This window comes from Pinus tabuliformis, chromosome 6, assembly GCF_031772625.1.
Source record: "Pinus tabuliformis cultivar Carrire ecotype Pingquan chromosome 6, CPIR1, whole genome shotgun sequence".
In the NCBI taxonomy this organism is placed as follows: domain Eukaryota; kingdom Viridiplantae; phylum Streptophyta; class Pinopsida; order Pinales; family Pinaceae; genus Pinus; species Pinus tabuliformis.
Window position 1 is genome coordinate 1,794,474,454 of NC_142292.1, and position 72,089 is coordinate 1,794,546,542.

Below are 72,089 nucleotides of genomic sequence, written 5' to 3' on the forward strand. Positions count from 1 at the left end.
CGAAGTGGCATTCCCATCATGGCCACCACACCAGGGATATGGTCCAACGGGTTCACTACATAAACAAACCATGGAACAGGGGGTCTCATTACGAGCCGGCCTGCCCACGTTTCACGCCTCTCTAGTGAATGGCATCATGGTTATCTGGTTACCAAGCCAGCATGATGGCCTGCATTTTGACAAGAATTTCTCTTCAAAAATACACAAAGGACCATAGTTCCAGGGTGAAATAAACAACTCTGCCAAGGTTATGAACACCTGTCGGCAGCAGAGCTCTGTTAATGGTATCGGAGTCGTAATATATACACCAATTTGGATCATATCAAATACTTCTTTCTATCCTCGTAATAATTATATCTTACACTTTGATGGATATGTCGCATGAATATCTATCACCACCAATCATGGCAAAGGTATTGACTATGACTACCTCAGACCTTATATGAGTGCCAGACGTCCTATCCTCCTGTTTTGCATCACATCACGCAGGCTTATGCAAAACTCGATCTACCTTTTGCCTTGATCTCGGTATTTCTTTGTCTAATCTGAAACATGGCAAAACTCTATATGTTGTTCCTTTATGACTTGGTGACGGGACGGTGGCTCCTCCTCCATCTGACGGCTGGGACAACCTATCATATTGCGAGGGGGGAGGTGACCTCATTACTCCGCCGGCCACGTGTTAGCACGTCATTCGGAAATGATATGGTACGAAGGTACGATATGGGTTAACGGCATGACAATGCTATTTTTGCAAAAAGTTGTTATTTACAATCAATTTTCATGCATGCTCTGTGTTTTTTTCTTGCTTCGATTACGTTCTTTGCGACAGGTAATTGCTGTTCCATCTAGGATCCCGAAACAGAACCATGGGAGGCAATGCTATCAGAAGCGAGCCTAGTGAGCTAGTAGTCTCCGAAGCTGCTCGGGAAATCCTAGAAAGGGCGGGGTGGCTAACTTATTTTAGCCGCCTGCATGAATCAAATGAAACTGTGGCCATGGAATTCCTGCAGAATGTGCAAGAAGAACACTCCGTAGTGGGTGGGAAGCAGATAATGGTCACGAAGGAAATAATCGCGGAAGTAACAGGATTACCAGCCTCAGGACCAATATGGATGATAAAGAAAGAGAGGTTGCAAAAGATCATAGAAATTTTCCAAGACGAAGGACAGAATCTAACAGTGAAGGGAAAAGGAGTGCTGCTGGCAATGCTAGGAGAACCCTGGAGCGAATTGACAAAGGTGGTGCAGAGCTACATCACCTGCGAGGGGCGAAAAGATGTGGTAAGACCGCGTCACCTTAAGCTCCTGGCTGTGTTAAAAGGAAAATGTTCTGTGAATCTCCCTGCACTGTTAAATTCATTACTGCATGATGCCTCTCGGAGCCTAAAAAAGGCACACCATGAAGACGCAGTGGTTAGCCACCATGGGTTGATCCGCCTGATAGTGAGCTACAGTCTCACTCAGCAGCAGAGTAGCTGGGGGGAGCTTATTACAACAATTGGAGGGGGAGTGGCATCACCATCCCCAAAGGCTAAGCATCCCGCTAGTACCTCTGAAGCACCCAAGGAGCCAAGAGAATCACCAAAACCCAAGCATCCCTCGGATACACCCGAGCAACCCAAGAAACGCACGGAGTCAGTAAAATGAAAACGTTCCTCTAGAGCATCTGGACATGCAGAAAAACATAAGGAACTGGCCATAGAAGAGCGTGCTGCCTCGAAACGTAGGCATTCCTCTGGCACGCCAGAACAATCTGAAAAACGCAGAAAGGTGGTGGTGGAAGAACAGGTGGCCAGCACACCTGAACAACCCGAGAGGCCTAGGAAGTCAGCTCGGTTGGCAAGAATAAAAGGCAGGCTGGAGAAAATCCAGCTAAGCATTGACCAGCCGATCGAAATAACAGATGAGCCACCAGTGCTAGAACAGGAACCCTTGAGGGAAAATGTGGAACAAATTGAGAATGAAGTAGAAGCCAAGGAAGGAAATGAACATTCTGACTCTGAGGCCGAGGCCGACTATCCGAAGGCAGCCACTGAGTAGCCAATTCAGGAGGAGGAGATGGAACAATTGGGGGACAGCCCTCCACAGGTCTCTGTGGAGGAAAAAGAGCTGGCCACCATCTTGGCCAGCCTGGGAGATTATGCTTCACCTTCCAGTCTAGCAGACCCTCCTGAAGGATCCTCTGGGGAAGAGATGCATGAAGAATTTCATGAAGAAATGGTAGGAGGAGAAAACCTCCCTGTTGTTGACAAAGAAAATGTAAATACCAACCAGGAACAATCCGTTCCCAAGACACCAGAAGAAAACCCACCTGCTGATGAGGTGGAGAATGAAAATGCTTGTCGGGAACAGTTCGTTCCCAGAATGCCATAAGAAACCCTCGATGAAAGAGGAGCAGAACTGAGGGCCACTCATGCGCCCACTGCCAAGGCAAGAGAAATTAAGAAATTGAGAAAGAAACAGCAGAGACTGTTGAATATTATAGCCCAGCTTCGGCAGAAAATTCGAAGTTTGAAAGCCAGTCTGAGAATAAGAAGGACCATAAGGAGAAAAAGAAGGACAAATGCAGCAGGGTCCTGTCAGATGAGAAGGCAAGGGGCTTATAGGCGTCTCGTAGGTCAATACTCCACTGATAGACCTACGACTGTTCCAACCAGCACTGAGGAACAAAATGCCGTTCCATCTGATATGGAACATCAGAATGTCGTTCCTATTGACGCTGAGGAACAAACTGCTGTTCCAAATAGCCCATTGGGACCAACTGCCGTTCCAATCAAAACCGAGCCGCAAGACGACATTCCATTTACAGAGGGGCCATCGTACCCCTTTCTTCATGTTAAGAAAGAAAGGGAAAACAAAGCAGTCCAAACTGAGGCACCACCTTTAGGGATAATTCGGGATACGAATTCCAGGCAGCGAAAGTGAAGGTCCAGGTAAAAATCCCTGCCTCTAAGAAATCATGGAAAAAGGATCCAAAAACCAAGGCCTTGCACCACGAGATGAAGCAAGCCCGACAGGAGGCTGACCAGCTAAGGGAACAAATGATCCCTCGGAAAAAATACGAGGAGTTGCAGCAGGAAGCTGAGCAGTTAAAGGAACAAATGATCCCTCGGGAAAAACATGAAGAACTGCAGCAGCAACTGCGGAACATGAATCAATTAGAGAGTCAGGCCTTTGAAGGATGGCAGAAGGAACAGGAAAAGGTTGCCAAGGTAACACGTCGACTAGATGATGTTATTAAACAATTGGACACTGTATGTTCGTTGTATAATGATGTTTTGACTTGCAGGGCCCCTGCAAAGAATTATGCTTTATTTCTCCTTGAAAGATACTTAAGATTGAAAATAAAAGCTGTCAGGGCAGGTGCCCCTATTCAGATTAATACTGTTAATGATTTTATTGATTGTTGCGAACATTATGGGGTTAAGGTCCAACGGTTACTATGTGAATTATATTTGCACAATATGGTGCTTGAGCAGGAAACTGATTTAAACCCTAGCCCTTTCGTGGGAGATATACAGCTACAAGCCTTTGTTTCATTTGGGGTCAATCAGTTAAAGTGGATCAGGGCTTACAATGCCTTTCAGAGGCAGGAGAACAGCCTAGATCTATGGGTCAGGGCCGAGCCTAGAGACCCAGTTCTCCTATGGCAATCACACAAAAGCCTTATGAGAACCCCAGGCGTCATAGAACTTCTAGGACCCATGCATGAGGATTTGATCCGAAATAGCTTGGAATACTTTCTAGCTATTAAGGATTCTACCCTGGATGCTGCCAAATTCCGCTATTGGATTTCTACCCCAAGCATCCAGCTCAGGGAGCCATTCAAATACGAGAATTTTGAGCTAGCTGCTGAAGGGTTGAGCCTTTATGGCCAGCGCATTCTGCAAGCTGGGCCATCTTGGTTAGGATACCGGTTCCGTAGCCCAATTATTTGGCACCCTGCACCTAGGCACCAGGCCTTGTATAATATGCCTACAGATCAATTGAATCAATTCTTTGATAATCTGGTTGCTCACCATGGTTGCAGACCTCCTCACGAGGTGCCCTCTCCTGCCTATTCTCTTACTGCTCTCCATGTTAATTATAACGTTTTCATGAGGCCATGAAACAGAGTAAGCCGGGGGGTGTGTAGAGCATTGGAAAGGTATGTTTTAACGAATAACTAAGTGGTGTTTCAAGCAATAGTTGTAACCTTTTCTTTGTTATAAAATAAGGAGAATGTAATGAGAATGAGCACGAATGACCCAATCACTAATAGTTATCTTCTCTATGCAGGAAAAGACAAAAGTAGGAAGGCGCGGTGCAAAACGAGAGTTCCATGAGGAGATAACGGCTGTCCCTCTAAAACCAAATAAAATCCAGACCAGGGCGAGTAAATCAAGGCAGATCAATCCGGGACGAGATGAAGGACTGTCAGTTCGGAAGGCTAGGCAGAGAAAAGAGAGGAGTTAACAGTTTAACAGATCCCTCAGGATCTTTGATCCTGAGGGATCGTTACTTTCAATTATTTTGGTGTTTAGTTAACTCCGCCATTACTTGTATAAAAGGGGGCAGCATCGAAGACTTCAGGGACTTTTGATTATCTGGTATCTTTACTTTCTGTTTACAGACTTCACAGTTGGTTAAACTCAGACTATCGAGTCTCTTTGAGACTTAGTTTTGCTGTACTATCATTGATGCGTTAATATAATATATTTGGTGTTACTTTCTCCCTGCATCTGAAGTAAGTTACGGCGGTGTGCCATTGGAAGCTAAGGGCCCGGCTCCAACGGACACTGGCCGATTGTATCATTACAGTTTGGCTTTGTGTGGTTTGTTTATTATTCTTAATAATCTGATATACTTACATGTTGTTCCATACTCGTTCATCAGTAGTTTTCCTTTTGTAAATCTTTGTAACAAGTTTACATCATATTTCCAGAACTGATCACATAACATTGTTCTGAGCTGTTCACTTCTGTTACAGAATTTATAAGTGGAATGTTTTAGCTACATATGGTTGGAGTGACGATCATAAGAAGATGGAATTAACGTTGTGTGTGGACTACTGGTGATCATTTCAGATTATGTGTACATATGATTGACGTTTCCTGTTTATGGTGGTTTGCTGTTCCATTTGATTAAGCTGTCTACTTGTACAAGAGATTGCTCTTTCTTTGTATGTAAGTTGATGCCAAGAATTGAGAGTGTTGAACTCGCGAGATTTAGTTTCTTTACTTCTGTTCCTTTTACTGTTGTTCCATTTCTGAATTGTCGTTCCATTATGCTTTCTTGCTGTTCCTTTTTACTTGCATTCATTGGTTTGGTGTGGGAGGAGGATCAAGGCTGTCGTCAGCAGACGCTATTATGATCCATACTCTAATTCCTTTTCCTTCATCGGTTTCTAGAGGGATGGGTTACTATTTTCGTACCCTTGACTGATAAAGTTGCCGCGTGTGATTTCTTTATGCAAAAGTAATGTAGCCATAGCTTAGCATCCGTTTACTCTTATATTTCTTAGACCTATACTACTAAGCATTACTATGACAAATAGCCTCAAATTGAGATACCCTTTATAATAACAAAACGCTCCCGGATTGACTTGTAATGTGAGATAACTAGAGGTGAAAAAGACCCTTGTTACAGCTCTACAACTTGTACATATTTTATTTTTCACAAAGTTTAGTGTCGATTGGATAGTAATTTTGCAGTTGAAGCCCGAAGAGAAGGCCCTAAGCTTCAAATGTTTCATTGTCATAAATATCAATAAAGTAGAAAAGTAAAAGGGAAAAATTTGCAAAGAAAAATCACAGCAATTCAGAAGGCCATTGATCTACTAGTTCTTGACATTTCACCAGGAAATGCCATCCCCAAATGGAGCCACTGCTATGTTCCTATTCCAATAGAAGTCATAATTTTGGATGGTTGAGGTCAAATCTGTAATATGTACATACCTTTGATTTTTGAAAATGTTTTCCATATTCAAAAAATAAAAAATGTAAAGAGGGTATTTCCTAAAAGAAAAATCAAACGACAAAAAGATTAACAAAGGTAAAAAAAGATGAAAAAATGAACCCTAAGAAAGAAAAAAGACCATGAAAGTGGGCAAGTCAAAATGCCACTACCATTTACTTTGATGTACAATAAGAAGATTGTGTGCAACTTATTACCTTTGCCACAATCCATGGATAGTCAAAATTTTAAAACTTTGCTATTTCATGCTTTCAATTTCATGCTTATAGATAGAGAAATAAAATATGACCAAACAATGTAATCTTAGCAGATAACTAGATAGGTAGAGTTAAAAAAAGGAGCTCAACTATTTAATCTGAGACCTTGGATGTAATAAGGTTAGACTTACATAGATTAATTTTGTAAAAAGAAAAGGAAAGGTTTGATAAGGGTTTGCTAGCTTAAGTGCACCCTAATATAGAGTGGAAAAAGTGTTAGGATGAGTAGATGGGCAAATAGTTGAATGGTTGCAGAATTGTGATGATTGATTAAGAAAGATCATATCATTTACCTTCGTCATCAAATTTCTAAAGTATGGATGATAATTGAGCATTTAGCAAAGTACACAAAGTGAATTGATTAACCTCCCTCATTCATTACATTTTTCACTTAACTAATTCCCAAGTAAAATCTTAAAGTACCTAAAACCTTAAGTTAAAGGGGCTCAGAGCATTTCTCTGACTTCTTGAGGGACCGGACCCTTGGCCGAATAACTTATAGGTCTTAAGTACCAAAATTCCCATCACAAGCTTTAACCCCCTCCATAATTCACTCATTTTCCCTAAAAAACTTTTTTTCCCTAAGGATAAAACCTTAGAAAAGTGAACACCCCCCCCAAGAAAACCCCTTTTCCTAAGAAAACCCACAAAAATACACTTAGCCTAAGTTATAATGTTCTATGTAAAAACAAAAATTACAGAAACACATTATGCTTAGTGCACTTCATTTATTCTGTCCCCATTTCATATTAACTTTTAATTTTATTTATATATTTCCCAAAAATACCCCCTCCCGTATGTATATATTAAGTCCCTTTAATTTTAATTTCTTGTCCCCTATGTTTGAAACATAAACTTTATTAGTAAATAGTTAATGGGTCAATTAAGTCAATCAGCAGCTAATTAATAACCAAAACCCCCTGCCGAATAAAAGAGATTAATTAATCAATCAATGGTTAATTAATAATTTATCCCCACCAATGAAATCACCCTTAATGTTATTAGACCTCCATAATCTTCAATTAATTAATCCCACCACGCTTAAACCTCCACTGGGCCCCTCCATTAAATGTCATACCAATTCCCTGCCCCAATCGCCATACAATTTAGTCCATTTTCATGCAATGGTCGAAAATCATATTTGGCAGCCTCTAAAGGCCAACCTTTACCCAATCGATATGGGTGGTTTCACTATTCACCCTATTGCTACGTGGCACTCGATGAATGGCATCCGGCGGCTGGTGGGCTCCAGTATTGTAGCAATAATGCTACAACTCCTGGGGCTTCCTATCTCTAATTTTATCAACCCAGTAGTTCGTACAAACTTGGAAGCGACGGTGCTGTATGCACAAGTACTAGCTCTTGTCGCAGCTGTCACTTGGTCAGCTGGCACAAGTCCGCTAGGGCTCAAGCCAACTTCTATATGCTCCCAGAAGAAGCTTAATAAATGATGGACGAAGGTTATCTCAAAGGAAATTAATCTATTTTGCAAAAATGAGCTGAAAGCCAACCAAAACATGGAAACCCTAGTAAACCCTAATCTGACTAGTTTACCCTCTATGATGAAATAGTGAGAGTGCAAATGTCTAAAAATGATGCCATTACTTCTAGTGATGAAATGCATGAACTCAAACTACTTCCATTGAAAAGAACATTGTTTTTGTATTTTTTCTTAAGTGGATGGAGTGATTATGATCTTGTTTCTTATTAGGGTTTAGCTGTGCAGAGGTGGTGCGAAGGGAGAGAAAGCTTGGGAAAGGTCAGGAGGACTAGGAGAGGTCCCAGAGGATCCCTAGAATCAGTCCACAGAAGTCTACAACGTTCAGGTGCTCAGCAACTGAGTTTGCAGGCTTCTACAGGATGTCTGCAGGGGATCCTACAGGAAACTCAGGAATTCTACAGGAAGTCTGCCAACTTCTACATGATGTTCTACCGTGGGACTTTTGGGTGATGGTGAAGTGATGGAGTGGTATGGGTGGATAGGTAAGATGGAGATGGAGCTTGTGATGACTCAGGGGTAGATAAATAAGATGGAGAAAGAGTGCACGAAGTTGGTTGGTGGATAGAAGGATGGCAGCAATGAAAGGTCAAGAAAATGGAGCTACGTAGGCAGTGGAAGAGTTGGAAGGTAGACGAGCTGAACAGAGGTCGAGTAGGTGGCTTTAGGTGTGGTTAAGAAGAAGAAGAAGGAAATGGGATGATACTGAGCAGTGTAAATAAAACAAATTGCTTATGTCTTGCACCAAAAACGAGAATCCATTAACCTGTGCTACCTATGCTATTAAACCAATGAACAGCAATGTAAATCGTGAAGAGAAGTCGTGCATGGAGTTGTAATGAAGAAGTATGGCTCAAGATCAGAGTGCATGGATGGTTCTATGACTAAAATGACTGTGTTGCAGCTTGCATAAAAGTAGAAAAATACTGTGTTTTTTGGTGGTTGGTACAGACTGCACCCCAATCTCTAAACAGAGATGGCAGTGAAGGCACTATCAACCTTTTCTTGGAGCTCCAGTGAATTACAATCCTCCTATTCTAATCTAAGCAACTGAAAGTCATTTAACCATAAGCTAATCCTACTCAATCTCATTAAAGAAATCAAATCAGCAGACTGTGTTCTTGAAATGCATGTCAAAACAAAGAGACAAAGTGCTGAAAAGAAAGGCAAATAACACTACAAAGAAGAGGAGGTCTATTGCTCTCAAGTTGGGCCCTAACCTGAGAGCTATAGCTCCCTTAAAAGCTCAGAACTAGTTCCAAATCTGCTTGCCTTTATTCATAATCAAGAGTCTAATGTCATGCCAAAATTGGCTTACAAAAACAAACACCGAGCTGTAGCTCGTGCTGAGAAATTACAATATCAGTTCAAAAGTTCAAAAAGCTCCTATCAAAGGCTATGGCCTTCATATTTATACACAATGAAGATCAAGCTGGCTTCCTCCATTCGTGGAGCTTGGCTGTCCAACTGAAAGTCAAACTGCTGATCCTGTAGAATCTGTTGGTTGCCTTTAAGATCGGTGGGGAGAGCTGTTGGAGCTCGGAGTTAAGGTGAAAATCACGAGGAAGGTCATCAAGACTGTGGACAACCTCCCTATGAACCCGCAATGTCACCTTTGTTGTCTCCTTGTCTCCATTTGCGTGGTCTTTTGCTCTCTTTAGTGCCAAAAACTTGAAATCATCATGTATTAGCCACATAGATATAATGCCTGCCCTTCTTCCTACAAATAACACGAATATACTAAGAAATGAATGCATAAGTGATAAAAGATGAATGGTTGAGCAAGGTAAGTAGGCCAAATGAGCCCAATTTGTTACCAAAAATTGGGGCTCATCATCACCCCCCAGCTAAAATATTTGCTCATCCTTGAGCAACTTTGCTCCAGCTCCTTGTCCTCGGCCGAGAACTAGGGCCCGGCACATGCTCTTCCTTTCCTGTTCTTGGTGGCCCTGCCTCTTCTTCCCCAGGCAGTGACGAGGGTGGTGCTTCTTCCCTCTTTCCTGTTTCCTTGAGCTGGGTTTCGGAAGCCGATTGGCCTATCCTTCGTGTCCAGGAAGTTATTTTTGGGCTTCCCCTCTCGGGGGTGGCCGATGTTTTAGAGGGGGATCTTTCACTGGGTGAAGTAGGGACACCCCCTAAAATAGTTTGGTTGCTGGGTGGAGGCTGCGGCTTGCCTGTTTTTATTCTCTTACTTCTCCTAGCTTCAAAAGGTAGAGGGATCTCCCTCTCTCTCTTCTCCTTTGGCTTTGGAGGTGTACTGAGGGCGGCCAGCGCCGCTGCTGCCTCCTTTTCGAGAATGCCAACCTTCTCTTTCTTGTGTTTTGCTTTCTCAGGGCTCCCTGTAGAGGGCCCCTTCTTTTCTAATTTCGGGCTTCCTGTAGAAGACCCTGCTTTACACACTTTCGGGCCTTCTGTAGAAGACCCTTTCTTTACCAATTTTGGGCTTCCTATAGAAGACCTTGTTTTAGCCAATTTCGGGCTTCCTGTAGAAGCCCCTGTTTTGGTAATTTTCGGGCTTCCTGTAGAAGCCCCTTTTTCAATGATTTTCGGGCTTCCTGTAGAAGACCCTTTTACTGTTTTCGGGCTTCCTGTAGAAGCTTGTTTCTGCTTTCCTGTAGACACAGGTGTCGCCACCTTGGCTTGCTTTGCTGCATGGGTTTTGCATTTTGGTTGGGTTGCGGGTGCTGATGAGGTACTTGGGCTGATGTGGACCACCTCAGCTTTGTCCGTTCTGCTTTGCAACCTCTTTTCTCTTGCTGACAAGATGGGTGTGTCACCTTTTTCTTTGTCATCCTTTTTCTCATGCTTCTTCTTTTGTTCTTTCTTCTGCACTGTGGTCGAGGTCTTCTGGCCTGTTTCCTTCTTTCCCTCGGCCACTGATTCTTTTTCCTCACTATTGGAGGAACCACTTTCTTCAGCTAGCATCCTTATGTCTCCATCTCTTGTCAAATTTCTGAATGATTCCCATGCGAGGGGAACCTTATATGAATGAAGCGCATCCTCCACAAGAAGTTTGATCAACCCATGGTGGGCTACCTGATCTGGTATGCCTTCTTTTAACTTTGTGGCACACTCAATTAGAGACTGTAGCAGGAAATAAGGAATGCTCAGTTTCTCTTCTACAGGAAGATCAATCCGGTGCCTCAATTCAGTGAGTAACCGAAAGTGATACACGTACACGATGCTAAAACGGCCTTCACAAGTTATATACTTCATGATTTGCAGGCTAACTTCATTCCATGGTGGCAGCAAGCTGGTTCTTCGTACCCCATTTTTGTCCTCCGAGAATTCCTCCTCAGGTGGAAAGAATTCTTTCTTGGCCTGCTGGCTCAACTTCCTTTCTTCCTTATCCCATGGCAAACCCATTGGAAGTTCAGTAATTCGACTGGTATATTGCGGGGTGAGCTTGAAGCTTAGGCCCCTGAAGTTCACTGTGGCCAGTGTCTTGGATTTCGGCCTCAGAGCCTGCAAAAATTCTTCTGCCACTTCATCGTCGTAACCCTGCAATTTGTCACAAAAAGATATCCATTGAACCCGTGTGAAGAGCTCCACCACCTCCTGGTTTTCCCTTAACTTGGTTGAATCAGTGGGTTCTCGTCTAATAAACCCACCCGGTATGATAAAACAGTTTCCCCAACCAGAGGTGGTGATTGTGGAAGAAATTTGGTCTACTGAGACAGAGCGTAGAATGTCATGCACATAATCCACAGAACTTATCCCCGAGGAACTTAACACAGTTTAATTACCCTGACATCCTGTAGAATGACAATATAGGTACAGCAGACAACAATTTCACCATTTTTCTATGACCAAACTGTGGACGACAATTCTGCCACCTTTAAAAACCAGTTGCATGAAGAGTTCAAGGTTACCTTTTTAATTTGCCACCTTTTTACGTGAGGCACCCGCCTTCCTATAGAAACTACGTTCCTGTAGAATGACAGCGTTCCTGTAGAAGCAACGCGCGATTTTCAGGAAAGACTGCAGTTGGTCTGCGCCCTGGGTGTGCTTCACAATCGTTCTGATAGCCAAAGGCTCGGCGTATCGAACTGCAGAAAGATCAGGATAGCCACTCGAGTTCAAAACGGTGGTTGATAAATGCATGAGTGCAATATAGCCAATTAGATTTTGAATCGGCGGAATCCGTGGCGCGGGGGTGAGCTGTCCCCGTCAAACTGTTGGGCAACGTCATCCCATCATTCAACTGCGCGTTCACTTGCTGCCGCATCAATTCCCGCAGATCTGCTGCCACCTCTTCTGTTAAACTTGTTTTTTTTCGACGGGATTGCTCTCACGTGCGTGCTGCCCATTCTTTTGTCATGGCCGCCACCCAAACATCCAACTAGACCATTAACTGGCCGACGTGGCCGGCCAAATGGCCATACGGCCGCTCAACCCATTCACCTTTACACTGTGCAATCAATTCAAAGTAAAATCCATGTAATCTGATGGAAGGAAGGGTCGAGACACTTACCTGCGTGGATGCACACGATGTTTCGGGTTTTTTTGGACGCTGATGAGTGGATTTACTTGCTGCTTGTGAACTTACATAGGCCCGGAGGTCCATGTTTACAAGCTGCCGACGATGGATTGGATGCTTTGGTTGCATGCGCCCGCGTTTCATTGCATATGGCTGGCGCTGTGAATGGTATCCACTCTAGTGGGCTTAACTGTTACAGGACTCCCGCGGGATGTCTTGTAACAGTTCTTCCTCCTTGGGTGCATGCTGCACGACGAAGGATCTGGCCTCACGATCACGCTCCCGGAGCTTCTGGATGACTGGGATGAATATGGTGTGAGATCTCCAGTGTTTTTTCATTTAAAATTTGCTTTTTCTTGAGAACTCATCGATCTGCTTTGCTGGTGCAGGTAACTTTGTTGCATGTCGACAAGGATGGTGGAACAAGATAACAACAATGTGCAAGGGTGACAACAGTGGCTTGCATGCGTCCAAACCGATCCTTAGCCGTTAGATCTTCTCATAACATGGATTCTGGACCGTCCTGGGCTTCTACAGGAAGTTTCCTGTAGAAATACAGAGCTTCCTGTAGAAAGGTTGCGTTTCCTGTAGAGAGTCTGCACCTTCCTGTAGAAAGTCTGCATCTTCCTGTAGAAAATCTGCGTCTTCCTGTAGAAAATCTGCGTCTTCCTGTAGAAGATCTCAAGCTGTAATAAAATTGCACATACCTTGGAGAAAATGAGTATTCTTGGAGGAGGTGCTGGTGAGGTCTCCTGACAGCATGATAAGGATCCTGAGCTCTGAGTTGAGAGGCTTCCTCTCCTCCATAGAACACCTGCATGCAATTTTACATAATGAATCTGCTGACCTTGTTTTTTTCTTTTTTTTTTTTGTTTTTTCTCTTTTTTCTCTCTTTTTTTTTGAAAGATAACAGGGGTGCCTCATTTAGGTTTTCACCCCTGGCATCTGCCTTAAGCGCCTCAAAGAGGTTTTCACTCAAGGATCTTTTTCCAATCTCTTTTTTTTTTTTTTTGAAAGACAATAGGGGCGCCTCAATGAGGTTTTCACCCCTACCACCTACCTTGGGCGCCTCAGAAAGGTTTTCACCCAAGGATCTTTATTATTTCTTTATTTTTTTATTTTTAGATTCTTTAGGGTATGCTCAAAGCAGAGGCAGAACCCTTCTCTATGACCACCACTGCCTTCTCCATAGTTTTGATGAACTCTTGTCTTGAGAGAGGCTTCCTGTAGATATTCAATCGATGCCCATTGACAAGCATGGGGATGGCTTCCTCATCAATGGTTCGAATAAGAACAGATCCATTGTCATGACATTTTTCCACTAAATATGGCCCTAGCCATCTGGTTCTCAACTTCCCCTTGAAATCTTTGTATCTGGAGTCATACAACGAAGCCCAATCTCCCGGCTAAAATTGCTTGCCATGGAGATGTTGGTCATGCCACACCTTTCTCTGAAGTTGAACCACTTCTGAGTGAAGGAGGGCCTGCATTCGGTGCTCATCCAGTCCATTCAGCTGCAATAACCTTTCTTGTTGTGCATGGCTGAGATCTAGGTCTAGCTGAGATGCCATCCTCAACGTGTTGTATTCAAATTCTATGGACAACAAAGCTTTCTTCCCATAGACCAGCTCATAAGGTGTGAAGCCGGTGGTGGTCTTCCAAGTGGTGTTGTAAGCCCATGTGGTGTTGATTGATGATTTATTCATTTGTGTGGTCAATGTACATCTGATCCTATATTGTTTATTATAATAGATCTATGTTTTTGGATAGTGTTATGCTACTTTGACTCTACAGGTACTCTTTGAAGCTGGGTAGACAAGGAAGCAAGTGGCAAAGACCTACCAGAAGAGAGAGGAATCGAGCAAGGAACCAAGCGCAAGACAGAGGTTGGTCTCCTTATTCTTCTCTTATCTATTTCTCATAAAGGAAAACGAAAGTAGTTTTTAGTGTGTTTGTTTCTAAGGTAGCTACCAGCCTTAGTGGGACTAGCAGCTCTGTATAGACACTAGTTTTACCGATAACAAAATGGTGACTCCGCTGGGGAACGAGTAGATTGTTTGTTCATATACATCTGTTTACTTTATAAACTTACAGATGGAGCCTGAAGTCAAGCCAGCTAGCCTTCGAACTACATTTTCTATGCAAGTGCAAAGTAGATCAACGCTGCTTTAGTTTATCTTCGGGTTTTGTTTATGAATTAAACGATTGATTTACAAGCTCTCTAATTGCCCTCGTGGTGGCTCTAGTAACCTCCTTAGATCTACCCTTGTGATTGATTTACTGATTACCACTTGCTCGGTCTAAATCCCTCAACTGAACTGCAAACTGTGACCCGGAACCCAATCAAAGTCTCGTCCCTGGTCCAGCGCACTGTCTGTTCTGTGAACTTCAAATGCATCGCACTTCTCGAGTGTAGTAGGTGTGTTGCATTTTAGTTTCACTGTGTTACAGGTGCGCTGATCAGACAAGGCTTTGTTCCTAAATTTTGGTTTCTGTGTTCACTCTTTTCAGCTCTATTCATGAGTTTTGCTGGCTGTAGTGAGTACACCTTTGTTTGAAACCCCCTTCCTTGCTGTTATTCTGCCTCCATTGTGCAAAGAATTGTAAATGTTTTTATTTATTTTTGAGTCATTTTCAGTTCTCCTTTACAAAGAAGTAGCGTAATTGTATTGTCGTTTCTTGATTTGGAAGTGTCGCAAGTGTCATTTTCAGTCATAGAAGAGAATTTGATTGTTCTTGATAGTCGATTACACTATTACTCTTATATTTGATTTGAGCTAGTAGTTTTTCAAGTGTCAAAAGTAAGTTTTCTATTCCAAATAACAAAGTGTCGTCATTATCCTCCTTTTTCTTTGAAAAGAAACTTGTTAGTAGTTGTCGCTTTGGAAAATAATTCAGATTTGCGCTTAGCTTTCTTTTTATCATTCACACATTAAGAAGGCTGAAAACAAATACATGCATGTGCATTTGCATTTAGACTGTTTGTTGGCTTGATTTGAAAGAATGTCATCTCTCTTTCCTTAGTAGCTAGGATTTTCATTGCAAAAAGAAGATTAAATGACTGTTTATTATCTTAGATTGCATTTGAGGAATTGTACATCTACATCACGGGGTGAACCTAAAAGGAAACTTTCTTAAGCAAGATCAACCATAAAATAAATTTAATGAATCTAAAAACGCTTTGGAACCTAACGCACAACATCTAGAAGTCTAGGCTAGAGACGTATTCCGGCGTCGTAAAGCCTGGTAACTGTTGTTTTCACTGTTGGTTGGGTGATTCCTCCACTTTGAGATGATAAGTGCCAATACGGACTTGTGCTCCCATGTAGTGTCGAGTATATTTTGGGAGACCACAATAGGCTTTATCCTTTATCCATAGGAAGTCGTGTCTGCCGCCCTATCGATCGCACTGCACTGAACACAACATTCAGGAAGATTGACTGCTGTACCGTAAAAAGTATTCTGCAGTTTTGCGACTGGTTTGGTAATCCCTCTGTCTAGATTTCCAGAGCAGTCCCTTTCATTCTTTTTTAGACTCCTTAATGGAAAAGGTCTATCTGAGCACTTGTCACTTCAAGCTCATTAAAAATTGAAGGCGACTAGAGTCATCTTTTGTTTTTTCTCGACTCTTAAAAATTGAAAAAACAAGTTGTGTCAAAGCGTCTAAAATTTATTTTAAATGGAATAATCACCACCTTTCCTATGTTGATATTAAGTTGAGAAAAATGGAGTCTGTTAGTGTCAGTCTTCCCAGCCTTCCTCCAGTGATCAAATATGCTCTTACAAAGTGGTCTCAGAGTTTCCAAGTCAAATTTTGTCATTTCAAAGAGTTTTCAAGCAAAATTTGGTCACTAGGCATTAGGTCTAGGGTTTGCCTTAACTCCTTCTAAAGTTGTCAAAATGTTGGTCCATGTCACCATTTAGCTGAGTCTATCATCATTCATAGGGTTTTCATTGTCATGCCAGTGTCTAATGAGTCATTTTACATCTTGTTCATGCTTCAATTGTGCTTTGGCAAGGTCATTTCCCTCTCCTAGGGTTTTGAAAGCCAATTTCTCTTGGATAGTCAAATCACCGGCAAAACTTGTTTCCTGATGTTCATACACCTTCCCCTATCCTTAAATTACCTTATCAAGCACTTCCCATCCCTTAGATCCGCCAAATTCCTCATTTTTGCACAAACCCTAGTTTCTAGCTACAACCTGGAAATTTTCTAGGTTGGGCCTGTGTGTTTCCCTTTTGGACCCCTTCCCTTCACTCAATCTATGAGATTCCACTTTCCCCTACTTCCTAACATCCCTCCCTCCACCCCAAAATTTCCCTAAGAATTTAGAAGCCCCCTATCCCCTTCATTTCGCTCCATTTCGACAAAATTCCTTGTTTCACACATCGGGACAAGTCGCACTCAAATGATGTTCCAGAGCAATAAAAGATGAATTTTGGAAACCTGAGAGAGGTTTTTGTCCACAACATGCCAAAGAAGAAAAACCTCCTTCACTTTTTTCACAGGTGTCATGGTTTTAGAGAAATGTCAAAATTACAATCGCTGGATCCAAGGCGGTTGGCCAAGGCACAAAAAAGGAAAAAGAAGACCAATCCACTCTGTATCTTGGCTGAGGCTTCACTCAAATATCATGGCACTCAATAGCCTAGCCACAACTCAAATCCCAAAAAAAATTGAGAATTTTGGGTAATTTTGGCAATTTTTGGAAATTTACAGGTTTTGGCTCCTCAACGGGTCTCACCCCCGGTGAGACCCTTTGTCATGGCAGCTCCTTTTTGCAAAAACTCAGAATTTCTAGATTTTTCATGCAAAATTACATATGCCCATTAATGGACTTGAGTTTTTATGGGGTTTTGGACCTCCAGAAGGTCAAAATACATGCAAAATTTGACTTTCTGCCCCTTTTTTGAGTTGCAGAAAGCAGTCTTGGGAGAATTGCGTTTTGACTAGGCAAATGACCTCCAAATTCAAACTTTCTAGTTGGGTTGGAAGGAAGACTCACATACCTTTCCAACGAGCTATCCTGCACCCAATTCTGACACCTGCAAGTGCCTCAAACAGAGCTCCCAATGTGCGCGACCTGTTGAGAAGATGTGCGCGACCCGTTGAGCAGACTTTGCCAGATTTCACTGTACAGCTCGGAAAAGCACAATTTGACTTGGTTTGACTTTTTGGGGTTGAAGATGATTATCTTTGATGTAATTTTGGTAACTCTAAGACACTTTTACTCTTGTTTAACACTTCTAGAAGATTCATTCATGTCAAGGGTAAATATTTAATGAATGGATTGGTTTCCTAGCTTATAGAGGCAAGTTGTTTTGACTGCCTAGATTTTAGTGCTCAGTTTAGAATTAGTTGAAACAGCTCCTAGAAGGATGAGCTCGACCCCTAGAGGCAAGGGAAGAGGTTGGATTTCCTATATTATGTATTTTCTTAATCATTTTCAGAGGTTGGAAGGTTGGACTCTTGAGGGAGAAGCTATCATTGTATTATCACTTGTATCTCTGCAATTTTTGGCTAAGGAAGACCAGGGTTTTGCAGTCATCTTTGGGATTCTTGTGGACTCATGTGTTGATGGTGTGTTTCTTCATGTTATTGTAAGCTTTGTTATGTGATTCATTTCCTTTCTATACTGCTGCATATTAAACAAATGAAGTGATAAAGTCAGAATTCATGCTTGCCATGCTCTACTTTTAAATTTGTTTAATTTCTATGTTTTCTACTGTCTAAAGAGAATTCAAATTCATTGTTTGCTCTCTTTAGCCTTCTTATCTTTCTTCTTAATCATCCACTTCAGCTAAAGACATCAATACAGGTTCCTACCTTGCCCCAAAGACCCCCCTGCAGAAACTGTGTCCAATCCCCGCACCCTAAATTGCAGCTCCTCAAATTGCCACCAAAAACCCCAAAAACCCCCAAATCAACCTTTATAATCAGTTTACTAGCCTAATATCAGTGTTACCTTGTTGGTCAACTCATTCTATTGAAAATTTACTGAGATTGACCGGAGAGAGCCTTCTCCCGCCCCGTAGGGCTAGCTACGAGGCTGAATGGTTTGATGTAGCTTTGAGGTTTGCCTTTTCAGCCTGAGGTGAAATTTCAAGTGCTAACATACTGGAGACCATACTGGGGACAACAAATTAATCGTTTTCTCATTGATGTGTTATTTCATAAGTCTTAGACGGAGCCTGAAGTTACGCCAGGTAGCCTTCGAAAACGCTCTTGTTTTACATCAGCGTTAGTAGATAAACGCTGCTTCAGTCAATCTCCGTGAGCTTGTGAACGTAGCGCTTCATTGACACTTTACCCCAGTACATGTATCAAGTTCAGATCTGATTTTTGATGGTGAACAACGATCAGACATTGACAAGGCTGAAATCATTCACTGGCGACTCCTTCACTGAAAACATCAGAGATCAATGCTTCATGGTGACTTCACTATAGGAAGATCAGTGGCTTTGAGATTTTCAAGATGGATCAGATTGCAAGAAGATATGCTCCCTTGAGCCGCGATCACATCCCTGGTTTTCCAAATAAGATTCCCAAGGTAGATTGGTCAAGGAATCTGCCTACATTTAATGATGATGGTAAGAAGGATGCTGCTTTACATCTAGTTAGATTTCATATGCATATTCGCAAATTGAAGGTGGAATTTCCTGAAGATTGTTTGATGAAGATATTCTTGGCCACTCTAGAAGGTGCAGACCAATCATGGTATGAAAGTTTGCCACCTACTTGTATTTACTGTTTAAAGGATTTTCATGCTATGTTCATTGAAAGATATCTAGCATCTTATCCATCATTAAATTTGGTTCAAGACTGTTGCCAGCATGCTTATGGTTTTATTGAAAGCCTTGAAAAATATTATGAAGATGATAATTTTATGGATGTTGAGATCATGGAGGCTTTGTATGAGAATCCATTTCAGTAGCACACAGAAATCTTAGAGGATATTTGTCAAGATCAGCAGGTTGAAGATGGTCATATGGCTGTAATTGATGAAAGAGAAGAGCTTGTTTCAGATCTGCCCACAGAAGAAGACCAGATTGTAGATTGTGATAATGCTCATTCAGCTACTTCAGAACTAAATTCAGATCATAGTGACCAAGCATACCTTGTGCTGAAGCCCATCAAAAAGAGCTCTACTGTTGAGATCATAGACAGAGTTTTGGATTCAGATGTTCATGAACAGCAAGGTGAGATCTTTGTGCAAGTAAGTGATGAATCTCCTTTCAATAACTCAGTAATAAATGATAGTTTGAGTGCTCTATCATATGAAGATAATCACTGTTTGAACAAAAGAAAACAAAAGGCATTGTCTCCTTTGTCTGAAGAGGAGATAGATCAACTTTTGAAAGGTCTTGTTACAGCCCAAGCTACAACAGATTTGCAATGCACACATAGTCAGGAAAGTGTTGGGAAAACTTCTTCCTCTGTTGCAAAAGATGATTGTCTTGTAGATCAGCAAACAGACAATGTTTTCCTTCACAAAGATGATAATCCGGTTGTCATATTATTTGAAGATGACCTACCATATTGTCAAACTACCGAAGATCATAGCATACAGGATTACCTTTCAGATTCTTCATATGTTTCATGTGCTGAAATGCTTTTTCAAGAGGAGATCTGCTCATCTACTTGTTCAGAATTTTTTGAAGCCCATGAACATACTTTTACTGAAGCACATGATGAAGGCATATTAGAATTTGTAACAAAGGACACCTTGATCTTTCAGCACGAGGTGGCAATGGCAAAACTTCATGTTTTTCAAGATCCAATGGCAGCCCTGTTGCAGTCAACAGTGATAGTGTTTATTGCAGTATTCAGTGATGAAGGAGAAAATGGTCAACTATGTTTTTGGATGCCCAGTGATAGGTTTGTATTGTTGACCAGAAGATCTAATCAGGAGAATCAATCAAGAAGGCATCTGCTTGATTGGTTGCATTGGCATTTTGATATAGTTTGATGTATATAGTCTTGTAAGAAACACCGATGGTTGTCATCATGATTTCACATCTTGATGGACTGTTGCCCTTCTCTTGTTTTAGTTAAGTCAGTCATGAGTCATTTGTGTTTGGTCTATTGAGTGAGTTTTTTAAAGTTATTTCAGTTTGCCATCAAGTCGGTTTGAGTCAAGCTTCAGTTAAGTTTCAGTCAGTTTTCAGTCAAGTTTTCATTCAATAAATGTGTCAAAGTTTTGTGTCAAAGGTGTAAATAATGACTCCATCGCCCAATGGTTGCAAGCACTGGTCTGCTCTCCCAGATGTCTAAGGTTCTTGGCACCTCCAAGGAGCTACCATCCCCATTGGAGCTAATGTTAGTGTCAGTCTTCCCAGCCTTCCTCCAGTGATCAAATATACTCTTACAAAGTGGTCTCAGAGTTTTCAAGTCAAATTTTGTCATTTCAAAGAGTTTTCAAGCAAAATTTGGTCACTAGGCATTAGGTCTAGGGTTTGCCTTAACTCCTTCTAAAGTTGTCAAAATGTTGGTCCATGTCACCATTCAGCTGAGTCTATCATCATTCATAGGGTTTTCATTGTCATGTCAGTGTCTAATGAGTCATTTTACATCTTGTTCATGCTTCAATTGTGCCTTGGCAAGGTCATTTCCCTCTCCTAGGGTTTTGAAAGCCAATTTCTCTTGGATGGTCAAATCACCGACAAAACTTGTTTCTTGATGTTCATACACCTTCCCCTATCCTTAAAGTACCTTATCAAACACTTCCCATCCCTTAGATCCGCCAAATTCCTCATTTTTGCACAAACCCTAGTTTCTAGCTACAACCTGGCAATTTTCTAGGTTGGGCCTGTGTTTTGCCCTTTTGGACCCCTTCCCTTCACTCAATCTCTAAGATTCCACTTTCCCCTAATTCCTAACATCCCTCCCTACTCCCCAAAATTTCCCCAAGAATTTAGAAGCCCCCTATCCCCTTCATTTCGCTCCATTTCGACAAAATTCCTTGTTTCACACATCGGGACAAGTCGCACTCAAATGATGTTCCAAAGCAATAAAAGATGAATTTTGGAAAACTGAGAGAGGTTTTTGTCCAAAACATGCCAAAGAAGAAAAACCTCCTTCACGTTTTTTACAGGTTTCATGGTTTTAGAGAAATGTCAAAATTACAATCGCCGGATCCAAGGCGGTTGGCCAAGGCACAAAAAAGGAAAAAGAAGACCAATCCACTCCGTATCTTGGCTGAGGCTTCACTCAAAGATCATGGCACCCAATATCCTAGCCACAGCTTAAATCCCAAAAAAAATTGAGAATTTTGGGTAATTTTGGCAATTTTTGGAAATTTACAGGTTTTGGCTCCTCAACGGGTCTCACCCCCGGTGAGACCCTTTGTCATGGCAGCTCCTTTTTGTAAAAACTCAGCATTTCTAGTTTTTTCATGCAAAATTACATATGCCCATGGATGGACTTGAGTTTTTATGGGGTTTTGGGCCTCCAGAAGGTCAAAATACATGCAAAATTTGACTTTCTGCCCCTTTTTTGAGTTGCATAAAGCAGTCTTGGGAGAATTGAGTTTTGACTAGGCAAATGACCTCCAACTTCAAAACTTCTAGTTGGGTTGGAAATTAGACTCGCAGAAATTTCCAACGAGCTATCCTTCACCCAATTCTGACACCTGCAAGTGCCTCAAACAGAGCTCCCAATGTGCGCGACCTGTTGAGAAGATGTGCGCGACCCGTTGAGCAGACTTTGCCAGATTTCACTGTACAGCTCGGAAAAGCACAGTTTGACTTGGTTTGACTTTTTGGGGTTGAAGATGATTATCTTTGATGTAATTTTGGTAACTCTAAGACACTTTTACTCTTGTTTAACACTTCTAGAAGATTCATTCATGTCAAGGGTAAATATTTAATGAATGGATTGGTTTCCTAGCTTATAGAGGCAAGTTGTTTTGACTGCCTAGATTTTAGTGCTCAGTTTAGAATTAGTTGAAACAGCTCCTAGAAGGATGAGCTCGACCCCTAGAGGCAAGGGAAGAGGTTGGATTGCCTATATTATGTATTTTCTTAATCATTTTCAGAGGTTGGAAGGTTGGACTCTTGAGGGAGAAGCTATCATTGTATTATCACTTGTATCTCTGCAATTTTTGGCTAAGGAAGACCAGGGTTTTGCAGTCATCTTTGGGATTCTTGTGGACTCATGTGTTGATGGTGTGTTTCTTCATGTTATTGTAAGCTTTGTTATGTGATTCATTTCCTTTCTATACTGCTGCATATTAAACAAATGAAGTGATAAAGTCAGAATTCATGCTTGCCATGCTCTACTTTTAAATTTGTTTAATTTCTATGTTTTCTACTGTCTAAAGAGAATTCAAATTCATTTTCTGCTCTCTTTAGCCTTCTTATCTTTCTTCTTAATCATCCACTTCAGCTAAAGACATCAATACAGGTTCCTACCTTGCCCCAAAGACCCCCCTGCAGAAACTGTGTCCAATCCCCGCACCCTAAATTGCAGCTCCTCAAATTGCCACCAAAAACCCCAAAAACCCCCAAATCAACCTTTATAATCAGTTTACTAGCCTAATATCAGTGTTACCTTGTTGGTCAACTCATTCTATTGAAAATCTACCGAGATTGACCGGAGAGAGCCTTCTCCCGCCCCGTAGGGCTAGCTACGAGGCTGAATGGTTTGATGTAGCTTTGAGGTTTGCCTTTTCAGCCTGAGGTGAAATTTCAAGTGCTAACAGAGTCCACCAACCAAGGAGTTCCCCTTGGAGGAAATCCTTGTCCCTTCTCCTCTTGGGGAGATGTTGGTGCACCCCATATGGCCACATTGTCTCTTCCAGGATTGACAATCGGCATGCCCGTATGGCTCTTCTCAACTTCCGTTGTTCAGAACACCGTGATTCTTGAACAATCAAGTTAGCAACTAAATGATATTAGAGTTATCCCCCAACCGTCTACTTCGTCCAATTCTTCCTCTCCTCCTCCCTCTTCGCTTGATGAAGCTGGTAAAGCCCAAAATCAAGTAACTGAGAAGAAGAAGGAGAAGAAGAAGAAAGAGAAGAAGAAGAAGGAGCCAAAGGAAAAAAGGGGCAACCAAGCATCATCTAGTGAAAATCCACACACTGCACCGACTAGGCCTAAATTGCCATGTGTCATTTGCAAAGGAGACCACTATCATCGAGATTGTCCTTGCATCCCTCGGATCTTAAGGCACTGGTCTCCTCGTTTACACAATCCGGTGTCATCAACCTCTGACGATCATGTTGACCATACACTGTCAACTATTGAAAGTGAAGCCCCTGGACAAAAAGGAAAATATAAATTTCCTTGTAAATTGTGTGAAGGCAATCACACCGTCCACGATTGTCCCTTCTTAGACGAAGCTAAAAGAGTTTTGGACAATCGTCTGGTTTCACCATTACGGCTTCCTCCTGGATACAAGAAACTCTTGCCGAGTCCGTCACTAGTTGAAAATTCGGCTGACATGCCTTTGTGGTCGGTCGAAGCATCTATCATTGAAGATAAACAATCTAAATCCATACCAGATGAAAGTCAGAAGGTCAAGACGACAGTTGACCCGATCTTGCCTTCAGAAGGTCCATCTTCAGATGATACAGTCACTGAAGAGAACAAGAATGACATCGTTCAAATTCTCTTCGTAAGAACAGACTCCGATGAACATGAGGGCAGTCTACCCGTTCCTTTACTGTAGGAAGGAAGTTCGTCAAGTTGTACCCGGCCGTCTATTCGGTCCCACCTCCAAGCAACCTAGTTGTTTCCTTTGACTGGAATCTACTAGGTAGACCCCGTTTACCGGCTTGTGTACTGTTCCGAATCATTGCTCAAATATATAGAATGGTCATGGCTGGTACCATCATAGATGAAGGAGCTTCTGTGAGTATCCTTTCCTCAACTGCTTGGAAAGCGCTTGGTTCGCCATCGCTTTTGCCTAAGATGATAAATCTAACTGGCATTGACAAAGGAACCAGTCGACCATTAGGGATCCTTCCCGATGTGCCGATAACATTGAGAAGGAAAACCGTTCACATGAACATAATGGTAGTCCAAGGACCCCTGGGTTATAATCTACTCCTTGGACGAGACTATATTTATTGCATGGGAGCCATTGTCTCCTCACTCTCTAGAGTAATGTGTTTTCCGCATGAAGGAAGAGTGGTCAAGCTCGTAGACCAACTTTCATTTCCCAGTTCACACATAGCAAATAGTCATATACCAACCCTGATGGTCTTTTCACGCAAGAAATGTCCCATCAATCCCCAGTCCATCCTCCTGATGAGCGCGAGTGATTCGGAGGATATGACAGAAACCAAGGGGGCATGCACCCTGGCCTGTTTCGACAGGAAAACCTTGGGTATAGGGTAGGTTTCAACGGAGAGTATATGACTGGCCTGACACGCTCGTCCATTTTGGAAAATGGGATTAGACCAGAGTAAGATACCTCTGTTAAGGTAGGCCTTTCCTGATAAAACAAATGTTTTGTCTCCAAATTGAGGGGTAACCTGAAAAGGTAGGCCTTTCCCGATAAAGCAAATGTTTTGTCTGCAAATTGAGGGGTAACCTGGAAACTCTACTTCGCTATAGCTGGGGGCATGCAAACCTTTTGGCATGCAAGCGAAGAGCGACCATTTATTTTTTAAATTTATAGGTCCTCTAACCCTTTAAACTCAAAGGATTGGTCGTTTCCTAACTTGCATAAAGAAAGGATGCAGGGCAAAGCTTTGAAATAATGCCATTTTTATATATGAGACATCCTTATTATGCGACTGGATTAATCGAGCAGTTTTAACATGGAATTCAAGCTCATTAAAAAATAAACATAAGCAATGAGCAATTGTTCCCACCAGCGTTTAAGCTCATTAAAAAATGAACCAATTTCTGGTAAATAACCATCGTGAATGTATTAAATCAGCCTTTGAAGCCTTGGTCGTGTTCTCATCATCACCTCCACTCTATATTGGCCGATCATTCACCTCCACTTGATTGTTTACCCCTTTTGAGGAACAGTTGCGGAGAGTGATCTTGTTAGCCATCCTTGTGACACTGCCATGATTGGAAAATTCCAAACCTTACCTAGAATCAGCTGCTACCCGAAACTATCACTTGTTCCTCAAAAAACGAGTCTCCTTTAAGCTCTTTTCAACTAACTCGTAAGATATGAAAAGATTGCTGAGCCATTGGCCTCTCCAGCTCATTAAAGTGACCGGAAGTGCTATCCCTCCTTTAGATTTTAATCTTTTTTTGGACCTGAGGGATTATTACACAAAAATATCAAGCGCTTGTTTTGTTCGGCTTGTTAAAATTACCGAAAATTCATCCCTTTTTTATTATTTTATACTTTTTCAGACTTAAAGGATTAGATGACGAAAAATGATTTTTGGAGTTTCCTTTACATCCCTTTTCAGACTCTCTAAAATTGAAAAGGACCGAGTTATCTTTGTCGTTAAACTCGTTAAAGCCTAATAGTGACAAACTTGTCCATAACAAACAAGAACGAGTTTCACTATCGCTAGGCTCGTTAAAACATAGCGATGGGTTTGCCCGAAGGGAAATTATAGAACAAGCATATGTTATCCTCCTTAAGCTTGACAAAAATAAAGAGGTACTGGTCAGCAATGACTGGGGAAAAATTGGGAAGAAAACTTGAAGAAACTTTGTTGGTAGCAAGTCGCTCTTGAACATGACACTGTTACTCTGCATCCGAGTCGGGTTGGGTTGTTCTATTCATTGACTGTCTCATGTGCTACGCCTTCCCACTCCCAAAGAAGGAAGTAAGTAGAACTACGCCTTCCCACTTCAAGAAGGGGAGGGGACCATGGTTCCATCACACCATCCACATTTGGGGTTAATGCTACCAATCCATCATGTCAGTGTCACCGATACGTTCAAGAGAAGTCGCTCAGAGAATTCACCTGTGTCTCACCCACTATAATACATTTTCGCTCCATTCTTTCATGACCGCCACCCTGAACCGTATATCACCAGATCGTTTTCACCTCCATTAAAATCATTTGCTCTGTTCCATGTCATTAATGTGGGATTCACTAAGGCCCTCCTATGACAGATCACTTCTTGTCGACATCAGCTCATTATCCAAGAAGTCGATCTAGGAACAACCCTTTCAGTACTTTGAAGCTTGCATGCCTCAATGGAAAGTTTCTCACTTCCGGCGAGAGGTTTACATCAATGGCCTTCGACCGAAAGATTTTGCATTGTGTTCAATTCCAAGTCCCTTATTTACACCATGTGAATTGTACTGTAGTACCTTGAGGGTCATTATCATTATCGGTGATTCCTCTCGCGCCTGTTAATAGCTTACATCATTGGCTGGTAATCAGGCGATGTCTTTCCATGTTCAACTCCAGAACATCTCTCACATGGATCGACTTGTACTTTGAGTGAAGATCGAACGAGATTGAAGACCCTCGATCTAGTTTCATCCATCCGGGCTGCGATATATATTCAGGAAAATAAAGACATCAAATGTACATCATTGCTACAAAGATAATCATCCAATCTAAGGGTTGATGGCTCTACCAGAATCATCATTCTACACTCAGATGATTGTCTCTCCTATGTACATGAAAATGAGTTTATAAAGCTGAGCATGGGAATTCCCGCCTTAGCTAGATCATGAAAATAATATGAAGATAATGTATTGTATTGTATCTTATTGCAAGTCGCCTTCCAGCTCGAAAAAACTTTGGATCCTCATGATAAAGCATTTCACCCGACATCAAAAGATTAATGACCTCATGCTTTAGGGGGCAACTATTATAGACATTTTTGGGTACTACAACCCCAAGCATAAATGTCCATAAACCAAGGGCTCCTAAGTCCCTAAAAGTGTTGTTCCAACCTCTAAAAGAACAAGGTCAACTGATTACAGCATCTCCCAGAAGTTCTCCATGAAAAACTACATAGAACTGGTCAAAACTGGACCATTTTACCTGCTCCATAGGAAAATTGCATTGCATCCCACCTGAATACACACAGTAGGTGCGATTCATGTCAAAAAACCCTTCTATGGGGTGCGATGGGTGAGAGTGGACAAATGGAAGGGTCAATCCGCAAGGTGGAGGAGCATGGAATCTTCCAGAAACCTCTCCTGTGACACTTGCCTCTCTGAATTCGACCAGGGATGAGTAAGAGATCATCAATCTCCAAGTGGAATCAAGAACTATCAGAGAGAAGACACTAATCAAATCTCAAAAGCTGACTCACCTCCCTTGCAGACATCTATATATGGATCCCTCATCCTAGAGATCTAGAGGCTGGAATTTTGTATCTTGTAAGGAAGTGGTATTGGTTTCTTGGTGCAATATCATAGTGTTGGGTGATCTAAGCTTTTCATGATGTGAAGAAGGGCTTTCTTGCTGAGAGGATGATGCTGGGTCAAAACAATTGGTTGTAATCCTCTTTGCTCTTTCTTGATTATCAATAAAGCTATTCAAGTTCTCCTCCACATTCTCGTATGATTGATGATTTATGCATTTGTGTGGTCAATGTACATATGATCCTATATTTTTTATGATAATAGATCTATGTTCTTGGATAGTGTTATGCTACTTTGACTCTACAGGTACTCTTTGAAGCTGGGTAGGCAAGGAAGCAAGTGGCAACGACCTACCAGAAGAGAGAGGAATCGAGCAAGGAACCAAGTGCAAGACAGAGGTTGGTCTCCTTATTCTTCTCTTATCTATTTCTCATAAAGGAAAACAAAAGTAGTTTTTAGTGTGTTTGTTTCTAAGGTAGCTACCAGCCTTAGTGGGACTACCAGCTCTATATAGACACTAGTTTTCCCGATAACACCTAGTCAAAGAGCAGTGATGATTCCTAACCAGTCTGTATTATTTACCATCATTGTTGAGTCCATAAATGAAATGCCGCAGTTACGAGCAAGCCAAAACCTAACCCTTCTTTCTGTTGGAGATTTTCTTAACAAATTCCCCACACTCACCTCCATCAAACATGCTCAATTATTCCAAACCTTCATTAGGGAAGAGAAATACATTTCTCTTCTCTTACCTATTTCTCATAAAGGAAAACGAAAGTAGTTTTTAGTGTGTTTGTTTCTAAGGTAGCTACCAGCCTTAGTGGGACTAGCAGCTCTATATAGACACTAGTTTTCCAGATATCACCTAGTCAAAGAGCAGTGATGATTCCTAACCAGTTTGTATTATTTACCATCATTGTTGAGTCCATAAATGAAATGCTGCAGTTACGAGCAAGATAAAACCTATCCCCTCTTTCTGTTGGAGATTTGCTTAACAGATTCCCCACACTCACCTCCATCAAACATGCTCAATCATTCCAAACCTTCATTAGGGAAGAGAAATACATTCCAAAGGATCCTCCACCATACATGTCTACCATATTCTTTAATCTTGGCAAAGACATCATCGAAATGATATCCAGTGTGTTAGGCTAGACTACAGGTGAATTTGTTGATGAAATTACTATAGCCTTTATGTCCATTTACACTTCTCAAAAATCCCCATCCATCATGTTTGACTATGCTAAGTTCATTACAGATAAGATGCATGATCAAGTCATGAGGATGGACAATGAAAGAGCGTTCAAATATTTATCAGTTTTATATCATCTTTTCTTATATTATCAAGCTGATAATTTCCCAATAACACTCCAAAAGCTTGATACTAGAGGCAACCCTAGATCAGTGGTCTTTCGGACATCATTAATCCACCTGTATGACTCTTCATATTCTTATACTGATTTCATAGATCTCTTTCTACACCCAGTGGAAACTATGTTATTAGGGAGTCCTCCCCCTAGAATTAGTGCAGATATCAGGAGGGTCCTATAGTTCTCCAAACAATATAGAGTGGGAGATTGGTACTTATACCAAAACCACACTACAATCAGAATATATGGATGTGAGTTTGCTACCTACAAATTGCCAAAATACCTCCCCATGAGATTGTTTTCTCTGGAGTACTATTGGCAAATGATTAATTCATATGAGGTGCATTTTGTGACGGCATAGAAGAAACCTCAACTTAGGATAAAAGATCAACTTGGCCCCTTCTTATGTAATAGTAGGGAAGTAGGAAAGGAAGCAGAAGAAATCCTCCAAAGGCTGAAACTGAACAAAGTTTTATCTAGAGATATGATTCTTTAGAGTTGGTTTTCAATAGGAGACAAAAGAACAAATTATCTCCTTATATCCACCATAGAATTCCTGAAATTGAACAATATGAAAATCAACTAGAATGGGTGGAAAGCACTTTGGTAGACCGAGATAGCATAGAAGTGGTTTTCAATAATGTATTTATTGATTTAGAAAGAAGACTTGATGAACATTCATTTGTACAGGTGCCAGGAGAATATCAATCTCAAAGGCAATCACAAGAACACAGTGGGCAAACAACAGAAGAAAGACCAAAATAGCAAGAGGAATCAGAGTAGCCAGAGATATGAGAATAACTTGCTCAGCCAAAACATATCAGAGTAATCTACCTATTCTATAGACTCCTCTAAATGAGGAGAAGAATCATAAGAGAGATAGAGAGGAGGCCACTCCTTCTAGCAGACCTATTGCTCAGAATTTTGTCAAGAGGCAAAGGTTGAATCCATTTTTAGAACAAGAGTTTGTTGAAGAAACAGCTGGAACCGCAGGTATAGAAAGAGTAGAAAGCAGGTAGACCACTCCCTCTAGAGGTACATAGGAAACTTCCCTTTCATAGGCTCAAATTCTAGAGAGACAATAGAGCGTGGAAGTATCCTCATTCAGATCTCCAACTAGCCAGATCCAAGATATTAGAGAGAAATACAAAGAAATAAAGGCCATGAATGAAAGATTGAAGGCCCAAAGCTATGCACATTACCTAAAAATGGCTCCTACTAGTCAGACAAGGCTAATGCCAACCTTTAATGTGAAAGAGGGTAAAATGCAGATGGCTTTCATGAAGCCAACCACACAACAGGCTAGGTCAATTGCAGATTACTTGAAAACAAAATTTTAATTATTGGCACGGGATATCCATCCTATTGAACAAATAGAATTACACAAGAAGACTGGGGAAATGGCCTACTCCTCCTCAACCGTCAAGGCAATTGTAGCTCACCAACTCCAAAATTTGCTGAATAATATATCAACACAATTCCAATTAGAGAAGGCCAATTCACAGGCCAAATATACCAGAATAAATTCCTTAGAGGACTTAGTCATAGAACTGGGGCATGATCCCAAGGATGTGAAATATGCAGAAAAGCTTATTAAAAAGAAAAATGATGATATATCTACACTAAAAAAGTAGCTCAAAATTCCTCCTCTTCATCATCCTTAGACAACTAAAGTATTAGAAACTCAGAAGGAGGAAGGGCTTATGGACTTGGTCCTTAAGTTGAATGAACAACTAAAAAAAATAGAAAAAGAGTTAGATAACATGATATAATCTAGACAGAGTGAGTTGGCCACCACTCCTCAGACTGTAATTCCTACAGTCTATATAGCAATACCCTCCACATTGGCTACATCATTAGCACCAATGGTTCCACCAGCTATGGCTATGCCAGTCACACATGCAGTCACAGGTGCATCAAAAAGTGCAGGGACATCCACAGAAAAGGCAACTGAATTGGTAAAAGCCATGGAAAAAATTTGCATCCAAGCTACTGAGCTTAAGAAGCTTAAAGAAAAAGTGTCAAGTTTTGGAGACTGATTGCAAACTTGCACAGATATAACAGAAGGAAGAAGTTGAGAAGAATCAAAGAATGGGAGAAAGAATAAAGGTCCTTGAAAAGAACTTGACATTGCAATAGCCACTTGGAGACATGAAGGAAATTCTTTGGGCCAACATCATTGATTCTATCAATGATGTTTAGCCATCTATTCAAGTAATTTTTGAAGAAATTGAACTGGTAAAAGTGGATATAGAAGCAATTCACAAGACAATGGAAGAATTGGGAGATAAACCTGAAGAGGCCAGCGAATTGATGCCATTTTTGAAAAACAGAAATAGGTATCAACTAGATCAACTAGGCATTGATGATAGAACAAGAAACATTATAAAAATCAAGAAGATTCTCACCAAAAGGAATCTTATGCTCAACCTGGAGAAAAGATGCCAAAGAATCTAAGATGACATTAACAGATTTATGACAAAGTATGGTATTTTAAGGGAAAAAGGATTGCCCGGTCCTATGGTAATCCATGACAAGCTGATGATTCAGGAGGATTACATTGAAAGACTAAAAACGTTTGCCAGCAACCAAGCTAGTACTTCAGGGGTAAAAGGTTTGCCCACTCGAAAGGTATTATATGATAGTCTGGAAAATATATTTTTCATAGAGCATGAGGTAAAGCATTTGTTTGTCAAGAGGCCAATTTTTTCCGAGTATACTGAAGCTGACGAGATATATAGAAATATGATAAGGATGAAATTACCTGATAGTGAATGGTGGATGAAACTAATAGATTTACTATAAATTTACTACAGTAAATCTATATGCCATGTAAAATAGGTAAAATAGAGTCAAAGTGTAGTAGGTAACGAGTATCAATAGGTAGAAGACTTAAAGTGATTCTAGCACATAAGTATCAAGTAACTGAAAGATCCAAATCTGAATTAAACAATGTAAACTTTGAAACGGGAACTATAAACTCAAAACGGGAACTCTGGCCCAAAAACCTCAAAAAAACCACAAAAACAGTGCTCAAAACGAAAAGTGTGTATACTGGAACGATGTTTTTTTTTTTTAGGTGTCAATTTTGCGACTGTTTTAAAAATGGCAGTGACTACGAAATTTTCTACAAAATTTTCCTGCAAAATATAGCTTCAGAACGAAAGTGTTGATACTGGAATAATGCTTTTTTTTTTAGGGTCAATTTTCATACTTTTTAAAAAATGCTAATAAAACCAATTTTTTATGTCTCAAACAAAGTTAAATTTTAAGGAAAAAACACATTAATGTTTCTGGTAGAATATCATTTTTCTTTCCTACGTATAAATTTAACATGTTTTCAACCACAACATGCTAAATACAAAAGAAATTGAAAATTTTTCAACTATAAAACTAAAAAAACATGACATTATGAACAAATTATATCACTGAATGAATTCAAAAGTCTTTATTTGTATACTGAATAAAACAGACATTATATCTCTAATATGATATTGCATTGTAGATATTTAAACAATAAAATCTATCATACTTAAGACATAATCCAACAACATAAAAATGCTTCATAACTTCTCATTTAACAAAATATGGAAAACATTAATTTTATTTGAAGATATGATGCATACATCAGTTATATAAACTATCTTAAACAATTATTCAAAATCCCTCATATTTTCTTGCACACCATCAGAATTCACATCTTCAAATGAGTGACTGGATGCTGACGAAGATGTTCCATATTCTTCTCTTTCATCAACTAGTGCCCCATCTGAGTTCACATGCATGCCCAACATTCCAGGTTTCAAAAGTCTTCTAAATCTACGACTGGTTTCAGCAAACTCCCATGTCAACACTATTCCTTCTGGTAACAATGTTTTTAGAATCTCTGTCATCTTGAAGCGAAGAGTTCCTCTCTACTTCCATGGTGGATTTTTGCAAACAATACTAATTTTTTTTATATATTTTTTCTCTACACACTAACCATAACATAACCATACTTATTTGAATGAAAAAGGGACCAAGTAAATTGATTGTTATCCCCCACTCTACGTATTTAGTGGTTTAAAATTTAAAATTGTTCTTTAACTTGTTTGTCTTTTCATTATTTTCAAAAAAAATTCCACGTGGTGCATCAACTCGCAGTGATCATTGATGCTTTTACGAGCCACACTATGTACAATGGGTTAATATATAGAGCATATTGTTGGTTTAGTATGCTTGTTAGTATACTTAGAAAGAAAGGACATACCATTTATGGTGATTTGGTACATCTTAACTCGCTATTGAGTTAAAATTTCCTGCAATTGTCGGTCCTTGACACTTGGCCATGAAGCCTTTTGCTCTTCATTACCACATTATCTAAACTAACACCTATTGATTGAGGGGTTGACATTGTAATTGTCACTTCCCTTTGAGGGTTGGAAGCACCTAATAGGGCTGACCATTAGCCACCTCTATTAAGATAAGGAACACCTTTACAAGACTTAGTCTAGTTAGATATTGGAAGGTGATCTTTGTTTGAAGTGCTAACATGTCCTTAACCTTCAAGTTTGGTCCACTTAGATGCATTATTGATCTTAGTCTCTAATGGATGCTTGCTTTCACTTGAGTTCATGTTGTTTTTGTCAAGAAGCCCATGACAGCTCAGCCCTTGCCCACTCCATAGGTATCCAAACCTTTTAGAGAAGTATGTGGCCTTAATGGTTGCAACATTGAGAGACTAGAGCCTCCTAATATGAAGAGCAGATGTTACATGTTCTAAAGTACCTTTAGGACCCAGGTCATTGGTCAATTCTGACTTAGCTTTGAGGATTATTCATGATGACACCAATGGATCCAGTGTTCCTCTAGGTTGGCCTTGACACAATTTGATTTGCAGGAGTGGCTCAGATCCCAAATGAGGATGGTCTCCTGTTGAGAGACTAGGGAGGGCTTGTTGCACCTGAGGAAGCACCCATCGTACAACCACCATACTATATTAAAGCATAACTTAATTCTATTTATGACTTGACTTCATTTATTACACGAGTTAATTTAAGTCACTTACCTCCATAAAAAAAAACTTACACTAAAGTGGTAAATTACTAAATTCTAAGACCATTATAATATAATAACTTCAACATCCCTTGCCCAAAAGGTAGTCCACAGTTTCAAATTGTCAATTTGATGCCTTTTTCCAAACAAGGAAACATGTTTCTGGTATCTACATTTTCTTGGCCATTGTATTACATATTTTATACTTCTATGATGCTGGAAACACATCTCTTCAATTATTTCAGTGATATTTTCAGCTTGGGCCGCTACTATTTTAGTCTTCTAGTTTTAGTGACAAGCTTTCTAAAGGGTAGTGCATGTTTTCGACCAAACCAAAATCCATTATTCTTCATTATACTCTATGAAGTATCTTGTGTGTATGCTAACAATTTTGTAAAACTGTTTTGATCTTGGTTGTAATGTGAAATTTTTGTTTTTATGTGATAGGGCATAATCACTTCTATTAGTAACTTGGTGTTTTTAAGATAAGTTTTCTCTCCTTGTTTTAGTAAATACCTAATAGGGATTTCCCTCTCTCTTTTGCAATTCTTATCACTTCATCATTATTTATCAAAGCTTCATTGGAGAGCCCTTCATACTAGGATAGCAAGGAGTGCTTCATTTATACCTTGATTGTCAAGCATTTGCCACCTATCATGAGGTGAGATGTTGTATCACAGTGAATGGTTTCTGACATACTGACTTGAATTAACCGCGATGACAGTCCACTTCACCCCTCAAATTCTGCATCACATCCCATTTATTCTTGTTCCCTCCTGCTGCCACCAGCACTCGAGTATTCTTGAATTCTTCAACCTTTAATAGTGTTAGGCCTTTGTTTAGAAAGATTTTTCTCAAGAGGGAGATGAACATCCACTTGGCCTTTGAGGTTTCAAGGCTGTCTTGACTCTTGACTCTCTTGTAAACGAAAGCAAATAATCGGAGTGGAGTTAGAGGTGACCTAGGCACTGTCTAAATAGGTATCTCTCACTTACAGCCTACCATGAATAAAATTGTGGCCGGCCTGCAAGAGGTCAGCAGATCCAGGAAGTCCATGAACCTGAAGATTGAGCTCTTTAGCCTGCCTAGCCTAGTCTGTAGTGTCACCTCAACTTGCCAGATCAACAAGGAGGCAACCTTCTTCCCCTTGATCATTTTCTCCCAGGATTTATGTTCATCAATCTGATTTTGGGAGGATTGCTTCTGGGTGCGTGTTTCATTCTTGAAAGTCATGTGTTGAGTAAGTATGTCAGCATGTTTGTTTCTCAATTCCAAAATTTCATTCTGCAATGACTGAATTATTTTAACTGGAGATGCAGGGGAATTCAAGTACCGATAATAGATGTCTGTTTTTATGCTTTTTTATCTTGGCTTTTGTCTAGAAAATTATTTTCTATGTTTTTTCCTGGTTTGAAGATGGGTGTTTGCTGACATGATTTTGCATAAGTTCATTTGATGGGTACATATATCTGATTCAGAAGCCAGATAACATATCTAGTTGTTCTTTGTCTACTGAATAGAGTGGAAATGAAGAGGATGAGGACTGTGAACCAGACTATACTCCAGCAGGTCGAGCACTGAAAAATAAATTGTAAGTCTTTAACATTTCTAGTTAGCTATTTTGTTAAGTTCTCTGCATGTTTACTGCTAGAAGTAGCACATTCTTATGTGACTTCTAGTACTTGAGATTAATACTATTTCCATTGAATCTGACCCTCGTTTCCTATGAGCATTAACAGAGCAAGACTTCGAGCTCGACAGAAAGAACGTATTGCCCAGAGACAGGAGTCCGGAGGTTTTTTTTGGGATGGGTTTGGTTTCAGGTCAGCATCAGGTTCTGGGTTAACTGGTCCACATGCTGAAGCTGAAAATAAACATGGAGGAACTAAAGTCCTGTCAACAGCTTTGACACCAGAGGGTATTGAAGAGAAAACATCTGGGTCATTGGTAGAGAATAATTCACAGAGTGCTGAATTATATTCTAGTCATCCATCTAAACACCCCAGTATTGTAGATCTTATGGCAATAAAAGATGGGGATTCAAAGGTTAAAGAGGAAGGTATATCTAAACAAGAAACTACAAGTTTCCGTCCTCAAATGGAGCATAGCAATAGAACCTCGTCTGCTTTTCAAAGTCCAAATAGCATATTTCCTAACAACAGACTAGAAAATAGTAATCCACTGTGGCCATTGCCCAATGGGAAACCATTTGTCTATGACAAGGTCCCCTCATATTCTTATAATTCAGTAGAGGCAATCAACACTTCACAGGCAGGTATGAGCTGGAAACATTTTCTGGAAACAGTTCCAGAAAACTTGCGAAACTATAACTTATCATCAATGTCACACTGCAAGCAAGCTTCACATGAAGAGGTTGGCTCAAGAGGTAAAGGGCCAAAAGTTTCTGAATCACAAACAAAGAATACACAAGCTACAGTCCAATTCCCAGAGATTTCACTGAGTCCCTTTTCATCAGGCATGGAGGGAGATGGGGGGAAATTCTGTTCGGAAGCCATTTGGTGATAAATCCTCTGCAGCACAAAGAAAATTGCCGGAGCGTCGATTCCCGGAATCGACGCTCCGCCCCTCGGGCGGGGCGGGGCGGCCCGGGGGTGGCGCCCGCCCCGCCCGAGGGGCGGAGCGTCGATTCCGGGAATCGACGCTCCGGCAATTTTCTTTGTGCTGCAGAGGATTTATCACCAAATGGCTTCCGAACAGTATTGGATATTGACTCTGTTGACACATTTATCGATTTCTATTTCTCTGAATACTTTTCTATTTCTATTTATCGATTTCTTGACATGCATTTAAAGAAATTCTAGTTTGAACATCTATAATCCGGCTATATCACCATAGCCGATGAGTGGAATGATCTGCATTTGCTGCATCCGCGCCTGGTCTAAGGTTCGACTACCATTGTTGTTTGATGGCATTGAGTTCCATTCGGTCGTCTAAAGTATATTTATATTTTGACATCTTTTTCTGATACAAACAACAAGTAGTCTCTCTAATCTTAACATGTAGTCTTTTTATCATTTCTCTAGATATGTAACAACAACGAAATACTTGTTCATACTTCGTCTCTGCGTATTTTTAGCTAAATGTAACCAGCATCTGTGGCATGAGGTAAGTTTGGCTGCGGGATTCTCTGAGGTTTCCAAATAGGAATCGCCTTCTCCGTGAAGTGGACAGGATTGGTACGGCCCACCGTGGCCATCGCCTTTCTCCTTTGGCACCTCGGCTTTAAATCTCAGGCACGTATCCAGTGCTGTAGCCTTTTAATCTGTATTCTTCATTTTCTTCCATTTAGAATTTCATAGAAATTTGAATGATAAATTTACATATTAAAGAAATTGCTCTGAATGCCTTTCTTGTGCATTTATCTATTTATTGACTTATTTATTGACTTGCATTATAAAGAAATGGCTCTGAATACTTTTCTATGTGCATTTATGAATTTCTTGACTTTAATTATGGCAAGGTGTGTACTCATGGTTTTGTATTATAAATGTAATTTAATTTTTTTACGGTTTTAATTAGGATATTAATAAAGTATAATAAAAATAAGTGATGATAGATGCTATATTTTAATTGAGTGGATTATTTTTAATTGGTTATATTTCTCTTTAATTTTCATAACTTAATGTTTTGACCAAGAACCCTTTTTGGCGTGAAAAGCTTACGAGTTGGGGTTTATATCTCTCACCAAATACATTTTAGAAATGTTTGTCTTTCTTCTTAATGAGTCTTTGACTGCTCACACTTACATTACTAGAACATGCTCTTTTGAGGTTACCTGTGGAGATTTAATTGTGTAGTATATTCCTTTTATGGTTTTCTATACAAATTGTCGATTGTACAAGTGCTTTATAAATCATATCTGGGTACATTGTGTGGAGAACTATGGTATCCCCAGGCAACTAGATGCAAAAAAAATTAATTATGTTTTTCTAGGGATAGTAAAAGGTTACCTATTATGTTATGCATGTTGCTTGTACATCTTCTTTGGTGGTTGTTCATTTTTCATTAGAAAAATAAAGAAAAACCCTTATGTTCTCACATCTAAATTTTGTTTCACCATTTTGGGTATTAAACACCTTGGAAGGAAACACATGTGAATGATAAATCCTATAATAGTATGCTTGACATATATTACTAATATTACTAATTTTAAATTAGTTTTTCTTTCAATTTTTCTTAGCTCTCATGTATTACTTTCTTCGACTCTAATATTTTTCTCATTACATTATATTAGTTACAGTTGATACTTTTCAAAAATAGCTTGAAAGCCTTCATTCAACATATTATGTTTATGTGTGTTAGATAGAAATATCTAGAACAATAAATTCACTTAGTATTAAAAACAATCTGCACATTCATTTACACATTTTTTTATGTTTTCAAGAGTACTTATATGTGTGTGTGTGTATGTGTGTTTAGTCTGTGGATAATGCAGGCTTAACCTAGGGCTTGCAACAATCTTCAAGCCTATTAAATAGCGTTTATGATTGTTCCCCTTTGGTTCAATGACTTATAGTTTGTTTATTAACCTCGATAACTAATCTAACCCAAAGAAATATTACATTCCTCTTTTGATTTTATAATTTTCAAATTACAAAACATTAATACATTGGAATAACCACAAGCATAAAAAATAAAGACAAAAATCAAAAAACAAAAATACATGTTTAACATTCATTCGCTTATATGAATAAATGACTTGGCCTACCGCAAAACCACAGTGAATAGAAAGATGCTCTACCCAACCAATGGGAACTGGTACTTGTACTGGAACTCCCCCTGAGCAAATTTTCTTTTTGTTTTGCTAAACTAAGAGTTGTAACTTCTATTTCATTAAATCGGAAAGAAAAATACATAAAATACAACAGTCCCCAAGGAACTTTGGGCTAAAGAAATATCAAACTGCTTAAAGCCATAGACCCACAAACAGAACAACAAAACCCTCGAAAAACAAACATAAGTCAACACCGTTCGATCACCCCTCAAAGATCTGACGGATGAGGCTCATATCGGGGTGAGAACCTGCAACCATGTTAAAATTAGAATCAAACCCAATGAGGAAATACAGACCATTCTAAAAGGATTTTGGGTCTGAACGGGGGGATAACCCTCGAGCATGTAGTCCACCCGAAATCCACCGATTCCCACCATGAAGCACAACAAACTCAAAGGATAACACTCACCTTGACCTACATACATATTCTTAATCGTCGAATCTCCTCGCTAGATCTAACGGCAGAGGAAGACATCGCTTGACCTACATACATATCCTTAATCGTCGAATCTCCTCGCTAGATCTAACGGCAATTGAGAAAGATCCATTACAATGCAATTTCATTCAGCAAAGAATTAATGCTCTTCAATTTCTTCGAGATGCAATGCAAGAAATTGGGTTGAAGAAAGGGGACTTTAGTGAATCACGTGTGGAAAAAAAGGCAAAGGAACCCCAACCACCATTACATGGAATGTTTGGAAAGACATATATTGGGAGATTTGCAGACATCAAAGACCCATTAGAAGAGGAAAATGAGAAAAATGAAACAGAAAATATTGTGGAAGAGGACAATGATGAAACTCTAGAGGAAGAAGAATTTGGATTACGTGACATTGTTGATTAAATTTAAGTTATGCTTGTAAATCAAGCTTTGCAATGTTTTGACTTTGACATTTTATGAGAAGAATAAACACTCAATTAGGGTTGTTATATGTTCAATATTGGTAATATGTGATTTCTGCATTGATTTTTAAGTTAATCATTATTTTTTGAAAAAAAAAGTAGTTATTATTATCTTTTTGACATGTAATTCATAAAAAAAACTTTTATTTGACCATTTTTAGTTAATATTTTTGTATAAAAATTGTGATTTTGACATGTTAATTCTAGCAAAAAATTATCAAAACGTTTAGTTTTTTTGTTATATTTACGTTAAAAATGGTTATTTTTTATGTCCATTGTTAAAAAATGTTGTTTTTTAGAAACAATTATTTCATGTGGATTGAAAAATTAATTAAGGATGTCTAAACATGTAGATTATCTAAAATTCAAACTATCGACTTTCTAATTTAAAAACGCAAAAAAATAAAAACCCCACTAAAAAAAAAAAAAATTAAGATAGAGAACAAGAAAATATGAATACAATGACGACTTCAAAAACTATCAAATTTAGAAAATAATTTTTTACATTTCACACACTAGAAAATTTAAAGTCAAAAAATAGGTCTTTTAAAAAAAGGGTGTGATGCAGAATACTCACTTTTTAAAATCAGGATGAAAATCACTACCATTCACTACCATTCTAAAACTTAATGCACATGAAAAAAATTAAAGTTCCAAAAACCATGTTCTAGGAAAAACATGTGTATTCTGCGTCACCACTTTTGAAAATCGGGTCATTTTTTTGCCACCTCTACAAAACGGGTAACAATATCAGTTCCCGTTTCAAAGTTTACATTGTTATTACAATAGCCAACACAGTCACAATAAAAGGGACAACAAGAAAACAGTTCTCCATCTGTCTCTATCTTCATCCTTGAAGATATTTGCGGTCTCCTAGAATAATTCTCATATTGTTAAGATATATTTTCTAACAATTTTTGTATAAATACTTCACAAATTGAAGTAATTGGAGTGGATTAAAATACATTTATATAGACATTTTATATTGAGCTAAGGAGCTATTGTGTTCAAGACTAGACTGGTTTTGCTGGATCATGAAATAAAGCTAAGGACATTTCATTGGATTCTTGTGCACAGTTGGAACCAAATATGTATTATCTATTCATGTTTAAATATTGTTTTCTTGACATGTTATAAATATTCACATGTGTCTCTTACGAAATCTGAAAAGTAAACAAGGAATGATATCTCAGAATTAGCTTAAATTCTCTCTTTTTTAGCTGTTTACTTTGTATACGTTTTGTGCTAAACTATCTTGGTCTGGGAAGTCTTAATTGCTCCCTTACTTCCGTAGCTTCCCCCCCCGCCCCAAATTTGTCCATAGTAAAAGATTCTTAGCTGCCCTTTGCTACTGATCATCCTTCTTTTCTTCATCTTAATCCGGGTTAAGGATTCTTCATTGCCATTTGCCCTGGTTAGGACTACATTATCCATTTGAACCTACAAATTTTTTTTCGTGTGCTAGCCTACTCTGTGAAGTCTTAGTTTAGTGATTAATCTGATCTAGTTAAGCCACTATTTGATTGACACCATGGCCCAATGGCCTGAATACTTGTTCTACCCATCTGATTTCTTAATTCCACCACCCAATAAAACCAAAGCATCATGAGCACTAATAACTAGCCTAAAATCCTACTCAAAACAAAGTTAAACTATAAAGAGAGAGCTCTCTTTGGACTTAGGTTGGCTAGAACCTAAGTCTAAAAGATTAGGTTTGTTGTTACCTCAGACTATTCCTTCTTTGATAACTTCAAGGGAAGACATCTGAGTGATAACACCACAAAACTATGGAACAAAGGACAAACCCAAGGCGGGATGGCCCAGGACAACCCACCAAGGCCACAAGAAAAGGACAACAATACAAAGCTGATGAAGGACACGAGAAAGTGGTGTCAGTACCATAAGAGCTCCACCCACAACACAATTCAGTTGCAGGATAAGTAGTTAATGGTGGTTGAGTTGAAGGCTTCAGAATCAGATGCATGTTCTAACTTTGAGTTAGAACGTGACAAAGGGAATGAAAAAGGGAAGTATATTATTGATGTGGAGCTGGAAGTCATTGTCACCACCAAAAAGATCCATAAGGAGGAACTAGAAGATCAAGAGGAGGAGGAGCATCTCTTCCACCCCAAAATGTGGGTAAACAGTTCCCCGCTACATTTCATTGTTGAAAGTGGGAGACAAAAGAACCTCATTGTAGTAGAGGTCATGAAGTGGTTGGGATTGTTATTACTCTAGGAAGCTCTCCTAGGTTGTAGCTCAGAGATGCCTCGTAACATACAATCTTCAATATTGTTGTTATAGGCATATTTGGGCACTGCAACCCCAATCACATATGTCCATAAAACCAAGGGCTTCTAAGTCCCTAAAAGTGTTGTTTTATACCCTAAAGGAGCAAGGTCAGCTGATTACATCATCTCCCAGAAGTTCTCCATGAAAAACTACACAAAACGGGTCAAAATTGGACCATACAGACTGTTCAGTGCTAAGGGTGCTATGCATCTCACATGCCACATGCAAAACGTGCGATGCATACTGAAAATCCCTTCTGTAGTGTGCGATGAGCGAGAGCAGACAAATGGTAGAGGCAGTTTGCTAGGTGGAAACTCAGAGAATCTTCTAGAAACTGCTCATTTGACACTTGCCTCTCTGAATTCACCTAGGGATGAGTAAGAGATCATGAAATCTCCAAGTGGAACCAAGAACTATTAGAGATATGACACTAATCAAAATCCCAGAAGCTAACTCACCCACCTACAAGCATCTATATATGGATCCCTCAGCCTAGTGATCCAGAGGATGGAATTTTGTATTTTGTAAGGAAGTGTTGTTGGTTTCTCTGTGCAACATTATATTGTTGGGTGATCTAAGCTTTTCATGAGGTGAAGAGGGCTTTCATGCTAGGAGGATGGCACTGGCTCAGACCAATGGGTTGTAATCCTCTTTTCTACTACTTCTATCAATAAAGATATTTGATTTTTCCTCCATATTCTTGTATATCTCTAAATCTTGTACTGAAAAGGACTTGACATTGCAACAACCACTTGGAGACATGATGGAAATTATTTGGGCTAACATCATTGATTCTATCGATGATGTTTAACCATCTATTCAAGTAATTTTTGAACAAACTGAACTGGTAAAAGTGCCTACAGAAGAAATTCACAAGACAATGGAAGAATTGGGAGATAATCCTGAAGAGGCCAGCCAATTGATAACATTTTTGAACAGCAGAAACAGATATCAGCTGGATGAACTGGGCATTGAAGATAGAATAGGGACCATTATAGAAATCCAAAAGATTCTCACCAAAAGGAATCTTATGCTCAACTTGGAAAAAAGATGCCAAAGCATCCAAGATGACATTCACAGATTTATGACAAAGTATGGTATTTTAAGGGAAAAAGGACTCCCCAGTCCTATGATAATCCATGACAAGATAATGGCTTAGGAGGTTTACATTGAAATACTAAACAAGTTGGCCAGCAGCCAGGCTAGTATGTCAGGGGTAAAAGCTCTGCCCGCTGGAAAGGTATTATATGATGGTTTGGAAAATCTATTTTTCATAGAGCATGAGGTAAAGCACTTGTTCGTCAACAGGCCAAGTTTTTCCAAGTATACTGAAGCTAACGAGATATATAGAAAGATGATAAGGATGAAATTACTAGATAGTGAATAATGGATGAAAGTAACAGATTTACTATAAAGTTACTGCAGTAAATATATATGCCAGGTAAAACAGGTAAAACAGAGTCAAAGTGTAGTAGGTAAAGAGTATCAGTAGGTAGAAGATATAAAGTGATTCCACCACATAAGTATCAATCAACTGAAAGAGCCAAATCTGAATTACAATAGCTAGCAGAGTCACAACAAAAGGGACAACAAGAAAATAGTTCTCCATTAGTCTCTATCTTCATGCTTGAAAATATTTTCAGTTTCCTAGAATAATTCTCATAGTGTTAAGAGATATTTTGTAACAATTTTTGTATAAATAATTCACAAATTAAAGTAATTAGGGTGAATTAAAATACATTTCTGTAGACATTTTATATTGAGCTAAGGAGCTATTGTATTCAAGACTGGACTGGTTTTGTTGGATCATGAAATAAAGCTAAGGACATTTCACTGGATTCTTGTGCACAATTGGAACCAAATAATTATTATATCTTCATGTTTAAATATTGTTTTCTTGTCATGTTATAAATATTCATACGTGTCTCTTATGAAATCTGAAAAGTAAACAAGGATAGATATCTCAGAATTAGCTTAAATTCTCTATGTTTGAATTGTTTATTTTCTATACATTTTCTGCTAAACTATCTTGGTCTAGGAATTCTTAATTGCTCCATTCCTTCCGTAGTTCCCCCCCCCCCCCCCCCACCCCCCCTTAGTCCATAGTAAAGGATTCTTAGTTGCCCTTTTTTTTCTGGAAAAATTGGTGTCACTATTTGATCTGCTAGTCCCACTAAGACGAGTAGCTATCTGAGAAACAAACAATTCAAAGAAACTTGTGTTTTCCTTTATGGATGACAGATAAGAGAGAAGCAGAGAGCACCAACCTTAGTCTTTCACTTGGCTCCTTGCTTGTTTCCTCTCTCCTTTTATAGAGCTTCGCCACTCCTTTCTCACTTGTCCCACTTTGGAGAACACTAGTAGAGGCAAAGTAGCAAAATACCATCAAAGTATAGAGATATATAATGCCATAAACAATGTAGAATCATATGTACATTAACCATACAATCGCATTCACAAATACAAGATTTACAAGTACACAAGTATATGGAGGAAAACTAAAATAACTTTATTGATAGTAGAAGTAAAAGACAGGATTACAACCCAACTATCTGATCCAACATCATCCTCCCAGCATGAAAGCCCTCTTCACCTCATGAAAAGCAAGATCACCCAACAACACTTCCTTACAAATTACAAAATTCCAGCCTCTAGATCTCTAGGATGAGGGATCCATTTATAGATATTCGCAGAGGGGTGAGTCAGCTTCTATGTTTATGAATAGTGTCATTTCACTGATAGTTCTTGGTCCCACTTGGAGATTTCATGATCTCTTACTCATCCTTGGGTGAATTCAGAGAGGCAAGTGTCATATGAGTAGTTTCTAGAAGATTATCTTAGTTTCCACCTAGAAAACTGCCTCTGCCATTTGTCTTTGCTCACACATCGCACCCTACAGAATGGCTTTTCAGTATGCATCACACCCCTTGAGTTTAACAGGTGAGATGCATCGCACCCTCAGCATGGAGCAGTCTCTATGGTCCAGTTTTGACCAGTTCTGAGTAGTTTCTTTAGGGAGAACATTTGGGAAATGATGTAATCAGTTGACCTTGATCCTTTAGGGTTTGAAACAACACTTTTAGGGGTTTGAGAGCTCTTGGTTTATCGACATATGTGATTGGGGTTGCAGTGCCCAAATATATCTATAATAGTTGCCCCCTAAAGCATGAGGTTGTAAATCTTCTGATGTCAGGTGAAATGCTTTATCAGGAGGATCAGAGGCTTTTTGAAATGGAAGGTGACCCGTATAAAATACAATAAAATACATTATATTCATATTATTTTCATGATCTAGCTGAGGTGGGCATTCCTATGCGCAGCTTTATAAATTCATTTTCATGTACATAGGATAGATAATCGTATGTGTGGCAGACTGATGATTCTGGTAGAACCATCATCCCTTAGCTTGGATGATCATCTGTGTAGCTATGGAGTACATTTGATGTCTTTATTTTCTTGAATATATCACAGCCCGGATGGACGAAACTAGATTTGTGGTCTTAACTCATTCAATATTCGCCAAATGTACAAGTCGATCCATGTGATAAGATGTCCTAAAGTCGAACATGGAAAGACATCGCCTGATTACTAGCCAATGATGTAAGCTGTTAACAGGCACGAGAGGAATCACTGATAATGATGATGACCCTCAAGGTACTATAGTAAAATTGACGTGGTGTAAATATAGGACTTGACGTCTAACACCAAGAAAAATCTTTCGGTGGAAGGTCATTGATGTAAACCTGTCGCCGGAAGTGAGAAACTTGCCATTGAGGCATGCAAGCTTCAAAGTACTAAAAGGGTTGTTCCTAAGTCAACTTCTTGGATAATGAGCTAATGTCGACAAGAAGTGACCCATCATAGCAGGGCCTTAATGAATCCCACATCTATGACACGAAATGAAGCAAATGATCTTCTAGAGGTAAGAATGATCTAATGATACAAGGTTCAGGGTGGTGGTCAAGAAAAATGGAGCGCGAAGGTATTGTAGTTGACGAGGTGTTAGCCGGGTTGGTGAATTCTCTGAGTGACTTCTCTTGAACATATCAGTGAAACTATGATGGATCAGTAACATTAACACCATGGATTGTACAGAGGACCAAGGGTGATAGTGAATGGAATAACCCAACCGACTGAATTATGGTGATGGAGTTAAAGTGTCATGCTCAAGAGTGACCTGCTACAAATGAAGTTCTTCAAGTTTTCTTCCCTTTTTCCCCGGTCATTGCTGACTAGTACTATTTATTTTTGTCAAGCCTAAGGAGGATATCATATGCTTGTTCTATAATTTTCCCTGTGGGCAAACCTGTCACTCTATTTTAGCGAGTCTAGCGATAGTGAAACTTGCTCTTGTCCAAATAGACAAGCTTGTCGCTATTGTTTTAATGAGTTTAATGAAAAAGACAACTCAGTCCTTTTCATATTTAGAGAGTTTGAAAAGAGATTGAAAGGAAACTCCAGTAGTCCTTTTTCATGGCATAATCCCTTTAGTCCGAAAAAGTATAAAATAATATGAAACGGGTGACTTTTCGATAGTTTTAGCGAGCCGAACAAGACAAGTGCTTGATATTTTTTTGTAATGATCCCTCAGGTACAAAAATATTAAAATATAGAGGAGGAATGGTGCTTCCCTTTACTTTAACAATCTGGAAAGGCTAGTGGCTCGACAATCTTTTCATATTTTACGGCTCTAAAAAGAGCTTAAAAGAGACTTGTTTTTTAGGAACAAGTGATGTATCCAGGTAGCAACTGGTTCCAGGTAAATTTGGAACTTCTCAAACATAGCTGTGTAATGAGGGTGGCTAATAGAATCACTCATCACAACTATTCCTCAAAAGGGTAAACAATCAAGTGGAGGCATATGATCGACTAAAAGAGTGGAGGTGACGGTAAGAACACGAAAAAGGCTCAAAAAGGCTGATAGTAATGCAATCACAGAGATTATTTACCAAGGGTGGATTCATTTTTTAATGAGCTTGAATCTTTAGAAACTATGCTTAGTGGCAAGTTTATTTTTTAATGAGCTTCAACCCTACAGTAACATTGCTCGTTGCTAGGTTTATTTTTTAATGAGCTTGAACTTTGTAGAAACATTGCTCGTTTCTAGGTTAATTTTTTAACGAGCTTGAACTTTGAGGAAATATTGCTCATCTTCGGTTTCATCTTTACAAAAGCTTAAAACGTAAAACTATGCTTGTTATAAGTTTGCATGCCCCCAACATAATGACACAAATTGAGGTGCATGCCCCCCAAGCTTCATTGCATTCAATGTGGTGGTTGGAATGAAGGTTTACCTTCGACATATTTGAAAGACTCGACTTGATTTTATGAGATCATAATCAAAGACTCTATTTGGAAAAGGAGTTGTTTCATTTTTTAATGAGGTTGAAACAGTAAAAGAACTATCCTCGTAACCCTTGTTTCATTTTGTAACGAGGTCGACACAAGTTAAGAACTGTCCTTGGTGACCCATAGTATCAAAATGGTTAGAGTTCTTCTTAATATTTGATGATGTAGAAGATTTCCGCTATGGCCACTTTCGCCAGATTACCTGGAGGCGGGAGGGCAAAAGTACCCATTAAGGCAGGGTCTTTTAGGAGGCCTACTCTTACATTTTGAAGCAATTGAGAGCTTCCATGGATCATTGGAATGCTTCTTGTAACTTGTGAACTGTTAGGGAGAAACGTTAGTTGGTCAACTATTGTAATTATGCCTTGGAAGGGAAATGCAATCTTTCTAAAGTATGTTGACACAAGAGCATCCATAGCATAAATCCAGGGCCTTCCGAGTAGGAGATTGTAATCGAGGTTTCCATCGATAACTTCGACTTCAATTTCTATTGTTTTTCCCTCCAGTTTGACTTCCAAGTTACTTAATATTCCACATAGCTTGTATGTTCTTCCATCAAATGCTTTTAGTGTCATTAATGATCGTGCAAAGGATGGTGAGCCTAAAGTTTTCGAGTATCTCATTGACATTATATAGGTAGATGCGTCCTCGTCAATTATCGTTCGATGAACAGTTTTGTTGAGGGCTTTTACCTATATAAGGAAAGTCAGTTGGGCTGGTAACTGAGGTTCATATCCTTTGTGATTAAAGGCCATAAGATTGGAATCCGTTAGGTCAATCCTGCGTATTGCTGATAATAAAGCTTACTTTTGGGAGGGGAAATTCTGCAGTACTTCAAGTGTCGACATAGTGGATGGTGATTGGGCCAGGTCCTCTACTATATTATAATTTTGTGCTACTCGAACACAGGGATTAAATGTCGATTTATGTACTACTCCCTTTGGCAGATTTATCGTTAGTTCAGGAATAATGGGTGGCACAACTTTTGATGAAATCGTTGTCGAACTACTAGGTTGATCAACAACCTTGTTGTTGTTCGACATCTATGGATTCTCGTAATCTTTGTTCCTCGTCGATATCAAAGCATCACTTTGCTGCTTCGACACAGATAAAATAAGAACTTGGAATGGGGAAGCATTATCGATAGCAACCAGATTGGTTTCTAGGTTTGGAAAAGGATTAGTCAACACTGCTGAGGTGCTCGAAGATTTTAAAAATTTCCTGACCTTAGCTCGATGTGGAAATTTTTTTGTATAATGGTCCTCATTGCATATGAAGCATGGTTTACATGGTTTCTTTCACCCAGTACGGCTTTCAGAAGATTTTTTAGGAGATGAATCTTCCTGTTTCTTCTTCTTCTTTTCCCTTTTCTTCTTGCCCCCTAGTTTCTTTGGTTCTTTGCCTTTGTCAGATGACATGGAATTAACCTCCAAGGTAGCAAGTTTGTCAGTTTCCTTTTGCTGGAAATTGCAAGGGATTTACCAGTTTGAGCCTTTGCAGTTTGCGTACGTGAGGTGCCAATCACACCATCGTCGCCATGAGAGTCCCTGTTTGATATAGGAGGGGGAGGAATGGAAAATTATGGTCTAGGACAGTCAGGAGTTTTGTCACAGAGCGTGCCAGACTATGTATAAATCAAGTCTAGATATCGTGCATGAGCATTAACTTGCTCTTCAGTGACAACTCCCCCTTTCACCACATCTTCTGTAATAGAAGGTAATAATGACTTAATAAACCAATCAGCTAGGAGCTGATTAGGAACATAGGTCTTTACCATTCGACGACGATGTCGCCACTCATGAATATGATCAGATATGTGAGCGGTGGTTGTCTGCTTGAAATTGGTGAGGAGTTCTGTTCCTGTTTCATACCTTATGGGTATTTGAAAGTGGGTCAAAAAGGTAGTGGCAAGGGCGCTAAAGTTATCAAATGATGCTCTAGGTAATTTGATGTACCATTTCACTGCTGGACTGGTTAATGTTTGTTGGAAAAGGCAAAGCCTAATCGAATCATCATTGAGGGTGTTGGATGAACACCACAAATGAAAGGTCATTACATGATTCAATGATCTTCAACCAGATTTCAAATGAATTTAGGAATATCTGATGGAATTTTGTGAGGAATCACCGGCCACCAAAGCGTATAGGCAATTGGATCACTGGTTAACCAGTTCAAATTTGGTAATTCCAGAGTTGCTACGAAGGGCAACTATGGATTTAGGTTTGGCGAAGCGTACCCAAGATAAGATGGGATCACCTGAGCAGTGGGTCTCTGCATACCAGCATAATGTATCTGATGTTGATAAATTTGATAAGGTTGATCGACATAACCAGTATGGAACGGTTGTTGATAACCATTTTGACAATATGGTTGTCCATTACCTAAAGCACCTTGTTGCTTAGGACCTCGGTAAACTTGCTAGAATTGGGGTTGTTGATATTGTACCAACCATGGTTGTTGAACCATTTGTTGTTGCCCAATACTAGATGATTGACCAATATGCGGAGTCATAACAACTGTTTGAGCCGTAGTCATTCTATTTAAGGAAGCACTAATCTGAGATTGTGGCAGAGCCGTAGAGACCAGACGCTGTTGTGCTGCAACCTGACTAATTTGAGGTTGACATACAATAGGTTGTGCTTGTACTTGCGACACAGTCATAATAGCAGGTGTAGTGGTAATATTCGACACAAGTAGGGTTGGTTGCATTGAATATACAACCCTTGGTTGTTGAGGTAGTACTGGTATCCAACCACTGGATGTAATTCTAGTTTGACCCAAATTTTGTAGTCAGATCTCATATGATTGTTCTCGAGGAGGCAACAATGAAAAAGCATACTGCCCTCGGTATGGTGGCAATCCAATGCTCAAAGGATAGATGGGTCTTTGAAGACTAGGCTACCCAAATTGAAACTGGTATGCAAGATCAATTTGCTGAGCTTCAACATAAGAAATACTAGATAGGGTCCTAGAAGAACTAATGGGAACATACCATGTTGTCAAAACAGTCCCTGGGTGTACCCCATCTAGTGATTGATAACCAGTTGGGATGGATGGTATACAGGCAAACATCATAGGAGTGGTAGCAGGAGGTTCTACTGTAGTTGTATTGGATGAAACAGTCCTAGAGGTTGACGGTTGTTCAGACATATTCAGTCTATCCAAAATATTTCCTAGTGATTCGACAGGAACTTGTGATGAGGGATGATTGAAAGCACTAACTTCAGGAATAGAAGGGTATAATTGGATCCCAACTCCAAAATGCAATGGAGTACTGGATGGAAGATCCTCTACAACTTCTTCTATAGTAATCAGTCCTAGTGGAAGAGGTAGACTGTCAGGTCCGTAAAATATTTCTGGGGCCGAAGAAGGTATAGTCTCTGCAACGATAGATACTGGAGGGGTGACACCTTCTGAATTCTAGGACTCAACCCCAAAATGTTCAGGTGAGTGAACTTCAGTTTCTGGGCCAGCTCTGGATGGAGCTGTTTTAGGTATTGAGGCATCTACCGTTACACTAGGATCAGTTCTAATGTCCTCTTGTAACCGTGGAACTTCTTCTGTAAAGGCAGATTTACCGGAAATAATTGGAGTAACTGGAGTCTCTGTTGATGTTGAAAAACAAGTTTCAAATAAACCAGGATATTTTGACCTAGTTAAACGAGACCATTTTTCCTGGAATAGTTTCACTTCTGGAGTCAAATATGGTTGACTCGTTAGCCTCCGTGAACGACGGGGTTTTGATTTTCTTCCACGATTGCGGATTACTTGATCAACTCAAAATTAAAAGGGGAAAATGTTATTCCCAATTAAATGAATTTTATGATGCTTTGACACAACTTTCTTTTTCAATTTTTAAGAGTCCAGAAAAAGCTAAAGGTGACTCTAGTCACCTTTGATTTTTAATGAGCCTGAAGTGACAATTGCTCACATGGAAACGAAAGTGACTACTCTGGAAATCTAGATAGAGGGATTACCAAACTAATCGCAAAATTGCAATATACACCTCGGTGGTAAATTAAAGAGAAATTACCAAGGACTTTACGTATGGAAGTCAATCTTCCTGAATGTTGTGTTCAGTGCATTGCGATTTGATAGGGCAGTAGACACGACTTCCTAAGGATAAAGGATATCAGTCTATTGTGGTCTCCCAATATATACTCGATGGTACAGGGAGAATAAGTCCGTACTGGCACTTGTCATATCAAAGAGGAGGAATCACCCAACCTCCAATGAAAACGATAGTTACCAGGCTTTATGACGCCGGAATACGTCTCTAGTCTAGACTTCTAGATGTTGTGCATTAGGTTCCAAAGCGTTTTTATGTTCATTGAGGTTTATTTTATAGTTGATCTTTCTTAAGAAGTTTTCCTTTCAAGGTTCACTGCATGATGTAGATGTAAAATTCCTAAATATGCAATCTAAAATGATAAACAATCGTTTGTTTTCTTTTAACAATGAAAATCCTAGCTACTAAGGAAAGAAGAGTACAATTCTTTCAACAGAGAGCAAAGAGCACACAATGCACTTTCCTAAATCAATTTCCGCATGTAGTCTAGATGCAAATGCACATGCATGCATTTTTTTTCCGCTTCCTTAATGTGTGAATACCAAAAAGGAAACTAAGTACAGATCTAAACTACTTTTCTCCAAAGCGACACTTTAGTGATTTCTTTTCAAAAAACGAAAGGAAGACTAAGACGACACTTTCAATTTCGAATGGAAAACTGCTTTCAACACTTCAAATACTAAAAATTCAAATCAAATACAATGGCAAAATTACAATCAACTATCTAGAAGAGGAAGACTTTATGACACTCTTCTTTTCGACTCACAATGACAGTTGCAACACTTTTGAATCAAAAGATGACAGTTTGATTGAGCTACTATTTGCAAACGATGACTATAAATGATGAAAAATAAATAAAAAAACATTCACAATTCCTTATAAATGGAGGGTGAATAATGTAAAGGAAGAAGGTCTCAACAATGATATACTGATCGTAGGCTTCAAAACTACTGAATAAAGCTTAAAACAATGAAGAAAAAACCAAAATCTAGAGAGAGAAACAGTCTCATTCAATCATCGCCCCTGTTCTTATGGGAAACAGGGATTCATCTCACCTACAGCACATGGGAGGTGAAATGCATCCACACTGCCAATGAGAGATAGTGCGATGGTCCAGAGAATGAAACTAAGCTTGGTTTTTGCTCAAAATTTGCAACTAAGTTCAGCTATTTCAGTCAAGCTATGATAGACAGTAAACAAAAAGTATATGGGTATGATCTTAAGAGTTTATTGTGCTACCACCAAGGAACTTACGATGTTTGCAAGTAAGATGTTCAATTCATAAACCAACCCAGAGATGGATTGAAGCAGTGTTGATCTACTTTGCACTTGCATAGCAAGTGCAATTCGAAGGCTAGCTAGCTTAACTTGAGGCTCCGTCTGTAGTTTACAAAGAAAACAACAGTAACCAACAAACAAACTATTCGCTCCCCAACATAGTCACCATTTTGTTTCCAGGAAAACTAGTGTCGCTATTTGATATGCTAGTCCCACTAAGACAGGTAGCTATCTTAGAAGCAAACAATTCAAAGCAACTTGTGTTTTCCTTTATGGATGATAGATAAGAGAGAAGCAAAGAGCACCAACCTCAGTCTTTCGCTTCGCTCCTTGCTTGTTTCCTCTCTCCTTTGATAGATCTTCGCCACTCCTTTCTCACCTATCCCGCTTAGAAGAACACCTATAGAGGCAAAGCAGCAAAATAACATCAAAGCATATAGATCTATAATGCCATAAACAATGTAGAATCATATGTACATTAACCATAAAATCGCATTCACAAATACAAGATTTACAAGTACATAAGTATATGGAGGAAAACTCAAATAGCTTTATTGGTAGTAGAAGTAGAAGAGAGGATTACAACCCAGCTGTCTGATCCAGCATCATTCTCCTAGCATGAAATCCATATTCACCTCATGAAAAGAAAGATCACCGAAAAATAAAATGTCTCAAAGAGAAGCCAACAAAACTTCCTTACAAATTACAAAATTCAAACCTCTGGATCTCTGGGATGAGGGATCCATTTATAGATATTTGCAAAGGGGTGAGTCAGCTTCTGGGTTTTTGATTAGTGTCATTTCACTGATAGTTCTTGGTTCCACTTGGAGATTTCATGATCTCTTACTCATCCCTGGGTGAATTTAGAGAGGAAAGTGTCATATGAGCAATGTCTAGAAGATTCTCTAAGTTTCCAGCTAGCAAACGACCTCTGCCATTTGTCTGCTCTCACTCATCGCACACTACAGAAGGGATTTTTAGTATGCATCGCACCCCTTGTGTGTAATAGGTGAGATGCATCACACCCTCAACGTGGAGCAGTCTATATGGTCAAGTTTTGACCATTTCTGAGTAGTCTTTCAGGGAGAACTTTTGGGAAATGATGTAATCAGTTGACCTTGATCCTTGAGGTTTTGAAACAACACTTTTAGGGGGTTTGAGAGCCCTTGGTTTATCGACATATGTGATTGGGGTTGCAGTGCCGAAATATGTCTATAACACCTTTGCTACTGATCATACTTCTTTTCTTCGTCTTAATCCTGGTTAAGGATTCTTCAGTGCCCTTTGACCTAGTTAGGACTACCTCATCCATTTAAACCTACATATTTTCTTTTTGTTGTGCTAGCCTGCCTTATGAATCCTTACTTTAGTGATTGATCTGATCCAGTTAAGCCACTCACTGATTGACTCCATAGCCTAAGGGCATAAATACTTGTTCCGCCTATTTGTTTTCTTAATTCCACCACCCAATCAAAACCAAAACATCTTGAGAAATAATAACTAGCCTGAAATCCTACTCAAAACAAAGTTAAATTATAAAGAGAGAGTCCTCTCTGGACTTAGGTTGGCTAGAACCTGAGTCTAAAAGATTACGTTTGTGGTTACCTTAGACTATTCCTTCTTTGATAACTTCTAGGGAATACATCTAAGTGATAACATAGTGGTGATGATAATGGGGACTCAAACCCCTAGTCTTAATAAACCTTTGAGAAATTCAAATTTTTATTTTCAAGCCTCTTAAAGGATTTATTAGAAGTTATTTCAAAAATTCATAAAAATAAAATAATTAGAAAAAGCTTGAAATATGACTTCAGGGAGAACTCACTATACTAGGGCCAACCGTAATCCAAATCCTCTGCCTATATTTGACACTCCCAACCTTATTCTAAGAATAATCAGAAGGAAAGAAAGTTCAGTAAGCCCAAGACCTTTATTTAGATCCAATTCCTGCACTAGTTAGTGGTTATTCATAGAATACCTCCCTTTTGATGAGTACTTTGATCATTCCTTATTTAGAACCAAGTCTGAGAGTGGACTTGAGGACACAATTCTAGATCCAAAATTTACAACAGAACCTGAAGTCTCAAGGGAAAACTTGTCAATTGATTAGTACCTTTTGAATTCCCCTTAGTCATCCCTTACTACTGATAGAATCCTTAAACTTTCTAAAACAACTTCAACTTCTTTTAGCTCACCATCATTTCCCCACACTTTTGAAGTTCATTCCTCACCTCTGTTCATACCTTTTCTTACCATTCAGCCTATCGCTACCTATCAAATACCCATTACCCCTGTTACCCCAACTCCCCCTGTTATCCCAAATCCCCTTGTTACCCCAACTCCCATTCTCAACCTTGTCCAACTTACAGCTATGGCACTCAGATATGCCCCTCTTGTGATGCCTACTCCTCAAGGTGCCTTACTAGCAGATTATTAGAGTAAATTTGTCTTATTCGATGGAACTGGATCTTACACAGCATAGCAACACACAAAGAAAATGACAGATTATTTTGAACTGCACGAAATTGACCTAGGAGATGTCCAAATGAGAATTTTTGCCCAAACTCGAACTGGAGATTTGAGAACATGGTTTAGATCTTTGCCTCCTAATAGTATAGATAATTAAAAGTTTTTTATTAACAATTTTTACATAGGTTGGAGAAGAAAAAGAACCCTCTTCAAATTCTTTCTGAATATGAAAACCTCAAGAGGGGAGCAAATGAAACCATTCATGACTACTGTACTAGGATTAACAATGTATATAATGCAGTACCACTTGACCTTAGACCTCCACTTGGCTTATCCTTGATTAAGTTTCCAAATGGATTTGACACAGATATGGCTTTTCAACTTAGAGAAAGGAATCCCCTACACTAGAAGATATGCAAAGTGTAGCATTTAGTATAGAAGCTAATCTACTATCCAAAAGAGCCAGGGTTAGAAATGAAAGAAGAACAGCCTTGAAAGATGAAACCTCACCCTTTCATCAAAATATGGATGCTTTAGATAAAAGAATGGAAATATTGATGGATAGGATAGAAGTCATTGAAAGGAAACCTCACTCGGATAACCAACAGGCACCTCCAGTAAGGAATCTGAACTTTAGGAAAAACTAGAACCAGAATATTGGTAAAAATGGGCCTGATTAGAACATTAGACCTCCTTTCCAAGAAAATTATGCTGAAACTTCCCATCAAGAAGACCTTGAGCTAGACACTCAAATTAACTTAATCGGGTTAGATGAAGAGGAAACAATTTTTTTGACTCAAGATGACCAAGAATTATACATGCTTCAACAATTATAGACTCAAACTGGAGAATCTTTCGACTACAAGCAAGGGTATGACTCTGCTATTTTCGAAGTGCATAAATAGTACAATTTGAGGAGCAAAAAGAACATTGATGTTGCAGACCAAAACAAGAAAGAAGTACCTAGTCAGCCAAAGAAAGTGAAAGCTGCTCCAATTACAAAAACTCTACAAATCCTTTATAGATCAAATCAGAACCCTCCCAGTCCCACCATTGAAGATTTAATTGATGACCAACCTTCTAATGAGCAACCATCCACTTTTGTTCCCCTCAAGGAAAAAATGGAACAGTCTCCAGAAATTATATTAGAAAATCAAATTAAAAAGTCTCCAAACACTGAAAAAGAAGAACAAACTACTCCAAACCCTGTTGTTAAGATTTCAAATGTTTAAACAGAGAAATCCCCGTTGCCTTTCAATTTTGGAGCAGAGGTGGAAAAACTTAAAATCTTAGTTCCTTTAACATAACTTGTTAAACATTAAACTTAAAAATCTAAAATAAGTAAATCTTTAAACTTTGTTGAAAATGAAGACTTTGTTAACTTATTTGATGATCAACCTGAGTTAATTTTTGGTCCTGATGTTAATGGAAAACCAGTGGAAAGAGGGATACCATCCTTCTACATTAGCCTTAACATCCATGATAAAATACTACATAATGCCATGCTAGACTCTAGGGCTCCACAAAATATTATGCCTAAATCCGTTATGGAGAAGCTAAACTTGGATATTACTATACCTTATAAGGGCATGTTTTCATTTTATTCAAGCCAAGTTAAGTGCCTAGGACTTATAAAACTCATGTGTGTTTCCCTAATGTAATACCCAACTAAGACCATGCTTATGGACATATTTGTTGTTGATATACCACCTAAATATGATAGGTTGTTGTCTAGATCTTGGGGTGCTAAACTCCAGGGATCTCTACAACTTGACATATTGTATGCTACCATATAAGTCTTTGGACATCCTAAGAACTTGTATAGAGAGACTCTGATGAAGTATGTAACAGATACCCAGGAGAGGCCTCAAAAATTTCTTATATATTCAATGCATTATGATATTGATTCTTTTATTCTTTATAATGGTGAATCTAACCAAGAAAATACTTGAGGAAAAATCATGGCAGAAGCAAAAGAAATTATAGTAACAGAAGAAAATCAAAGTGCCCAAATTCATGAGATTTTAGATAATAAAGATGACCTAGATACTTTATTCAGAGAATATTTTATTTCCCCACACAGTAAGAATTATGAACATGAAATTCTATGGCATCTTGAATTCAATGGGTTAGTCAACAAACTAGGTGTAGGAGTAGGGTTATGGATCTATATCTTAGAAAATTATCATTCAGAGGGTCATGCCAATAGATTGAACTTTAAATGTACAAACAGGAGCCATAAGAGCCATAAGAGTTTCTATTTTGGGAGATTTAGAGTTGGTAATAAAACAAATTAATGATGTTTATATGACTAGGGATCCTAGGTTAGGATTTTATAGAGGAACAGTTGTAGAAATAAAAAATACTTTTCTAGAAACCAAGCTTTCTATTATTCCAAGAAAACACATTATGCAACCTCATAGTTTAGCGATGTTTGCTAGCACTTGCAAGTTGCCATTTTAGCCCAACCATCAGTACACTACTGAGGTTAGGAAGAGACTTGCTATTCTTGACAACTTAAAGAACTGGCAAGTGTTCGATAATGATGAAGAAATTAACAGTTTTCTAACTTTAGATGATGAATTTGTAAATAGCAACATAGACATAGACATAACATTATATTTTGATTACACTGATAAAGTAGAAATTAATGAAGTAGAAGATGAAAAGATAGATAATTTCCATTGTACAAAGTTTACAAAATCAGATATTCGAAACCTAAAACAAATGGAAATTAATGAAGCAACCGATGAAGAATATGAACTCATCAATCTTAAAGACAATTTCTTGCCCAAAGGATTAACTCCTTTGGAGGACTTATTTGATTCAAACGATGTCCTTAAAAAGCCGAAAATGGAACCTTTAAAATCAGACATTATCGAATGTAACATAGGCTATGAGGAAGATCCAAAAATGATAAAACTTTCAAAGTCTTTAACTCCCAATGAAAAAGTGAAATACATAGAACTGCTAAAGGAATTCCATGACTTTTTTTCTTGGAATTATGATGACCTTAAGTCCTATGATACCAGCATAACACAACACACCATTCCCTTAAAAGAAAACCAGAATCCTTTTAGACAAAAGCTTAGAAGGATTAACCCCATTCTACTGCCTTCTATTGAAAAAGAGATCAAAAGAATGTATGAAGCTAAGATTATTGCACCAATTAGATTCTCAGATTGGGTCTCTAATTTAGTACCTACAAGAAAAAAACTGGTGAAATTAAACTGTGTGTTTACCTTAGGAATTTAAATAAATTTCACTCGAGGATAACTACCCTCTTCGTAAAATGGACCACATATTGCAGAGGGTAATAGATTCAACCATAATCTCATTGCTAGATGGGTTTTTTTGGTTATAACGAGATCCTAGTCCACCCAGATGATCAGGTAAAACTACATTCACTACTCCATGCGACACTTTCATGTATGTGAAAATGCCTATTGGGTTAAAAAATATTGGAGCCGCCTTTCAAAGAGAAATGGACATAAACTTTGCTAATTAAATCCATGACTTCCTGGTAATATACCTAGATGATATCACAATATTCTCTAAATTAGATCAACAACACCTGGATCATCTCAGGCAGGTCTTCACCAAGTGTACGAAGTATGGAATTTCTCTGAATCCTAAAAAATCTTTATTTGGGTTGAAAGAGGGAAAGTTACTAGGCCACAATATCTCCAAATATGGTATATGGGTCGACCCAATGAGAATTGAAGACATTTTGCGGGTACCACATCCTAGGAACATCAAATAATTACAAGCATTTTTAGGTAAAATAAACTTTTTGAGAAGATTTATCTCTAACTTAGTTGAACTAGTTAGATTACTAAACAACATGTTAAAGAAAGATTTTACTATTAAATGGACTCTAGAGGCTAAAAGGTCTTTTGAAGATATAAACCTAGCCTTAACACAAACACCAGTTCTCATCAGTCCAATGTTTGATCGGGATTTCATCATTTTTTTATTTCACCTCAAAACATATGATTGTTGCAATTCTACCGCAAAAAAATGATCAGGGTTTTGAACAACCAATGGCCTTCTTTAGTAAAGCCCTGAGAGATGCACATTTCAAGTATAATATAATGGAAAAGTAATATTTTTCTCTAGTCAAAGCTATTAAAGATTTAAGAGTTCATATCTTGTATTCTCATATAGATGCTTATGTTCTCAATGTTGTAGTCAAAGACATCCTAACATAAGATGGACCAGATGGAAAGAGAGGGAAGTGGATAGCTACCATATTAGAATGTTACTTAGAAATTAAATCTACAAAATTGATCAAAGGCAAAGATTTAGCCAAGCTCATGGCTAAATCGAACTGTCAGGCCCTAGACATAAATTTCATTGCAGAACTGGATAATGAAGAGGAGATGGCAACTCCATAGATCAACCAAGCCTTTACAGATTTACCATGATATGTTGACATTATATACATTCTACAAAATCTTCAAGCTCCTCCAAAGTTATCCATGACTAGAAGTAGGTTCTTAAAAATTAAATTCTTTGAAGTTTTGCATAATTGGAAATGCTTTATTTTGGAAAAATGATGAAGGCATCCTTCTTAATTGTTTGTTATAGGTATAATATGAAAAAATATTAGAGGAGTTTCATGCAGGTGACTATGGGGGAAATCTTTACTGGAAAACCACAACTGATAAGATCTTAAGAGCTGGTGTTTACTAGCCCACTCTATTTTCTGATGTAAAGAAATTTGTAACCTCATGTCACAAATGTCAAGTTTTTGAAGGGAAAAGAAAACTATTACCATTACCTTTGAAAACAATATCTACTGAAGCACCATTTCAACAATGGGTTATTGACTTCATTAGTGAAATTCAAGCCCCTTCCTCTGCCCAACATAGATTGATATTGACTACCACGGATTATTTTACAAAATGGATAGAAGCCATACCCTCAAGACAAGCTACTAATTTTGTCATAATAGGTTTCCTTGAGGCTAGCATTCTATCCAGATTTGGTTGCCCCACCAAAACCATCAAGACAAAGTGACAGCTTTTAAATCAAAGAGGATGATTGATTTCTACAGCAAATATCAAATAACCTTGGGTCACTCCACAACCTACTATCCCCAAGGAAATGGACTGGCAGAGTCTTTCAACAAAAGTTTAGTGAATATCATCAAAAAATTGTTGGAAGAAAACAAGAAAACTGGGAATAAGAAACTAGTAAATGCCTTGTGGTTAGATAGGCTAACCACAAAGAAATCCATTGGTACCAGTCCTTATCAGCTAGTCTATGGAATGGAGGTTGTTTTCCCATATTCCTTGGGAACACCAGTGATTAAAATGCTCCAAGAAGCATAGGTTGGGCCAAATGATATTCAAAGGAGGATCAACCAGACAATTCACTTGCAGCAAACCAGGGAAGAAGTGTATATCAGATCCCAAGTTCTGTAGGTGAGAATCAAGAAAGCTTTTAACAAAAGGACTAAGTCGGAAAATTTCTATCTAGGAGGTAAAGTTTCGAAATGTGACTCAAGAAAGGAGGAAAAAGGTAAACATTGGAAGTTTGACTTCCAATGGAAAGGCCCTTACATCATTTATGCTTTCAGAGGTAATAATGCTTATTTCCTCAAAGAATTGTATGGTGCAGAAGTAGAAGGAGGACTAGTTAATGCTCGAATGTTTAAGCTCTATATGGATCCCAGTCACTAATTTCACTAATCACTTGTACATATTTTATTTTTCACAAAGTTTAGTGTCGATTGGATAGTAATTTTGCAGTTGAAGCCCGAAGAGAAGGCCCTAAGCTTCAAATGTTTCATTGTCATAAATATCAATAAAGTAGAAAAGTAAAAGGGAAAAATTTGCAAAGAAAAATCACAGCAATTCAGAAGGCCATTGATCTACTAGTTCTTGACATTTCACCAGGAAATGCCATCCCCAAGTGGAGCCACTGCTATGTTCCTATTCCAATAGAAGTCATAATTTTGGATGGTTGAGGTCAAATCTGTAATATGTACATACCTTTGATTTTTGCAAATGTTTTCCATATTCAAAAAATAAAAAATGTAAAGAGGGTATGTCGTAAAAGAAAAATCAAACGACAAAAAGATTAACAAAGGTAAAAAAAGATGAAAAAATGAACCCTAAGAAAGAAAAAAGACTATGAAAGTGAGCAAGTCAAAATGCCACTACCATTTACTTTGATGTACAATAAGAAGATTGTGTGCAACTTATTACCTTTGCCACAATCCATGGATAGTCAAAATTTTAAAACTTGGCTATTTCATGCTTTCAATTTCACGCTTATAGATAAAGAAATAAAATCTAACCAAACAATGTAATCTTAGCAGATAACTAGATAGGTAGAGTTAATAAAAGGAGCTCAACTATTTAATCTGAGACCTTGGATGTAATAAGGTTAGACTTACATAGATTACTTTTGTAAAAAGAAAAGGAAAGGTTTGATAAGGGTTTGCTAGCTTAAGTGCACCCTAATACAGAGTGGAAAAAGTGCTAGGATGAGTAGATGGGAAAATAGTTGAATGGTTGCAGAATTGTGATGATTGATTAAGCAAAATCATATCATTTACCTTCGTTATCAAATTTCTAAAGTATGGATGATAATTGAGCATTTAGAAAAGTACACAAAGTGAATTGATTAACCTCCCTCATTCATTACATTTTTCACTTAACTAATTCCCAAGTAAAATCTTAAAGTACCTAAAACCTTAAGTTAAAGGGGCTCAGAGCATTTCTCTGACTTCTTGAGGGACCGGACCCTTGGCCGAATAACTTATAGGTCTTAAGTACCAAAATTCCCATCACAAGCTTTCACCCCCTCCATAATTCACTCATTTTCCCTAAAAACTTTTTTTCCCTAAGGATAAAACCTTAGAAAAGTGAACGCCCCCCCAAGAAAACCCCTTTTCCTAAGAAAACCCACAAAAATACACTTAGCCTAAGTTATAATGTTCTATGTAAAAACAAAAATTACAGAAACACATTATGCTTAGTGCACTTCATTTATTCTGCCCCCATTTCATATTAACTTTTAATTTTATTTATATATTTCCCAAAAATACCCCCTCCCGTATGTATATATTAAGTCCCTTTAATTTTAATTTCTTGTCCCCTATGTTTGAAACATAAACTTTATTAGTAAATAGTTAATGGGTCAATTAAGTCAATCAACAGCTAATTAATAACCAAAACCCCCTGCCGAATAAAAGAGATTAATTAATCAATCAATGGTTAATTAATAATTTATCCCCACCAATGAAATCACCCTTGATGTTATTAGACCTCCATAATCTGCAATTAATTAATCTCGCCACGCTTAAACCTCCATTGGGCCCCTCCATTAAATGTCATACCAATTCCCTGCCCCAATCGCCGTACAATCTAGTCCATTTTCATGCAACGGTCGAAAATCATATTTGGCAGCCTCTAAAGGCCAACCTTTACCCAATCGATATGGGTGGTTTCACTATTCACCCTATTGCTACGTGGAACTCAATGAATGGCATCCGGCGGCTGGTGGGCTCCAGTATTGTAGCAATAATGCTACAACTCCTGGGGCTTCCTATCTCTAATTTTATCAACCCGGTAGTTCGTACAAACCTGGAAGCGACGGTGCTGTATGCACAATTACTAGCTCTTGTCGCAACTGTCACTTGGTCAGCTGGCACAAGTCCACTAGGGCTCAAGCCAACTTCTATATGCTCCCAGAAGAAGCTTTCTAAATGATGGACAAAGGCTATCTCAAAGGAAATTAATCTATTTTGCAAAAATGAGCTGAAAGCCAACCAAAACATGGAAACCCTAGTAAACCCTAATCTGACTAGTTTACCCTCTATGATGCAATAGTGAGAGTGCAAATGTCTAAAAATGATGCCATTACTTCTAGTGATGTGAAATGCATGAACTCAAACTACTTCCATTGAAAAGAACATTGTTTTTGTATTTTTGCTTAAGTGGATGGAGTGATTATGATCTTGTTTCTTATTAGGGTTTGGCTGTGCAGAGGTGGTGCGGAGGGAGAGAAAGCTTGGGAAAGGTCAGGAGGGCTAGGAGAGGTCCCAGAGGATCCCTAACATCAGTCCACAGAAGTCTACAACGTTCAGGTGCTCAGCAACCGAGTTTGCAGGCTTCTACAGGATGTCTACAGGGGATCCTACAGGAAACTCAGGAATTCTACAGGAAGTCTGCCAACTTCTACAGGATGTTCTACCGTGGGAGTTTTGGGTGATGGTGAAGTGATGGAGCGGTATGGGTGGATAGGTAAGATGGAGATGGAGCTTGTGATGACTCAGGGGCAGAGAAATAAGATGGAGAAAGATTGCACGAAGTTGGTTGGTGGATAGAAGGATGGCAGCAACGAAAGGTCAAGAAAATGGAGCTATGTAGGCAGTGGAAGAGTTGGAAGGTAGACGAGTTGAACAGAGGTCGAGTAGGTGGCTTTAGGCGTGGTTAAGAAGAAGAAGAAGGAAATGGGATGATACTGAGCAGTGTAAATAAAACAAATTGCTTATGTCTTGCACCAAAAACGAGAATCCATTAACCTGTGCTACCTGTGCTATTAAACCAATGAACAACAATGTAAATCATGAAGAGAAGTCGTGCGTGGAGTTGTAATGAAGAAGTATGGCTCAAGATCAGAGTTTGTGGATGGTTCTATGAATAAAATTATTGTGTTGCAGCTTGCATAAAATTAGAAAAAGACTGCGTTTTTTGGTGGTTGGTACAGACTGCACCCCAATCTCTAAACAGAGATGGCAATGAAGGCACTATCAACCTTTTCTTGGAGCTCCAGTGAATTACAATCCTCCTATTCTAATCTAAGCAACTGAAAGTGATTTAACCATAAGCTAATCCTACTCAATCTCATTAAAGAAATCAAATCAGCAGACTGTGTTCTTGAAATGCATGTCAAAACAAAGAGACAAAGTGCTGAAAAGAAAGGAAAATAACACTACAAAGAAGAGGAGGTCTATTGCTCTCAGGTTGGGCCCTAACCTGAGAGCTATAGCTCCCTTAAAATCTTAGAACTAGATCCAAATCTGCTTGCCTTTATTCATAATCAAGAGTCTAATGTCATGCCAAAATTGGCTTACAAAAACAAACACCGATCTGTAGCTCGTGCTCAGAAATTACAATATCAGTTCAAAAGTTCAAAAAGCTCCTATCAAAGGCTACGGCCTTCATATTTATACACAATGAAGATCAATCTGGCTTCCTCCATTCGTGGAGCTTGGTTGTCCAACTGAAAGTCAAACTGCTGATCCTGTAGAATCTGTTGGCTGCCTTTAAGCTCGGTGGGGAGAGTTGTTGGAGCTCGGAGTTAAGATGAAAATCACGAGGAAGGTCATCAAGACTGTGGACAACCTCCCTATGAACCCGCAATGTCACCTTTGTTGTCTCCTTGTCTCCATTTGCATGGTCTTTTGCTCTCTTTAATGCCAAAAACCTGAAATCATCATGTATTAGCCACATAGATATAATGCCTGCCCTTCTTCCTACAAATAACACGAATATACTAAGAAATGAATGCATAAGTGATAAAAGATGAATGGTTGAGCAAGGTAAGTAGGCCAAATGAGCCCAATTTGTTACCAAAAATTGGGGCTCATCATCACCCCCCAGCTAAAATATTTGCTCATCCTTGAGCAACTTTGCTCCAGCTCCTTGTCCTCGGCCGAGAACTAGGGCCCGGCACATGCTCTTCCTTTCCTGTTCTTGGTGGCCCTGTCTCTTCTGCCCCAGGCGGTGACAAGGGTGGCGCTTCTTCCCTCTTTCTTGTTTCCTTGAGCCGGGCATCGGAAGCCGATTGGCCTATCCTTCGTGTCCAGGAAGTTATTTTTGGGCTTCCCCTCTCGAGGGTGGCCGATGTTTTAGAGGGGGATCTTTCACTGGGTGAAGTAGGGACACCCCCTAAAATCGTTTGGCCGCTGGGTGGAGGCTGCGGCTTGCCCGTTTTTATTCTCTTACTCTCCTAGCTTCAAAAGGTAGAGGGATCTCCCTCTCTCTCTTCTCCTTTGGCTTTGGAGATGTACTGAGGAAGGCCAGCGCAGCTGCTGCCTCCTTTTCGAGAATGCCAGCCTTCTCTTTCTTGCGTTTTTCTTTCTCAGGGCTCCCTGTAGAGGGCCCCTTCTTTTCTGATTTCGGGCTTCCTGTAGAAGACCCTGCTTTACCCATTTTCGGGCCTTCTATAGAAGACACTTTCTTTACCAATTTTGGGCTTCCTGTAGAAGACCCTGTTTTAGCCAATTTCGGGCTTCCTGTAGAAGCCCCTGTTTTGGTAATTTTCGGGCTTCCTGTAGAAGCCCCTTTTTCAATGATTTTCGGGCTTCCTATAGAAGACCCTTTTACTATTTTCGGGCTTCCTGTAGAAGCCTGTTTCTGCTTTCCTGTAGACACAGGTGTCGCCACCTTGGCTTGCTTTGCTGCATGGGTTTTGCTTTTTGGTTGGGTTGCAGGTGCTGATGAGGTACTTGGGCTGATGTGGACCACCTCAGCTTTGTCCGTTCTGCTTTGCAACCTCTTTTCTCTTGCTGACAAGATGGGTGTGTCACCTTTTTCTTTGTCATCCTTTTTCTCATGCTTCTTCTTTTGTTCTTTCTTATGCACTGTGGTCGGGGTCTTCTGGCCTGTTTCCTTCTTTCCCTCGGCCACTGATTCTTTTTCCTCACTATTGGAGGAACCACTTTCTTCAGCCAGCATCCTTATGTCTCCATCTCTTGTCAAATTTCTGAATGATTCCCATGAGAGGGGAACCTTATATGAATGAAACGCATCCTCCACAAGAAGTTTGATCAAACCATGGTGGGCTACCTGATCTGGTATGCCTTCTTTTAACTTTGTGGCACACTCAATTAGATACTGTAGCAGGAAATAAGGAATGCTCAGTTTTCTTCTACAGGAAGATCAATCTGGTGCCTCAATTCAGTGAGCAATCGAAAGTGATACGCGTACACAATGCTAAAACGGCCTTCACAGGTTATATACTTCATGATTTGCAGGCTAACTTCATTCCATGGTGGCAGCAAGCTGGTTCTTCGCACCCCATTTTTGTCCTCCGAGAATTCCTCCTCAGGTGGAAAGAATTCTTTCTTGGCCTGCTGGCTCAACTTCCTTTCTTCCTTATCCCATGGCAAACCCATTGGAAGTTCAGTAATTCGACTGGTATATTGCGGGGTGAGCTTGAGGCTTAGGCCCCTGAAGTTCACTGTGGCCAGTGTCTTGGATTTCGGTCTCAGAGCCTGCAAAAATTCTTCTGCCACTTCATCGTCGTAACCCTGCAATTTTTCACAAAAATATATCCATTGAACCCGTGTGAAGAGCTCCACCACCTCCTGGTTTTCCCTTAACTTGGTTGAATCAGTGGGTTCTCGTCTAATAAACCCACCCGGCATGATAAAACAGTTTCCCCAACCAGAGGTGGTGATTGTGGAAGAAATTTGGTCTACTGAGACAGAGCGTAGAATGTCATGCACATAATCGACAAAACTTATCCCTGAGGAACTTAACACAGTTTAATTACCTTGACATCCTGTAGAATGACAATATAGGCACAACAGACAACAATTTCACCATTTTTCTATGACCAGACTGTGGACGACAATTCTGCCACCTTTAAAAACCAGTTGCATGAAGAGTTCAAGGTTACCTTTTTAATTTGCCACCTTTTTACGTGAGGCACTCGCCTTCCTGTAGAAACTGCGTTCCTGTAGAAGCAACGCGTGATTTTTGGGAAAGACTGCAGTTGGTCTGCGCCTTGTGTGTGCTTCACAATCGTTCTGATAGCCAAAGGCTCGGCATATCGAACTGCGGAAAGATCAGGATAGCCACTCAAGTTCAAAACGGTGGTTGATAAATGCATGAGTGCAGTCTAGCCGATTAGATTTTGAATCGGCGGAATCCGTGGCGCGGGGGTGAGCTATCCCCGCCGGACCGTTCGGCGACGTCATCCCATCATTCAACTACGCATTCACTTGCTGCCGCATCAATTCCCGCAGATCTGCCGCCGCCTCTTTTGTTAAACTCGTTTTTTTTCAACGGGATTGCTCTCACGTGCGTGCTGCCCATTCTTTTTGTCATGGCCGCCACCCAAACATCCAACTAGACCATTAACTGGCCGATGTGGCTGGCCAAATGGCCATACGACCGCTCAAACCATTCACCTTTACACTGTGCAATCAATTCAAAGTAAAATCCATGCAATTTGATGGAAGGAAGGGTTGAGACACTTACCTGCACGGCTGCACACGATGTTTCGGGTTTTTTTGGACGCTGATGAGTGGATTTACCTACTGCTGGCGAACTTACACAGGCTCGGAGGTCCATGTTTACAGGCTGCCGACGATGGATTGGATGCTTTGGTTGCATGTGCCCGCGTTTCATTGCATATGGTCGGTGCTGTGAATGGTATCCACTCTAGCGGGCTTAACTGTTACAGGACTCCCGCGGGATGTCTTGTAACAGTTCTTCCTCCTTGGGTGCATGCTGCACGACGAAGGATCTGGCCTCACGATCACGCTCCCGGAGCTTCTGGATGACTGGGATGAATATGGTGTGAGATCTCCAGCATTTTTTCATTTAAAATTTGCTTTTTCTTGAGAACTCATCGATCTACTTTGTTGGTGCAGGTAACTTTGTTGCATGTCGACAAGGATGGTGGAACAAGATAACAACAATGTGCAAGGGTGACAACAGTGGCTTGCATGCGTCCAAACCGATCCTTAGCCGTTAGATCTTCTCATAACATGGATTCTGGACCGTCCTGGGCTTCTACAGGAAGTTTCCTATAGAAATACAGAGCTTCTTGTAGAAAGGTTGTGTTTCCTGTAGAGAGTCTGCACCTTCCTGTAGAAAATCTGCATCTTCCTGTAGAAAATCTGTGTCTTCCTGTAGAAAATCTGCGTCTTCCTGTAGAAGATCTCAAGCTGTAATAAAATTGCACATACCTAGGAGAAAATGAGTATTCTTGGAGGAGGTGCTGGTGAGGTCTCGTGACAGCATGATAAGGATTCTGAGCTCTGAGTTGAGAGGCTTCCTCTCCTCCATAGAACACCTGCATGCAATTTTACATAATGAATCTGCTGACCTTGTTTTTTTATTTTTTTTTTGTTTTTTTTGTTTTTTCTCTTTTTTCTCTCTTTTTTTTGAAAGATAACAGGGGTGCCTCATTGAGGTTTTCACCCTTGCCATCTGCCTTAAGCGCCTCAAAGAGGTTTTCACTCAAGGATCTTTTTCCAATCTCTTTTTTTTTTTTTTTGAAAGACAATAGGGGCGCCTCAATGAGGTTTTCACCCCTACCACCTGCCTTGGGCGCCTCAGAAAGGTTTTCACCCAAGGATCTTTATTATTTTTATTTTTTTATTTTTTTTAGATTCTTCAGGGTATGCTCAAAGCAGAGGCAGAACCCTTCTCTATGACCAACAATGCCTTCTCCATAGTTTTGATGAACTCTTGTCTTGAGAGAGGCTTCCTGTAGATCTTCAATCGATGTCCATTGACAAGCATGGGGATGGCTTCCTCATCAATGGTTCGAATAAGAACAGATCCATTGTCATGACATTTTTCCACTAAATATGGCCCTAGCCATTTGGTTCTTAGCTTCCCTTTGAAATCTTTGTATCTGGAGTCATACAACAAAGCCCAATCTCCCGACTGAAATTGCTTGTCATGGAGATGTTGGTCATGGCACACCTTTCTCTGAAGTTGAACCACTTCTGAGTGAAGGAGGGCCTGCATTCGGTGCTCATCCAGTCCATTCAGCTGCAATAACCTTTCTTGTTGTGCATGGCTGAGATCTAGGTCCAGCTAAGCTGCCATCCTCAACGTGTTGTATTCAAATTCTATGGACAGCAAAGCTTTCTTCCCATATACCGACTCATAAGGTGTGAAGCCGGTGGTGGTCTTCCAAGTGGTGTTGTAAACCCATGTGGGTTCAACCAGGCGATCTGCCCAGTCCTTTCTGCTGCTGCTCACCACCTTAGTCAAGATCCCTTCTAATGCTCTATTGGTGACATCCACCTGCCCATTTGCTTGAGGGTGCTAGGGGGTGGAAGTCCTATGCTTGATCTTGTGATGAGCTAGTAGATCTTCAACCAGGTTGGAGGTGAACTGGCTCCCTTGATCGGTGACCAGCTCTCTTGGATAGCCAAACTTATAGAAGATGTTTTCTCTTAGGAACTCGGCCACCTTTTCTTCTGTTGCTGCTTTGATTTCTTTGGTCTCTGCCCACTTTGTCAGGTAGTCAGTGCACACAATGATGTAAGACCTCTGCCTCGAAGGAGGGTTGATTGGGCCCACAAAGTCCATACCCCACTTCTCAAATGGCTCAAGAGTCACCTGAGGTTGGAGAGGCATCTCATCCCTTTGGGTCGGTTTCCCCATTCTTTGGCATTGGTCGCACTGGCTGACACATCTTCTGACATCTTGATGAAGTGTGGGCCAATAGTAGCCTGCCTGCAGGATTTTGAAGGCAGTTCTCTTTGCTGCAAAATGTCCTCCACAAGGCCCATCATGATAGGTGAGGAGGATATCAAAGACTTCCTCCTCCCTTACACAACGCCTTAAGATCTGATCGGGGCCATGCTTGAACAGATTGCCCCCGATCCAAGTAAATGAGGCACTTTTTCTGATGATTCTGCTCTTCTCTCTTGAAGATAGGTGCAGAGGGAACTGTGCTGAAACAAGGTAGTTTGCTATATCAGCAAACCATGGAGAGAGTACTAAAATAGCAAAAAGATGTTCATCGGGCATCTGGTCATCCACTGTTCCATCCTCATCTGCAGACAAATCCAATCTAGATAAAAAGTCAGCAACAACATTTTCTCTACCTGGTTTGTCAACAATGGTCAAATCAAACTGCTGCAATAAAAGTAACCATCTAATAATACGAGCATTCACATTTGGTTTATTCATTAAATATCTAATTGCAGCATGGTCTGTATGTACAAAGGTTTGATAGCCAGTAATATAATGTCGGAACTTGTTCAGTGCATGGACCACCGCCAAGAATTCTTTCTCGGTTACAGTGTAATTCAGCTCAGCTTTGGACAAGTTTTTGCTAACAAAGTAAATGGCATATGGAAGTTTTTGCTCAACTTGTCCTAAAGCTACACCTATGGCTTTGTTCGAGGCATCAATGTGGATGTGGAAAGGTGGGGCCCAGTTTGGACCTCTCAGGATTGGGGCTGACACCAACTTGTCCTTCAATTCATTCAAAGCCCTCTGACAATCGTCAGTCCATTTAAACTCCACATCTTTTGCCAACAGGCCAAAAAATGGCGAGGCTAGCTTGCTGAAGTCTTTAATGAATCTCCGGTAATATCCTGCTAATCCCAAGAAACTCCGAACATCCCTTACCTTTTGAGGAGGTGGAACCTTCTTGATGAGAGCAATTTTGTTAGGATCCACCTGTAACCCTTGGCCAGAAATGGTATGGCCTAGCACGGTCCCTTCAGTAATTAGGAATTCACATTTTTCAGGACTAAGGGACAAGTTCATCTCAATGAATTTGGTTAGGACTTTTCCCAGATTGGACAATGCTTCCTGGAAGTTGGCCCCATAAGGAGTAAAGTCACCCATATAGATTTCCACTGCATCATGGACCAGCTCCGAGAAGATGCTTAAGACAGCTCTCTGGAAGGTAGCAGGAGCATTGCATAGCCCAAAGGGAAGGACTCAGTAAGCAAAGGTGCCCCAAGGACAAGTGAAGGTGGTCTTATCTTGGTCTTCCGGGCTGATTTGGATTTGGTTGTACCCGTTAAACCCATCCAGGAAAGAGAAGAACTTCTTTCCTGCCAGTCCATCCAACACTTGATCTATGAAAGGTAGAGGGAAATGGTCTTTCTTAGTAGCTTTGTTCAGTTCTCGGTAGTCCACACAGATTCTCCATTTCCCATTTTTCTTGGGAACCAACACCAGAGGGGACACCCATTCACTATCTGAGATGGGGTAGATGAATCCGGCATCCAACAGTTTTTGCAATTCTTCCTTGACAATGTCCTTAAGGGCTGGATTCATTCTCCTCTGGGTTTGCCTAACCGGCTTACAATCCTCTTTGATGTATATGTGATGGGTACAGACCGAAGGATGGACTCCTTTCATCTCCTTATAGCTCCAAGCAAAAGCATCTAGGTGACTGGCCAACAGGCTACACAGCTCCTTTTCCTGGGAAGGAGATAGGGAGGAGCTGATCTTTAACGTTCTCTCAGGGCCGAACTCCACAGTCTTGACTCTGGGAGTGATAGGGTTGGTTGTACAAAGATCCACTAAGGTGCTAGCTTGGGCATCCTCCACCAATTTCTCTAAGGATAGTGCACTGGAAGGTGGATTCTGGATCAAGGTCTCAATCAAGTCATCCTCGGTTGGGGGGTCTCTTCTAGTGGTATCTAAGGTGCACAGAGGTGCTGAGTACACATCATCTTCCTCTCCTTCCTCTAACCAGAGTGGTAAGTCATGCTCTAAGGAGGGTTGGGCAGGAGGGTATAGGACTAGCTGCTTGGACATAGGACCATTTTTTATGGTCATATTTCCTGCACGGCAACTTATGTAAGCATCTGCAGTGGCTAACCAAGGCCTTCCCAAAATGAGAGGATATCTAGTAAGCTTTGCCTTGGGTTGCAGAACCAAGAAATCTGCAGGGTATTCCCAAGAGTCGATAGAGACCAAGACATCCTCCACAATCCCTTCGGGAGTCACAGTGGAGCGATCTGCTAATTGCAGTACTGTCGAGGTCTTCCTCAAGGAACCCTGAAGATTGAGTTTGAGCATAGTATCCCTGGTCATCACATTAATGGCAGCCCCCAGATCAATCAAGGTGTGTGGTATGATGGTGCCATTGATGTGGACATCTACTACAGGACTTCCAGGATCTAGGTACTTTGGGCAGATGACTTGTCTTAACATAAGGTCATACAGTTGTCCTATGACATTGATGGTTGAAGCATCTTTCTTCCGCCTGCCTGGGTGTTTGAAACACTTTTCCTTAACCAGTTTGTTGTATATTGGCACATCCTTAATGGCTTGGAGAAGTGGTATTTTTACACACAACTGCTTGAGTTCACCCAGAAGCTCATCCTCCTCTGGGTTGGGT